At 39.5% G+C, this 72089-nt stretch overlaps 4 protein-coding genes across 5 annotated transcripts; 3 read left to right on the plus strand and 1 right to left on the minus strand.

Moving 5' to 3' along the window:
• Positions 1-1511: 1511 nt before the first annotated feature.
• On the minus strand, positions 1512-11559 carry xkrx (XK related X-linked). Its single transcript, XM_034093505.2, has 3 exons — positions 10606-11559; positions 3954-4210; positions 1512-3129 (listed from the first exon to the last, which is right to left on the minus strand). Exons 1-3 carry the CDS (start codon positions 10950-10952, stop codon positions 2264-2266), a joined length of 1470 nt encoding a protein of 489 aa, XP_033949396.1. The 5' UTR covers positions 10953-11559; the 3' UTR covers positions 1512-2263.
• Positions 10635-19572, plus strand: arl13a (ADP-ribosylation factor-like 13A). 2 transcript variants are annotated; one of them, XM_034093507.2, is made up of 11 exons: positions 10635-10725; positions 13018-15617; positions 16603-16764; positions 17164-17234; positions 17332-17584; positions 17759-17864; positions 17956-18161; positions 18269-18377; positions 18533-18791; positions 18880-18996; positions 19108-19572. In XM_034093507.2, the coding sequence occupies exons 3-11, from the start codon at positions 16706-16708 to the stop codon at positions 19167-19169; spliced, it is 1242 nt and encodes a 413-aa protein (XP_033949398.1). In that variant the 5' UTR covers positions 10635-10725; positions 13018-15617; positions 16603-16705; the 3' UTR covers positions 19170-19572. The 2 variants fall into 2 exon arrangements, with proteins under 2 accessions (XP_033949398.1, XP_071060714.1); XM_071204613.1 differs by having other exon boundaries at positions 13018-15510; positions 16657-16764.
• A 1570-nt stretch (positions 19573-21142) lies between these two features.
• Positions 21143-23667, plus strand: tmem35 (transmembrane protein 35). The gene is given in 3 exon segments (XM_034093508.2): positions 21143-21346; positions 22218-22251; positions 22254-23667. Coding segments are annotated over 3 exon segments (483 nt in total). The 5' UTR covers positions 21143-21226; the 3' UTR covers positions 22583-23667.
• cenpi (centromere protein I) lies at positions 21293-52276 on the plus strand. The gene is made up of 21 exons (XM_071204612.1): positions 21293-21346; positions 27333-27792; positions 29089-29226; positions 29425-29543; positions 29903-30010; positions 30421-30469; positions 30589-30635; positions 30883-30972; positions 31081-31212; positions 34153-34290; positions 35888-36008; positions 36998-37089; positions 37231-37348; positions 37728-37792; positions 37978-38087; positions 39353-39488; positions 39789-39913; positions 43770-43818; positions 46375-46593; positions 48354-48395; positions 51543-52276. The coding sequence occupies exons 2-21, from the start codon at positions 27621-27623 to the stop codon at positions 51672-51674; spliced, it is 2202 nt and encodes a 733-aa protein (XP_071060713.1). The 5' UTR covers positions 21293-21346; positions 27333-27620; the 3' UTR covers positions 51675-52276.
• Positions 52277-72089: the final 19813 nt, after the last annotated feature.

The following is a 72089-nucleotide window of genomic DNA, read 5'->3' on the forward strand; positions in this document are numbered from 1 at the left end:
ATAAATGAGTTCAAGTCCTTTTTTCTGTCCCTTAGGAAAATACAATCTTGTAACATGTCTATAAAGATTTGCAATGACATTTCCAAATGGTTATTATTTTAAGTAAGCTTAATGCCTCTCAAATGTTTTTGTGCCTTTATGCTTTTTTCTCCCCCCCTGGCTCTTATTGGATGTATTATTTTTGTCTTATTGTGAATGAATGTCTTGCACTTATGTTGATAAGTTGATGATATCCTCACCGAGCTTTTGTATGTTTTAAAAATGTTCAATAAAACACTTATATAAAAAAATTAAATAAAAAAAAAGGTCTGCGTCGGTCTCGCTCATCTCAAACAAGCCTACTATTTCAAGTATACTACGTCATAGAGTGGCGCCGAATGCTGGGCATTTAACCATGGATGTATGCATTTAACATGCATTTAAACATCCTTCGGCGCCACTCGATGACGTAGTATACTTGAAATAGTGGCTCTGCAGCAGGTATACTCGACATTGAGAAACGGCCCAGGGTTGCAGTCGAATAGTCCATTTAGCTTGAGTTAACGGAGTGAAATGACCCGGAAGTACATCAGTGGCAGCAATGACAAGTGCCTTTCGAATTCGCTAGATAGGAAAGCAATCCTTTCTACGTCATGTTAACTGCACAAACGACATATCACATGAAATCTGAGAATCCACAAATTCCATTGGTATAAATCTCATCACTGTACGACCAAAACTCACTGAACTAGCAGCTAGGAAAGAGCAAGAAAACAACTTCACTTTACGTAGCCATGATGATAATGTCTTACCTTCGCTGTTTTGTAATCAAAAGTTGTGTTCAAGGGCATAAAAACGGTTAATCCAATGTCTCTGTGTAACTTTAAAATGATTACTGATAATCCATCATTACAATTATAAATAATAAACGCAATAAATGGATTATAATGGTTAGCCGACCGGAGCTTCCGGTTTAGGAGGTGCGTAACTGAATAATGGTCATGTTTACATGGATGTATGAACTGCCCCCCTTCCAGAGACACACTGTCAAAACACACTCATACCTGCTTGGTATTATGATTTTATTTTTCTGTTGTAAATGATTGTCTTTTATTGTGATTGTAGTAATGTGTTTTTATTACATGTACAGCACTTTGGCTCGACCAAAAATCGCTTTTAAATGTGCTTTATAAATAAAACTTGATTTGATTTTGGTATGACATTGAAAAAGTTACATTAAATAATAAATACAAATAAATTACAATAAAATGACTGTTGTTTAATCTTCACATCTTGTAAGCATGTCTATAATTTTGAGCACCAAATTATTGAAAATTATCGATAAGAGTATCGAAAAATACCAGTATCGATAAGCAGTATCGTATCAATAAAATCCTAACGATACCCATCCCTAGCAAGGAGGAAATGTTACCCTGCTGGACGCGGAGGCAATACGCTTTATCGGAAACAATGAGCTTTTATTGTGTTCGTGACAATTAGTCCTAAGTCATGAAAGAAGTCAAGAGCAAGAATGAATGTGTCAGATTCTTTTATTTTGAGTTTCAAGTAAAACAATAGTAGTCAAGTCACCGAACAAACAAACAAGACATAGCATAAAAAAGAAGCATACTGTGAAAGCACTTTGATAAAGTAGTTAATTCAGTGTAAGTCGGGTAAATTCAACTTCAAGGTGGACTTTAAAAAGATAGGCATTTTATATTCCATTACGTTTTTTAGGTGTTTTTCAACTGCATATTTTGATGAATTTTTGTAAAGCTAAAATAATTGTTTCTAATAGTAAACACGGCTTTCAACAAAGCAGGTTTATGTAATAAGGTAGGAGGAAGATACATTCTTCTTCTGACCTTTTTCTTTTTTTTGTAAAAGTATTTTTAGTGCAGATGCAAATGTGTGCAAAGGAGTGAAAACCCTGAGAGGGAGTAAACTGGGGGTGTCCCGGTCTTTCTTTCTGACACTTGGCACGTTTCCCACACACCTGGCTCACTCCTGTACACTGCTGCTCTCTCAAGGCGGCCTTTGTGCATCGCTGCATATCTGGACGTGCTACATTCTTTGGTGCAATGAGGCCTTGCTGTGCCCCAAGTGTAAGTAATCACCCTTGATAAAGACAACAGCAGTTAACCTTAATCCACCTCACAATCACAAACTAGTAAAAGTTGCTGTATAGTCTCTGTTTTTTGTGTTAAAAGTACTCAAGGACTTGAGCAGCTGAGGTGCATCCTCATTAAATAACTTGTTCATTTATTTCCCCACTAAGCCCTCTTCAGGCTGCCTGCATCATGTCATCAAGGATAGCCGTCTCTTGCTGTCCCAGCTGATTGGTCAGGTCGTGGGGTTGGGAGTTTTCGGGATCCAGCAGCTGCAGAGGCTCCTCCGGCACCAGCACCATGGTGGCAGCCGTCGAGTACGAGGGCGGCAGCTTCCCTCTCCGACCCCTCGCCCCCCTCCGGCCTGTACGGAAGCAGACGCAGTGCAGGCAGTCGTGCACGTTGTACTTGAAGAGGCTTTTGCACGGGTGGCAGAACTGGTAGAAGAGCAGCATGAAGAGCACGGCCAGGCTGTAGCAGATCAGCAGCTGGGCGGCCAGCAGCGGCGCGCACACGTACTCGTAGAAGTCCGACTTGTAGAAATACCATAGCGTGATGAGGACAAAGTTCTCCACAAAGCGCCCGCAGTAGAACATGGCCAGGCGGTCCCAGCGCTGTTTCCTCTCGATGAGCTCTCGGTGAGTGAGGTCCAGCTGCACCGCCGACCAGCAGAAGACGTTGATGCAGGCGTACAGCAGCGTGAACATGGACAGCACCACCGTGGTGCCCAGCTTGGAGAAGTTTTTCTCCACGTCCTTGGCCAGCGAGCCTTTCCTGGCCCAGAACTCGACCCAGGGGAGAAAGAAGAAGAAGAGCAGATTTCCCATGCCGACGAGGATCACCCAGTGTGTGAGCGCCGTGCTGAAGAGGACCAGAGAGGTGATGCGGGTGGCGATCTCCAGCCCACGCCACACGATCATGCACAGGTAGGCGAAGGGCCGCAACCGCACCTTGTAGTCGTCGTATCTGATCTGGATGGCCAGCACGATGCACACCAGAGCCCCGTATGTGATGGAGATCAGCGTGATGATCATCAGTGTCACTGAGGAAACAAACACAGGTCATCGGTTACATTATAATCAGCAGCGTCATATCCAAAAATGTCTCGTCTTTAACTTATTAGAACTTATATTATCAACATAAAGCTATCGTATTTCAATAGAAATGTTCTGATAAACTCACACTTCATTTAATATAAAATGTATGTTATATTCCTAAATTAATGTAATTTAAACATAGGGAAAGTAAATAATACATGCTCAAAAGCGTCTTCTTTCAAGAACTCATAAGGTAAAGATTTCAGGTCACCTCTTTGGCAAACACTGAATTATATCTGCAACTATTTAATGTATTACCATCATGTTCAGAAAGGTAAAGTTTACATTTGATCATCCTTAACTTTTAATCTAGCGCCATCATCAGGTCAATTTGAATATTTTTTGATTATATTACACTGAATACCAGCCAAACTAATGTCCTCACGACTGCCTCAGATTCTGTGTGTTTATTGATCAAAAGCAAATGCTAACTTTCAGTGTTTCCATGTGCCCTTATCTTTATCTTGATTTTATATCTTAACAGTCTCCAATAAACAAAACATCTCCCGACTAACACACTGACTTCTTAATAACTGTGGGACATTCACAAAAGAAAATATTTACTAAGTTATGAGGTAATTTGAAATATTCTACCCTTACTAAGTGCATTTAAAAACAGCAGTGACATTTGAATTCTGTATGCACAATTAATGTAATAATTGTGTAATTTTAAGAGGCTTGCATGATGTAGAAATCGCATTGTTTCATAGCGGTTGTTTAAGTTAATTGTATAGTAGAACAAAGGCATGATCCCCTCGGCCATTCTTACATCTGGCAGGGAGGAAGTATTTCTCCTGGATGCTGGCGTACAGCTGCAGGGTCAGCTGAGGTGCGGAGCCCAGGAAAGCCTGAATGACGGCGGTGCGTTTGAAGGCGTTTCTGTGAGTGGCCAGGTTGCGCTCTGATTGGCCGATTTCCCACTCCATAGGGATCTGTCCCTTTTCCAGGTTAATCTTCCTGGAGATGGTGACGTAAGGCTCCTCCCTTTTACCCGACTTGAAATAAACCACCAGAGCCTCGAAACACCTGAGGATGAGATAATGGAGTTACTGAAAGTGGAGTGATATTTTTACACCAACAGAGGGCAGTGTAGTGTTACAATGATTCGTGTATCGACATCATTTAAAAACAACATTACATTTTGAAGATGTAATGAATATGTAAGACACCAAAAAAAAACAGCTATTTCCATTACATATTGCAGGATTTTTTTTCACAGCTTGGTCTTTTCTGCTTTTTCTCTTAAGCTTGGCAGATAATATCTTCAATCAAAAAAGGCTACCTTCCTGAATCACAACTCAGGTCAACCAGACTGAATAAATACACATAAATGTAGGTCAATTTAATAAAAAGTGCATAATCATGCCCTTTGGACAACCTTATTATGAACTTCACCTATAGCTTAGCTTGTTTTCAGTGTAGGAATTTAAGATGAGATATTATACACATGATACACTGATCTCAGAACTGTTATCTCATAAGGGATCCACCATAAACAAACCTGTCTTTGTAAATCACAACTAAATAAACTAAAGCACAACACTGAGACTCCAGCAGAGGGCAGCCAGGAGAAAGAAAACAGTTTCCAGAGGCCTGAATGGATCAACTGAAACTCTCTGGGTGTGGTCCTCTCAACATTTGAAAGGTAAATACTTTCTGTGTTTAGCCTAAGGGGCAAGTTTAACTGTATTCATGAGGAGTGAAACAAGTTTTCCACTGCCAGAGGTCTATTTGGAAACTGATGGTGATCATCAGTGGCACCCCCACACACTCTCCTCCTCCTCCTCCCCCCCCCCCCCCCCCAGAGCTGAGCAAGGCAACGAAACTTAAAATAAAAAGCAGCATTTTCGCGCTATGCATGGGGCCCCCTTGAGGGGGTTTCCCGACATGTCGTTGCAGTAAATGAAAGGGTGTTGTCGTTGCTGTGGACCTTCTTAATCTACCTTCTTTTGGGGGCCCCCTTCTGGTCCGGGGCCCCAAGCAGTTGCCTGCCTTGCCTGTTCGCAAGTGGCGCCCCTGTGTGTGGAACACCAACTACAAGGAAACTATTTGAATCATCGACAAATATAAATGATTTATAACATCAAAACCAAATGTTCAAGCTGCACATGTCAGCCATATAACTCATGGCAAAACACATGTTTATCGTAGCAGCTGACTCTAATTCTTGATATTTTTTGTCAAATGATATGAACCATGTATGGCAATGTCAGCCTGGTTGGGTAATATGGTCAAGACTTAAATGTTTGAACCAATATTGTCATAACATTTAGCAAATGTTTCATGGTAGAGACAATGAATCCAGTCTTTAGAAACACCCCGACTTTGGTTTTACTAGTACAGTGCTGGACATCTGTATTCAACACACACACCTCCCCCCCTGAGGATCCCCACTGCTGCACCAAATCTAACATCACTGTGCTGGAATGTTAGCTTTTACTCCAACTTTGGACATAAGACTTGAATCCCACACAACTGTGGTTCCACTGTGTTGCTGTGCAGCAGACTCTCAGAGTCAGCAGTCAGACATGTTGCTTCAGCTGCTCTTTGTAGGGAAACTGTACACTGTAGTTACATTGCAAATGCAGCTCAGTGCCAAGCTTCCACACTCGCCTCTGAACTGTGTTTGACCCACCAGTTAGACTAGAGGCTGGCAGGGAAAATAATCATTGTTGTTGTTTGGAAGCACGCTCTCATCTCAAAACCAGCACACTCACTTTATTAACTCCCTGACATTAGCTTTACTGTACATTGTCTACGATCTGGAAACAAAACCTGATTTATCGACATAATTGCCATGGAAATCTGGCAGCACAATGTCACAACACTTTGTGAGGGTACTGAGCTCGAGCCAGCCAGCACTTAGGATTCAGACTGAGAGGCAGGCTGTGTTTCACTTAGCGGAGGGGGAAAGAATGAGCAGGGCTGCATTAGCCAAATGAATCAATATAGTGACATCCGCGGCAGAAACGTATGGATTTATCAAAGGGAAGCACACAGGCTACTGCTCTGTATCTGCAGTCTAAACACACAATATGTCCGTGTAGTCTACCAGTATGATGTGGAAATACCACATAAGCAAAGAGGAACAAGCATTCAGGAAATACTATCAACATCTCTTTAGCAAAATTCCCTTGTTTTGGTCACATGGGATTAACTCATCAGGCTCATGCTAACAAGCCAGACTGTGGAGCGTTTTCGAAACACAAATAGACACACAACAAGAAGCTTTGCAAGTCTGCACTGGTACACAAGTTGACATTTTAGTTATGTAATTGTGTTTCCCAGCTTTAGGAGCAGGATTGTTGACGAGTCGAGACAAGTTGAAAATAACCTGACCTATTTGAAGTTGCCAATATTGACTCTGTGGAAACAGTGTCTTCTGGTAGACTACACAGCAACTAAAACAAGGCTCTCGTGAAGGTTATTAGGAAGTCATGTGTTCAGAATTGTGACTTGGAATTCTGCTTTTGACAGCAGACACAGTATGTCTGACCACAAGATTAGCAACCGAGTCGTCCCTGAGTCACACAGGAAATCTCCTATCTGATCCGAGGGGGAGCAGAGGTGATTTGTTTACAGCGGCAGAGCGAGGGAATGAGAAGCATTGGAAATAAAACAGAAGAAGAGAGCAGAACAAACTGTTCTGTAAGAGCAAGCATTGCTACATGTTATTTTTTCTACACTGCCACATCAGATGTCACAGTTTAGTGTAAAAGATTAAAATTACAAAAACGCTTCAGGAAGTAGACATTAGAGAGGCAGCTTTACTTTTATATTAAAAGCCAATTCATGGTTGTTGAAGTTTTAAATCACTGGAGTGTGCAAAGCATTCTTAGGTGGAGGAAAGACGTGTACTGGATCATAAAGAGTGAGCGTAGCCGACAGATAACAGCTGCTTTTGGTTTTTAACCAGCTTTCTTTTTACAGCTGGAAACTAGGGCTGCTCAATTAATCGTATTTTAATCGCGATTACGATTATGGCGTGCAACGATTACGAAAACAACGTAATCGAAATAAAACGATAATTTTTTTATGATATTATTTTTTTGGTTTTTCAGTTTAATTATAATTAAAGTTCAGGGTAATCAACTGTTAAAAACATACTGTTCACATTTTTTCTCTCCAATAAAAAGTCAATGAATAATCGCATTTAATAATCGCAATTACAATTGTTGACCCAAATAATGGAGATTTTTGCCATAATCGAGCAGCCCTACTGGAAACTCGTGGATACTTTGCTATGCTAGCAGATATGTATGGCAGTAGGTCTGGTGATAAGTTAGTCTATTGGAGTATCATAATATTTAGCAACTTTTTAAAATGGTAGACAATGAAATGTGCTGACAATGGTGATCCCCTGACTTCTCCCTTCAGCACCATTACCGGGTCAAATGTATCATTCGTGCAATACTTTTATTTAGGTTCATGAGCAAATACCAAATATGTAGGACATTTTGATCAGGAGATATACATTTAAATAAAAGGTCTGTTAAGTCATCATCTATCGTGATAAGAGATAACACAAGCTCAATTCCAGAGAAATCCTAAATCAACCAGGAATAAAATATTAAGGATTGCTACTTTAACTAAGATGGTAAACATGATTTCTGCCACATTACCATGTTAGCATTGTCAGTGTGACCATGTTGATGTCAGCTCAAAGCTTTGACTGTGCCTTAATAGATTTAGCACGACTCTTCGCCCTGTTGTTATCAAATCAAGGCGGCAAAATCAGAGATATGGTCCATTTCATTTCACACATTTGTATTCCTTGTCAAAAACCGGGTGCCTACATTATCAACACTCCAACTAAGCTAATTTAGCCTCAATGGGGAGCGTGCTACAAGCTAATGTCCACACCCCCAAGATTTGTTGTGTTGTTCTAACATCTAGTCCTAGTCAGATAACAGTCAGTGTGTGTCAAAATGTATGCTCTAAAATTAAGTCAGACATCGTCCTTAAAGTTCAGACATTCTTCAATGAATTCCCCTGCTCTGTAGCTCTGATCAGTTCCTCATAGCCAAAATATGTCGTAACTATTACAACAACAGGCAACAGCACAAACCAAGACCTGTGCCTGACCTTGGTCAAGTTATTTGTGAGAACTGCAAATCTGCTATGAGCATTGTTAAAATAAAAAGGTCTGTTCTCTTGGAAGATACTCTGTGTTACATTGTCCTGATTTGTGAAGCACTATTGGCTCAAATGGCATTTATCACCACTGGGAAAAATACTATCTATTTTGATACACGGCTACACTAAACACGTCACTCAGCATTGCAGATAAGATCATTTCCTGTCTTCTAAACGGCATTGCAAAGGGTTGTTGTTCTTTCTACAGATGTCCTTGATTTACATCTTTTTATCCAGATCTTTTTATCTATATCTTTTCTCCTATATCTGTAAACTGTCTGGCTTGTTATATTTTAGGGTGCACAGAAACCTGAGCCAAATCAAGCTATTTATAAGCCTTTTAGCAACACTTTCTCTAGCAAAGTGTTCTTCCAGTTACACGTACATTTGTTCGGTTGATTTTCTTGCCCTGTAAAATATAGCACGCCCTACATTTAACTGTTATTATACTGTACATTCAGACCAACACCTTAACAGCTCACTGTCGACATATCAAAGTCCAGAGGGGAAGAAAGAGAGGAAGAAATGAATATGTGTATATTTGAATTTCAAAGAGCTTAAGTCCCCGCCTACATGAGTCACGGTTCGCCGAACAGGTCTCTCAGCAGAAAACAACTGAAACAGGAGTGCAGACTGAAACACCTCCCTCACAGAAAGAGAACGTTTAAGACAATACGCATTGATTTCAAAGAGTAACTCGAGCTCTATTATTTCAAGAGGCAACATCAGTCCCTCTCTCTCTCTCTGTTAGCCAGCCAGGCCTGATCTCTGGTCTGCAGCACCGAAGGCTTCTGGGGGACGTTATCCTGAGATGAGGTCATACAACCGAGCGACGTAAATGAATGTGAGTGATGTTCTACTAGGGCGGGTGCCAGCTCTGCAGAGTCATATGACAAACTGGCTTTCAAATTAAAAGAAGCTCTAAGGTTGTGGGAGGTTGTCCTGTTCAGTCGTCCCTCCCGTTGTTCATACTGAAGGCATCTGGAGTGTGATTGAGTTACAGAGTTTAATCTGTGGTTCTCATTCAGTACTAAATCCATGATGCTGCAACAGTCTATCTACAACGTAATGTGGATGATTCATTGTATTTGATGAACTGACCAACTGATTTAATAAGGCAGTCAGGGCTGCAACCAATAATTCAATTTATAATCGATTAATTTGGTAGTCTATGAAAAATTCCCGTCATAACACAGTAGAGGCGATGTGGACATCTTTAAATGGCTTGTTTTGTTCAACCAATTGTTTAGAACCCAAAAATATTGTTGACAATAATATATGACAAAGAAAAGTATTAGTCAATTTAGAGGCATGCATTTGAGACTACTTTGCTGTTACTGGTATACCTTGAATAATAACAAACAATTCATTTTGAAGAAAGTTTCAGATAATTTTTCTGTCACTGGTAATAGATCAATCATTTCAGTTCTAGTCAGCATCCTTTATTTATGATTGAGGACAACTCTGATTCATAGTGACACATTATGGCAGCATCATGTCAGCTCTCAAAGATCATTAGAGTGCTCTTGTGCACTCAATAGAGATTTAAATGTGTATCCCATTAAGTGTACTTCACTGCAAATGGAAAAATCTGTATATCTGTAAACACTACAAAGTCACAGCACTAATACAAAGTATCAGGATTTGTAGTGACTTTGACATACCCCTAACACCCCATGACCCTCACCTACCCAGTGGTGTGAAGAATCTACGTATATTTACTCAATACTGTACTTGAGTACACTTTTGAGATACTTGTACTTTACTTAATTATTTCAATGTTTTGCTACTGCAACTTCTCCACCACTACAATTCAGAGGTAAATATTGTACTTTTATTTATTGTATACCTTTTACTTTCCAGATTTGGATTTTATTAATATGAAATATCAACATCTAAATAACACGGAGTAAATCCACCAGATACCTTGCAGTAAACAAAGGGATTTAATTTAGCTACACCTTTACCAGCTGTGGTAAACACATTAATGCATCAATAATTAGAATTAAAACACATGATATATATTCTTACAAAATAGGCCAATCTGCATAATGAGTACTTACTTAAAGTATATTCTGATGCTAATATTTCTGTACTTTAACTTGAGTAACATTTTTAATGCAGGACTTTTACTTGCAACAGTAGTCCTACACTGTGGTATTGCTACTTTGTACTATTTTGTACAAGATCTGAGTACTTCTGATTATATCAAGGGATTGTTTTCTTACATTCAACAATATATAAACATTTCAACATACCAACAACATCCCATCACCCCTCCCTACCTGATGACAGGGCCGAGCAGCAGCAGGTGCAGGAACAGCACGAGCGGCCTGTCCCGGCCCAGGTCTCTGTGGATGAACGTCAGGGCCAGTTGGATGAGCACGGCGGGCAGTAGCATGAAGGTGAGTGTGAAGCCCATCCAGATCACGTCCTCGGTCTTGTGATACCGGCTGCAGAGCACGGCGGCCGTGATGAACTCCGCACAGTACAGCACGGTGGCCAGCAGCACGCTGAAGGGGGGCTTGATCCGGCTGTGATTGACCACCAGCATGACTTCACTGTGCGCCACCGTGGAGCTCTCCATGTCGGAGATCTCCCTCTCATGCTCCTCCGTGGCCAATTCGTACATTATGTTATCCACTTTGATCAGTATACGGTTCACGATTAAGACGCTAAACTATGCTAAAAAACATCACTATTTGTAAATAATTCCCTTGATGCGCCGTCTCTCCCAACTTTCCACAAAGTTGAGCATTGCTGGGTTCACATTGTGTGTTACTCAACAACTGCTGTGCCACCGCTCCGATGCACTCCCACCAAAAGCGTTTATTTAATGGTATCGTTATATCGTCGGACGTGGAGTTACCACCCCGTTAGATCCAGAGGAAACCACTTTACTGCCCGTCGGGATTTCAGCGCTGTTGTTGCACCGTGTGTGCAGAATAGGGAAAGTTCAGTTCAGCCTCGTCATCCAGGACGATATCTACTAAATGTCAGCCAGCCGGTGACCGCCCAAACTCGGTGGACGTCAGTAGATTAAAGTTTGTTATTGTATGTTAAAAACACCTCCAGCTGTAGTGTGAATGCCGGGCTGTAGGAGGGCCGTGTGTCTCCGTGTCGGTGTATTTGTGCGGCTACTGGCTGCTACTCGTGTTTCCAATCTTTTGACTGTCTGACAATGCAACAACTGCGTTAAGTCAGCCAGAAACTGGGGGCGATACCGGAAATTACGGGCGGCTGCCTTCAAAATAAAAGAGAGTACAGATAATAACATACAACTCATCAAAATGACAAATATGTGAAAACAAATCCATTTTTAAGAGGCTGGCACAAATAGTTTGGTAACTATGAGGAAACAGCTTCATTTTTGTGATATGATCTCGCCAACTACTCTAGAAAGGTGTTTAGAACCACATTCCGTACTCAAGATGTCTTCTCTTCCCCCCCCTCAAACTCAATTACAATGTTTTATTAAAATAATTGTACTCTGAAATGATTCTGGTATAATATTTCTTTCAAAAAAATATATGATTTGTATTTAGAGTTTTATTTATTGTTAATTGTCAATTTCATAACCCTGGGTGTTTTGCTTGAATCACACCATAAGTAAGAAAAATGGGAGGTGAAAAGCTCACATGATAATGAAAAAAGTACAGGATGTCTGTTACAATTTTACATATTACAAGCAATGAACAAACTGTTAAATAAATAATAGTAAATGCAGCCTATACAAGTATAGCTGCCTACAAAGATAAGAATGATTTCATTTGAATTGAGGGAAACACTACAACTTATTTGACATTTCACTTTCTCTAGAGTACCTTTGCCAAGCTAAATGCCACCGATACTGGAAGCACATGCACTGTAGTTTTATTACAGTACTTGTCCTTTTCAAAAGGAAGCTAGACTGTGAAGGGCGAGTAATGAGCGATCAGATTCTCTGCGCTTCCATTTTTAGTTTCCAAAAGTAGTGAGGACTTGGCCTTGTTATGGTGACATGAAAGCCTGTGAGGGGAAGCAGCTACACAAACAGGTGCAGAACACACACACACACACACACACACACACACACACACACACACACACACACACACACACACACACACACACACACACACACACACACACACACACACACACACACACACACACACACACACACACACACACACACACACACACACACACACACACACACACACACACACACACACACACACACACACAGAATCAACAATTAACAAATCATTCCATCTTCTCATTCGCTTTTCACACAGACATTTCCTCATTATATTACAATCAGATAAGGCCACATGCTCATTAGACAACAATAACATTTTGTGACCCTGAACATAATCCGTTTCATGTTTGTTCTACTACTTATTCAAACAAGGATTATTTGTTTGGAAAGTGCATGAGAAGGACACCAAATGTAGTTAAACCCCCACATTCCCATTGCAAAAATATCATGTGTTGCTTAGCTTGATGTCATCATGACCTAAAGTAAACCCTTATTGTGTTATTTTTTTACTGAATAATCACTCTTACTTCCTGTTTGGTAGATGTCATGTTGCTGTCCTTTCATTGTAACTATGAAACAACAAAAGTAGCTTTGATTTTGTTTTCATTATGAGCTGTGGTAGAGTTTCAACACAGCTCATTCCATTCATGCTGACCTCTCCCTGTCTAACCAGATCTCATCTAAGTCAGTGGTCGACACAACCTACGAAGGCATTACTAATGCATGTGTTTGGTGAAGCAGTGCTTTGGGTCAGTGACTTCAGACTGCTGAGGCTGTGTGCTGTGGAGACATTACTGAGCACCAGGATGTGCACAGCCAGCAGGTCAGCTTGTCTATGTTTCAAATTCTTTACAGGAATCTTCAGCTGCAGTCAAATAGTATTTTCGCATAGGAAGATTCCTAAAAGAGTGAAATGACCTGAAAAGCCATGGTAACAGCTGGTTGAAATCTAGATGATAAGAAAAAAGTGCTATGTTTTTTTAAAATCTAATTTAGTATAGGGTGCACCAGACAATCCTTAAAAACAAAGGAGATAAATGCTTTCCTACAATTCCTTATGGCCTCAACAAATATAGTTCAACATTAGGAAATATAACTGTATTTTCATGCCGAAAGTTAGATGACAATATACCACCCTGTGTGTCAAAATGTAGCAAAATGCACCTGCCAGCCCCTGTAAAGAACACTATACAACAGGTTGTATCTTGTATGTTTAATCTGTACAAAAGTGTAAGTATAACTATTTAAAATATGATTCTCAATTTCACAGCGGTTATGAACCAGGCTTCTACATCAGCTGCCATGGCTGTCGAGTACATAAACATCTGTAAAACCACAACATGCTTTTCACACGATATGTTGTACAAATTACATTAATCAAGTATGACATGTTAATGACTGATCTAGTGGTGTTGGCTTGCATATTTCTGTGATAAAAAAGAGTACTAAAGTAGAAGCTTTAACCGAGATTACAATATCAGCAGTTGGTGGTTTTTTAAACATGTTTGCAATGTGGTGAACAGGAGCCGTATGGGGGTGTGGTCTTCAGCTGCTGCTTTTTTTGCTGTGTGTGTGTGTGTGTGTGTGTGTGTGTGTGTGTGTGTGTGTGTGTGTGTGTGTGTGTGTGTGTGTGTGTGTGTGTGTGTGTGTTTGTATCAGCTGACGCAGGGCTCTGGTGAGAGTCTGGGATGAGTCTACTCAGCAGCGGAGGCAGAGCCTGATTGGACGTTGGTATAATGACATAATGAGATGAGGCCTGCACAGAAAACATTGTGACGGGTTTCTGAGAGCTCCAACTAACCATTTATAATTTCATTATATCTACAGAAGCTCTACTCTGTAGTCTACTCACCATTTTGTTTTGATTTCCCTCATTAGACGTGAAGAAGGAAAACATCCAATGAGGGAGGATTGGTTTGTGAAGAGGATGCACATCTAAACTATGAATGTTTGTTTTCAGTTTGGAGCAGACTGTCATTCAGCTGCAGCAATTCATCTCAGCTTGTCAAGGATTTGAAAATAGAGCATTTAAATTATTTACAGAGACTACAAGGTGCACAGCAGCCTCCTGCAGTGAAGATATATCCTGTGAATGGGAGGCCATCTAGTGGTGCATGCTGCATTACAGAATGCACTTGCTTATGCTTGCATTAATACCACTGTGCGTTGATCCTCTGTTAACGTAAGTGTACTGTTGTACCTGAACATTAATGTTTACAATTAACAAGTGATTAAGTTACATTAAGTACATTTTCCTTGTAAAGTCATTTTTAACCTGAACTATAATTGTGTCTTTTTTTTCTCTTTACTTGCCACACTTCATAACATTTTATATATTTTTGTCTTTTAACTTTATCTGACAGGAAAACATTTCATTGATCAATAGGAAAACATCTGTACATTTAACCCAATCCTAAAATGGTCATTTTCATCAGTTGTCCATGGCCTAATGTTATAAATGGACCATAGGAATAGAATAAGTGAGGGTAATGGGGGAAACATGGGTATTGATAATTAAAGTATTATATACTTAAAAAGAAACTTGAAAGCACATGATAAGCAAATGGCTCTTATACAGTATGACTGCTTTGAAAGACACTAGGCAGGAAGTCATTTTTAGGATATTTTAAGAAGTATAATGGACTGAATATGCAGGATTATGCAGTTCAGTTTATTTTGATCTGCTTGTGTTTGTTGCATGTTATTGTCTGAACGTATAAAACCTTACAAATGTTGTAAACCCTTTTGAAGGAACATATAAGATAACATTATCTGTAGAATGATCAACACGCCACATCTCAAGCGATCAAGATGTACCTCGCTAGAAAAAAATAGAAAGAAAAGCGATAGTTCCAAATATACAAGTAAACCTGCCTCACATACACCGTGATGCGACATCACCATAGACATGATGTCATTATCCCTAACAGTGACTAAAGTGGTGCAGCTTAAATCTGACCAGCATTGTTCCACTTTTAGGAGATCACAGCACGTCACAGATCACACCACAAGACACATTTAGATTTTCCTGACGGATAAATGCATCTTTGTTTGGTCTAACTAAAGAAGCACTCCGCCATCCAATGGGATTAGTGATTGGATCAGAGGGCTTTGGGATTGGTTGAAATACCAAAACACAACTCCAAGGCTGTACCTCCCACATGAGGTGACTAAAGGCTTACTGTGAGCCTGATTAGTTATATAGCTACTGTAGGTACAAGATGTTGTTAGAAAGGAGAATCCAAACAAATGCATGGACATAGACTTACTTCTGTGAGTATCCTTCAATATTCTCACATCTTAGTTCATTTGGTATGTTATACGTGTGATTAAGTTGTTCAGTGGTGTCGGGTAGTTGTAGTTTGAAATGCTTGTTTTAATCCAATAATTCTCAGCATTTACAACCCATGTTGACTTGTCATTTATTGTCTGTGTGAATTCAAACCAGAGCACTGTTATGCATTGGGCTTTTACAGATATATTAACTCTGATTTAACAGAGACAACAGAGTGTTTTCCATGAGTGGTACAGGTCTGCTGTAGGTTTATTGTTTACATCAACATCAGGTTTCTCATGGCTAATAGGACTGCTTATTTATGGCACTTTACTGTTTATTGTTGGGCTAATATCCCAGTTTCTCCTTTTATTTACACTCGCTGATATCACTAAAATTAAGATACCATCATAAATATATAGAAACAGTGTTGACAAGAAAATGCATATTATACATATCAAAGTCAGAAATTCATGTGCACACTTCATGTATCAGATTTATGGTAATCCACTTCGTCTATTAAGTATTTTGCGAATGTTCATATCTCGCTTAACTAATAACTAATTGACTATTTTAATTCTATACAGCTTTGTACAAAGAAGTATTTTCAGACATGGAAACGTAATCATTGACACTAAAGCACACAAGGTGTCGCTCTCATCGTCTGTAACAGCCAAAACAAATATGCCAGCTTGTTACCAACACTGTAAAAGCAGGCCGTTATTATTACACAGCCTCAACAGATGCACTGCACAAAGTTTTTTAGACACACCTGCTGAATTTGTTTTACAAGATGAGAGGACCACGTATAATCCCTGACACATGGTAAACCACACTGCAGAAAATACGTAAAGCACAACATGTTTTAATGAAACACAGCTAAGAAATACGAATACAGCTAATTTTCGACTTTTGATTTTGTTGATGTGTAGGTTGAGATATGAGGCAGTCCGAACATTTGCTGACTGTATCTTGAATTCACAGGAGAGGATATTTGTTCGGGACCTGATTATACTAAGGTTGACCATCTGTTCATAGTTATGGGTTCCAGAGAAGATGGTGGCCGCTGTGCTCACCTCAAACAAACATGTTCAACCTCATGACCAACTGCTGCGCCTGGTTCTCCAAAATACAGGAGCCAATCAGGTAACAAAAACGAAATTTCTTGTAAAATGACAGAGTGAAATCAAATGTATGATGAGTATCTGAAAATGTGACCTGTGATGGATGGGATGGCATGGCCTATCTTTCAAATTCAAAAGAACACAAATGTAATCAGTTTGGTTGAACCTCCTTTGACCTTAAATACAAATAAATGCATTCTGTACAAAAAAACAGAAACAATCTTCTTTCTTTTGACATTTTCGTATAGTATTTAGATTGAGGTCTCATGATATCGCCTCATGTTGAAAGCAGCACTTGAATTCAATGAAATCAAAACATCTTGTCCTGACAGTATTTGTGATATCGTATTTGTGTCCAAAAGAGTCAATATATTATTGTATCTTGATGACACGTGTCATTTACAAAAGCACTTCTTTGTAGGAAAGTTACCATTTTGGTGGTTGGTCTTGACAAGGCAGGAAAAACATCCTCCATTAAAGGAATGTTAAAAGGTAACTCAAGAGTACATTGAATACTGAATAAACTAAAAGTTCCCAAATCTGAAAATGGACTGAAGATCTATCTATGTTTTACTTCCTGTCCTTTCAGTGCCCCATACTGTAGAAACAGGACCCACTCATGGCTGTGTGAAAAATGAGCTGAGAGTGGAGAACTACATGGTCACCTTGCTGGATGTGGGGGGGTCGGCCGAGTCCAGAGGAGCCTGGATGGAGCTCAGTGGAGAGGCCCATGGGATCATCTTTGTGGTGGACTCCTGTGACAGGCAGAGGATAAAGGAGGTCAAGGAGGTTCTGGCAGAGCTGCTGAAGCAACCCAGAGTGGCAGGAAAACCCGTATTAGTGTAATTATACTCAACTTCTTACATGCATTACATGTGCGATCAAACATCATGTGCAAAGTAGAGTAAAACTAGAGCCCTCTAGTGGTGGATTGGTGGAACACTGAAATAACTAATGACTGGATAACTGTGAAGCTAAACGTAACTTAGGCCTGTGCTGAAACCTTTTCTTCTTAGGTTGGCTAACAAACAGGACAAAATGAATGCTTTACTGGGAAGTGAGCTGATTGAGAGTCTCTCATTGGAGAAATTGGTCAACCAGAGCCGTTCTCTGTGCCATATTGTAAGTATTAAAAGTGTGAGAATTAATCATTAGAAACATACATTTCTTGTAGGAATTGTAACAGACCAACCTTTTTTTCTTTCCTTCACAGGAGCCTTGTTCAGCCTTAACTGATCTGCGACGCTGGTCAGAGGGAAAGACTCTACGAGGCCTTCGCTGGTTGTTGCGGGCCATAGCTCTGGATTACCCTGAGCTGTGCAGTCGTGTAGCACAGGACAGCAAGAGATCTCTGGAACCAGGAGAGAGGCAAAAGACCTGGAAAACAGAGAAAGTTCGCAAAAAAACTAAGGGGGAACGGTAAGAGATGTCCAACATTATGAATATTGTACAGATCAATGTCAACCTAACCCATAATCTATTATTCATTCTGACTATCTTTTGTGAAAAATGTTTTCCTACCTCAGGATGCGTTCCAGTAAGTCAGATCTTCGCCAGTTTCATCGGCCAAAAGAAAAGGCTAAAAAGACAAAGGGTGAAGGAAAGCTTCAACCCATACGAGACATCCTGCAAAAGGTCAGTATCTTGCTTGACTGTATACGTATATGTAATATGTACATATATACATTTTACCTTAACAATGTTCAAAAATAATATTTACACTCCCACAACTAATCATACATTGACAGTACAGTTCAAATTAAACTCACCATTTTTTAAATTCTTTACAGGAGAACACTCTGAAAAAAAAGCTGAGGAAGAAGAAGCCGGTTAAGGTCAAGGAAGGTGAAAAAGATCATGCCAAAGCAAATGAACAGGAGGAAGAAGAGGGTGACGGTAATGGAGAACATGAAAACTCTGGTCACACAGAGAAAGCAAGCAGTGCCCTTATTCCCCCGAAGAAAACCAAACCGAAACGCAAAACAAAGGTGAAAGAAGATGCTCTGGACGTGCCAGAATCAAACAACGATGGAGAGAAGCCACTCAAAGGTAGAAATCAGTTATTAATGGCTTATACATATTTAGCTTTTCAACTGTTTAAGAATGGGAATATAATATTTCCTTATCTTATGTATAGCTAAGAGGGGAAAAAGGAGAAAGAAGAAAGTTGTCCAAGTGAAAAGGAAGAACAAGATCAACACAGAGGAAATGTCGGGAACTTACTCTCAACCTGTGGACCTGTCTGCAACATTTGGTGAGCCTCATTTGTCTTCCATCTCCAAATCAAATGCAATTACAAGTTGGAGTCTGAAATTGAATGAAATAAAAGCTTTACATTTAAAAAGACGCATCTTTCTCCCGACAGATCTGTACCGAAAAGCAATAATGGCTCTGAAGGAACGTCAGGATCAGGGACAGAGAGCGTGAATCCTGCTTGAGTCCTGAGACCTGAGTGTGAGGATGTTGTCCACGGCGTTGGACACAGGCACACTACATCAATTCAAAGATGAAGAAGTTATTTCTTTAACACTTTTTGACCTGATCCTTGAACCTTGAGAAGGAAACTGCACATTCAAATGTGTTGTGAAGGGTGGGTCTGCATAACTATGTCATGATAGAAACATCAATAATAATAAATAAAATAAAATGAAAAAAACGTGAGATAAAAACTGAAAGAACAATGTATAAATGTTTTCAATTTAAAAATGAAATTGAGTACCTGGCCAAAATGTTAATGGAGGTTTTGTTTGTATACATTTATAAATTGTCATTGTTAGTGGAATATATTTTTTATGGGTTTTGAACACTTTCTAGAAATGATTGGGAAGTGTATGGGATATTCTTGAAAATAAAAATGTTTTCTCTACTGTGTGGCATATCTATTATTAAACCATCAAAGCATCATATTAGCATGGGCCTAAATGTGGTATGAAAAGAAAATGGGTGTAGCCTATACCTCAGAAACTATGGAGCACAATCAAGTAGGGCTATTTGGTATAAAAACTTGAATACCAAATCATTTATGAGATTAAAATCATGAGGTGTTGATAATATAGCATATATTTCACAAGGTAGACATTGACTGTATCCAAATAAGCGTTTTCTAATGCTCTAAATTAAAGCTGTCAGCCTTATAGGCATACTAACATGTTTCCTTGTCAAAGCCTACTGAATGGAAACAAGAGGGCACAAGAGATATTTAACATTATTTTTGGCGAATCAAGAACAAGATGAGATACACTCTTATGTCACCGTGGTAAATTTGGTTTTATATTGGACGTTGGATATTCGACACATTCGAAAAATCTATTTAACACTGGCTTCGATGGACGAATTGTTGTCAAACCAACTTCGATGTGTTAATACAAGGCCTGCCTATATAACACAAAGCTTCTTTTGTCAAAAAACCCACCTTTTGATTTTATACTATTTTTTTAAAGTTAAAAAATGCTATAAATCTATTATGCGGCTTGACCTTTTCACCTCCCCATGTCAAAACACATCTGATGAACCCAGCTAACTGCCCTACACTTAACACAAAGCTTCTTTTGTCAAAAAACCCACCTTTTGATTTGATCAAAAATCGACCAAGTACCCCTGACAGGTAGCATTGTGTTGATACAGGCTCTTTGAGCACATTATTGACACAGGCAATAGTAATGAAAGTAACTTTTTTTTAATTATTATGTAAGCATTTTCAAGGATATGCCAACAGAAAGGCACCTCAGGTCAGGACGACAATAATCCGGATATTACTAAATCACTTCCATACAATATAAGGACTTCAGAAATAGTAGGCAAGAGGATATTTTTAACTCACAGTTGAAAACACTGTATATGTCCTATATTGCAACATGGTAAAAAAGACAAAAACAAAGAACTGTTACCAATTTTGATGATGAGGAACATTTTAACAATCAGAGTGTTTGCTTTTTCTCATGCAGAGGGTACTTTTCTTTGTTCATCAGATGTGTTATGACATGTGTAGGTGAAAAGGCCAAGCCGCATAATAGATTTATAGCATTTTTTAACATTAAAAAAATAGTATAAAATCAAAAGGTGGGTTTTTTGACAAAAGAAGCTTTGTGTTATATAGGCGGGCCTTGTATTAACACATCGAAGTTGGTTTGACACAAATTCGTCCATCGAAGCCAGTGTTAAATAGATTTTTCGAATGTGTCGAATATCCAACGTCCAATATAAAACCAAATTTACCACGGTTCTTATGTCTGGATGGTAGATATGAAGTACAAGTACCTCAAAATTGTACTAGAGTAATTGCACTTAGTTATTTATCATCACTCTGTACAAGCTCCCGTCAGTTCTCTCCTGCTCCTGGATGCGACGCAGAGAAAGGGGACCAGCGCGACGCCATCTTTGTCGTTCAGCCAGAGAAGCCCATCCCCCTGGTGCATCTTCACCGGGAAACGGACTATCATTCATTTCACTGTGGGAAGCGCCTGCTGCACTAACGGTGGGCAAAGATGGCCTCACCAAGGACAGTTACTATTGTGGCCCTTTCTTTTGCTTTAGGTTTATTTTTCGTCTTCATGGGAACCATTAAGCTCACTCCGAGGCTAAGCAAAGATGCATACAGTGAAATGGTGAGTAAACAGTGATGTGTGGGGGTTCAGGCTATTGTTCTGTGCGAAACGCTCTCAGGCTCAAATAATGTGAGGAGATGCTGACCTAAATAATCAAAGATACGGACAGTTAATCTTTTCGGTATTGGTGGGCTCTTCTAATCTGACTATGTGAACCATTGTTACATTTTCCCAAAGATCATCCTGTAATTAAAATGTTCAGACCTGCTGAAACAGTATTGTCTTTAACGTCAGTAACACAGTTATTAGCACATTGGCTATATTAGGCCTGTGTGTTCTAGAAAACCCTTCATGTATGTTGGTAATGAAACAGACAGCATTCTTGAATCGGTGTGGGTAAATAAAATAATAGCAAGTGTGTCTATCATAAGATAGTAAACGGTAAAACAGGGATCAATAATGGATGATAGACTCCACCGTATGAATTCATGATATAATGTAGCTGCACGATTCAAACATGTATACAGGAAAATCAACACATTTCTAAAGTATACCTTGATCTTTATAGCGTAGTAGGTTGTGGCTGCTGAGCTTCTCGCTTTATATGAAGAGCAACAGCTAAAGAGCAATGGCGGCTGATTTCTAGCAAATTCTGTGAGAGGCACCCACTGGTGCTGATGTTGAAATAGCCTGTGTGCAAGATGCTAGCTGTCATGCATTAGGTTTCATGCTAAATCAAAACTCATAAGCTCATACGATAAATTTGAATTATGTGTTTATTGGTTTTCTTTAACTGGGTAGAAATAGGTCAAATAGTAATCGTGCAACCATCATTTTAAATAGCCTCACTAAAAGAAGTCCCTGTGCATTTGTATGACATGTGTGTAATGTTAGAGATATTTAACGGTGTCTTTGTACATTATCCTTTCAGAAAAGGGCATACAAGAGCTATGCCAAGGCATTGCCCGGCTTGAAAAGATTGGCATCAGCTCGGTCCTGCTTCGTAAGATCATTGGCTCTCTGGAGGTGGGCTGTGGTGTGGTGCTTACCCTCGTACCGGGCCGTCCAAAGGATGTGGCCAACTTCCTGCTGCTGCTGGTCATGCTCGCTGTCCTGTTCTTCCACCAGCTAGTAGGAGACCCCCTGAAACGGTATGCCCACGCTCTAGTCTTTGGTATTCTGCTCACCTGCCGACTTCTTATTGCCCGCCAAAGTGACGACCGGCCCGAGAGAGAGGACAGCCGAGAGGAACAGCAAATAAATGACCAGGAAAAGAACAAGGTCAAGCAGTCTTAAGATGCTCTTCTACTTCGTCAAATCCACAATAAAAGGGAATTTGGTGCGTCCCTATTGTTTGATGGAGAGTCATTCAAATGTTGAAGGAATCAGTCACTTCCACTAATAAATCCCCTCAAATCATCTCCTGTCCCATCCAGCTGGCGGACTGATAACTCTCACCTACTCCTCTGCACTCTCACTGTGAAACTGAGAACTCCTGATCCGTTAATCCTCAACATGACCGTGGACAATCATACCTGTGGAAACTCTCATGAGATCAGCTCATTGTCTAAATAGTGAATCAATTTCCTCTATTTATTTCAGTCCTACACTGTGTTAAATGTATTTTGTTTTTAAATGATTTCATTTATGTTATGTCAAAATGATTTGAGAATGCTGTTTTTCCATGTAAGAATCTTTGTAGCTTCTTTTTTTACTGTAGGTAGGAGAGACTAATCATTTATGAATTTCAATAATGTCTAAAGCATGTTTCATTTGGTCAAGAGTATCAACATTAACCAATATGAGCACTTTTGAAACAATTTTGTACTGATTATACATCAACTAGTACGACATATCCACATCATATTTTGGTGTAGTGTTACCAGAACACAATTCTGGAAAGAAAAAATGAATACAGCCTTGTTCATCTCATCTCAGTACATTTTTGTAGAAGTGCGCATGTCACCCTTTCTCCTAAAGTGAAAATTGCAGAATATTATTTTTGTCCTTTCAGTTCAGTTACCACAGTAAAGTTGTTTAGCTGGAAAGTACAGCATTTGCTGCCTTGGGTGTCTTCTGCTAGCGTGCACAGCAAAACATAACTCAATCAAAAAAGTATTGTTGCCTGTTAAAAATGTTATTTTACCTTTTTTGTAATTCACAGTTCAAGTCTTAAGCATATTATGTTTCTTTAAAAGACAACTTCTGATTAGTTTGGCTATACTTTTTCTGTTTCAAAAATATAAACTCAAAAATTGATATTACAGATCTGCTTTAGGAATTAAATCTCAATGGAAAATCCTGTCAGTTAATTTCGAGATTCACAATATTTCTGTAAATGATATACTTAAAATAAAGAATTGGAGGTGAGATTGACTAAATAGTGTTTGCTTTATTAACTCCCTTGAATTTGTTTTAGTCAAGTTATGTTATATACTGTACCTTAAGTCTGTCCCTGTCAAGATAAAGCCATCAAATCAGCACATAAGCTACATCCGTTTTACGGGCCAGATGTGCAGTGCTTGTCTCTCTGCCCTATATCATAGGTGTTACTTATTATACTGTATGTAATGCATTACAGGTTTGTCACTTTTATGATCTTAACTTAACTTGTATAAACTAATGTAGCTAAGAAAAAAGAAAATAATGAGATGAAAATGTGATACATTCGGTACCATTTTCAACACAGGAAAACTCTTCTTTAATTCTAATCCTACATGGGCATAAAAGGACCATGCACTGTAGACTGACCGGATAAGGGGACAAAGAGCATAACTCAGACACAGGGGTCCTTCTGTTATGCCTCTTGCCTGGAAAGTCACTCTGGTATTTGCATAACAGCTTTAGTAACATAAAAACATAAAACTTAATGAAGCACTGAGCACATTTTATAAGAGATTGTACCCTGAATGTCTTTGATACAATTTGTTTTTTTTAATTAATTGGACCTGGTTTTCAGGTAAGATTAGTTAGTCAATGGACAGAAAATGATTTGGATCAGGGTTCTCAAATGTTAATATTTGTTGACTATTTTGGTTTGTTTTCTGAAATAGTAAATAGAATTATTTTGGGTTTTGGACTGTTAAACAAGAATTTTGATTATTTTAGCCTGTTCTCTGGGAACTTATTTCTGATATTTCATAGACCAAGGAAATTATTTGATGTTATGATCTTGAAATACTTAAATTTGATAATACAGTTCGTTGTGATGCTCGCACAGCAAAGAAAAATTAACATTTACAAAAACAATTATTTTGGAGTGTTCAATTCATATTCACCTCACCTATGAAAAGTGCTGATGGTGAGAGGGGGCCAAAGATGATCCTGTGAGTTATTTAGATGAGACAGTGTTTCTACACAGCAGTGCTGCTGCTAAATGTTAAATGCCATATTTCAGTTTATGACAACACATTAAATCGCCTACGCCAAGTCACAAACTTCTTCGATAAAAGCGGTAGGACCAGTAGGGGGCCCCCGAGGGGCGACACATCTTTAAAACGACATCAGTGTCAGAACAACAAATTATACAAAAAATACAATTAAACAGACATCATACATTGCCATAAGCCTTCATCAAATTCAGTTCATCTACAATAGTGGGGGCCCCATTATTGTAGATTAACTGAATTTGAGTGAGGGGCAATGCGCAACGTATGCACCTGCGCAGACCTGCGCAATTTCGATCAACGTCTTGCTAGTGCGTTGCATGATGGTTAGTCATTTTGTCCGACTTGCTCTGGAGGCTCGCCCATAGATATATATATAAACACGACGTAAAACTGACACAAAACAACAACAAACTTTTGCCGAGACAATTGGAGAGTTTCATCAGCAGCACGGGGTAAAAACCACCAATGAGCGCTCAGCTCGAGATACCAGCGAGTCGTTTCCATGGATGATAATAAGGTCGTTTCCCATCAAGCATTTCGCTTCCGCAGCCCGTGGAGAGGAACTAGGCTTGTTTGAGACAAGCAAGACCTGCGCAGTTGCGATCAACGTCTTGCTAGTGCGTTGCATGATGGTTAGTCATTTTGTCCGATTTGCTCTGGAGGCTCGACCACATGAGACTTTGAAATCTCGGGGGACAAAGACGCCCGCAGCCTTGAGAGCGAGGCGAGGCGGCGCAGGTGCTCTCCACGAGCTGCGGAAGCGAAATGCTTGATGGGAAACGACTCGCTGGTATCTCGAGCTGAGCGCTCATTGGTGGTCTTTACCACGTGCTGCTGATGAAACTCTCCAATTGGCTTGACAAAAGTTTGTTGTTGTTTTGTGTCAGTTTTACGTCACCCCCTCCATTAACATTTTTCATAATTGTTCCACAATGTTTATCATCATGAGATTAATATCTATATATGTTATACTATACTGCTTACCGTTTTCATACTTTATATATCTTAGCATATTCATACACACTGTTCATACTGCTCACAGGTTGATATCTAGTGTATTCATACCCCTCACTGTTTATTCATCATTCAATTCATTCTATATTTTATTCTGTCTATTGTGAACATTACTTTTCACTTCACTGCTTGTTGCACCTGGTTAGAAGCTAAACTGCATTTCGTTGTCTCAGTACCTGTAATATGTGCAATAACAATAAAGTTGAATCTAATCTTGAGCAGGAACAAATGTATTTACTTAGTACATATCTGACATTAACGATTAAACACATGTGTGCATTCTTTATAAATGCAAACCGAGTCAAGCCGACTCCGGAGGTGGCGGTATGCACCTTCAAGTGGTTTGCAATCCGCCAAAAAACCGAGAGAAGAAGAAGAAGAAGAAGAAGAAGAAGAAGAAGACGAAGCCGACTCCGAGCTGTCCGACTTCAGGCGAGCTTTTTGACACCTCCCCCGGCTGCGGTCGGCTACTCTCGTCTACTTTCGAGGCGAGCCGCAATAGGCTTGTTTGAGACAAGTGAGACCTGCGCAATTTCGATCAACGTCTTGCTAGTACGCTGCATGATGGTTAGTCATTAGGCTTGTTTGAGACACATTGCGGCTCGCCTCGAAAGTAGACGAGAGTAGCCGATCGCAGCCGGGGGAGGTCTCAAAAAGCTCGCCTGAAGTCGGACAGCTCGGAGACGGCTTCTTCATCTTCTTCTTCTTCTCTCGGTTTTTTGGCGGATTGCAAACAACTTTAAGGTGCATACCGCCACCTCCGGAGTCGGCTTGACTCGGTTTGCATTTATAAAGAATGCACAAATGTGTTTAATCGTTAATGTCAGATATGTACTAAGTAAATACATTTGTTCCTGCTCAAGATTAGATTCAACTTTATTGTTATTGCACATATTACAGGTACTGAGACGACGAAATGCAGTTTAGCTTCTCAGGTGCAACAAGCAGTGAAGTGGAAAGTAATGTACACAATCTACAGAATAACATATAGAATGAATTGAATGATGAATAAACAGTGGGGTATGAATACACTAGATATCAGCCTGTGAGCAGTATGAACAGTGGGGTATGAATACACTAGATATCAGCCTGTGAGCAGTATGAACAGTGTGTATGAATATGCTAAGATATATAAAGTATGAAAACGGTAAGCAGTATAGTATAAAATATATAGATATTAATTTCATGATGATAAACATTGTGGAACAATGATGAAAAATGGGAATGGATGTGGCGACATAAAACTGACACAAAACAACAACAAACGTTTGCCAGCAAATTGGAGAGTTTCATCAGCAGCACGTGGTAAAAACCACCAATGAGCGCTCAGCTCGAGATACCAGCGAGCCGTTTCCCATCAAGCATTTCGCTTCCGCAGCTCGTGGAGAGCAACTGTGCCAACTCGCCTCGCCTCACTCTCAAGGCTGCGGGCGTCTTTGTCCCGCGAGATTTCAACGTCTCATGTAGGCGAGCCTCCAGAGCAAGTCGGACAAATGACTAACCATCATGCAACGCACTAGCAAGACGTTGATCGCAACTGCGCAGGTCTCGCATGTCTCAAACAAGTAAATATTTAAATGTGTTTACAATTACAATTGTAAATCTACAATATGTAACGGTATCTTTGTACATTATCCTTTCAGAAAAGGGCATACAAGAGCTATGCCAAGGCATTGCCCGGCTTGAAAAAGATTGGCATGGTTCTTTATTTTATTTCTTTTGTTTATTGTTTTCTGCATAGTCTCTTGTCCACACTCCAGTCCAGTTGGTGGCGGTAATGCACCTACAAGTTGGTTTTCCAACCGCCAATAAACACAACGAAGACATACAAAAACCTACCGCGCAAGCGCAGACCAAACGGTCGCGCGGAGTTTGAGTTGTGTTTGAATGGCTGAAGACGGGAGTGTTTTGAATATTTTAGCAATGTAGAAATGGCAGCACAGTTAAACTTGTCAGGGCCTCCGGATTCGGGTCGATCGTCTCTAACCGACCAGTCTATGTCCAGCCGGACCAGCAACAGAAGTTTGAGAGTCGCAGAAAAGGAGAGGAGAAAGAACGAGGCGGAGGACCCGTCTGTTCTGGCCCTGCAGTATTTCTACAACGGTAGGACTCAACTCAACGATTGGAGATGGTGCTTTTATTGTTACCGATATACTCAAGATAAATACGTTAACCCTTGCCGTTTGAGTTCTAGTACGATGTATACAAATAGTCCAGGATAACTTTAGGCTAAGTTACTTTCTTGTTGCTTTTTGGGTGTAACTTTACTGAAAGCTAATGTTGCTTGCATAGCTACTTATTAGCTCCCAAATCAGTGGAGAAGGGAGGCTAACCCAAACAAAGTTAGCCTCAGCATTGAGAAGGTAACGTTGGTTATGTACAGACACGGACAACAACATCATTATTAAAAGCCAGTGGTGTAATATATATAATTTACTTCAGTACTGGACATAAGTATTCATTTGAGGTACTTGTACTTTACTTGAGTATTTCAATGTTATGCTAACGCATATTTATACTCTGCTGCCTTGTTCTTTTATTCGAGTACAATTTTGAAATCAGGACTTTTACTTGTAGTGGATTGTTTTTAAGACCATACTATTTGTACTTGTAAAGGATCTGAGTACTTATTGAAAATACTGTTAAAAGCTTGATAGCAGAGGAGAAACTCGGTGTTTGGTGATGTAATCTGTTGTATACTTAATATGGGACCCAAACTTTTGTTAGGGGTTTGCTTCCAAATAAGACTTATCTGACCTAATTATTATTATTGCACTCTACAATGTTACTGCAATTTATAACTAAGATCTTGAGATAAGAATATTGACAATATTCTTCATATCCACAGTGTAAATGATGCAGAGGAGTATCTTAATTATTAATACTTATACTTTTGAATTATTTAATTAATTAAATTAAAACCAAAAACATACAACTAGAAATTAAAACATAATGTTACGTGTGTCTCCTGTTTCTATAACATTGTACCAGAGTGGCTTACACCATTTGTTCGTGCAAGACAGCCTTCAGATAGTTTGCTCCATTTTTTTTTGGAATAATCGGAATACATATTTCCTGCCTTTTCACTAAAAAAACATCACTGTGATTACTAATGTTAAAATAGTTCCAGGATTTGTTTTCTACATGACAACACTACAGACTGTTTTATGTAATGCTCAACAGTCAATTAAGAACATTCCAAAAATATTATGTGATGTATTTTATGCTCTGCTAAACTGTTATATCTAGCAGTTTTCATTTTCTAGTAATCAATTAAAATAACCGATTTTCTCAGGTAAATACTTGTTGACATTACCTCTTGTATGTTTGAAACTGTTGTGATTATTTTTAAATATGCTTACACACACTCTGATGGGATGTTTTTCCTCCATCCTGTAGTTGAAGCAGGTACTCCTGTCAATGGTAACGATGAGGTGGAGAGGAACCTGGTCCTGGTGGAGCAGGTGGCCTACAGAAATGGACTTTCACCAGAGGCCATCTCTATTATGCTGGAGTTTGCCATGAGCCTCCGCATGGGTAAGACATTCACTTTGCAGCAGATAAGGTTTATTGTAAACACCAATTGTTAACCAGAACCTGAAGTTATGGCACACAATTTGATCTTCCCAAAAGTATAGGTACACCTGTGCAAAAGAGATTATTGTACAAGTGTTACTGTCAGTATTAAGATGTGCTTCTTTTAACTGACTTGTTTCTGTGAATTTATTTGTGTAGGACATAGCCTTTGTCCCCGGGTGCTGAAGTGTCTTATACCCGTCACCGTGGTGCCACAGGAGGCTGTTGTTCGTGGTGTGTCCTGGCTCGGAGTTGGCAAAATACCTGTCAGCACACAAGTAAGTGCAATTGGATTTGTCTAGATTCTTGTCACCAGTTTGCTGTATGAGTAATTTAGAAATATGTTGGTCGAACATACACACCTTTACCCTCAAAGAATAACATCAATTTTACAACTACTAAGGTTATGCCATGAACTATCTTTAATCAAAAGGATGTGATTTAAAACTATTGCTCTCGTGTGTCTTTCTAACAATATAACAATTTTGTCAATTGAAAAAAGAGGTTCTGCTAAAAAGAAAATGATAATTTGAGATAAGAGAGTTACATTTAATGTATGTTAATAATGTATGTATCGTTCTTGAGTTGCACCCCAGTTAACCCATTTGTATGTTTACGTTGCATTTACAACTTTCAGGTTCTTTTCATAAAGTGGGTGTTGACCGTCTTTGACATGATTGATGCAAAAGACCAGCTTCGAGCTATCTATGGCTTCATCTTCAGCTTCGTCTCAGAGGAAAATCTGGTATGTGTGATGATTATGTTTGCTCTTTATAGTCAGATGGCACCAAAGGGAAATTGTACACGTGCACACACATCTTTGAGCCCTGAATTTAGGTTCCCTAATCTTATTTGTCATGGTGATTTTTAAACACATTTTGAAATGACAAGCGCGTCACTGTTTATGAATACTCTTCCTTGTTCAGGAAACAGTCCTGGCGAGATAAATAAAGGTTAATTTCTGCCTGACTAGACAGATAATGCGTTTATCTGGCTAAGGCCGACATTACAATCATCATTTGTGATGAATGTAATGTCCTGTTTGTTCAAAACTGAACTACTGTCTTCTTAAGTAAATGAATGCAGCACTGTAATGTAATGTTCCACTGAAGAACTTCCAAGATGTAAAGTTGATATTTTGTCACATTATTTCAGTGTCCTTTCATCTGCCATCTGCTGTACCTTTTGACCTCAAAGCAAATTGGTAAGTCTCACATATTCACACCTGAAAAGTCTGTACTGCTATTGTTTCACAAGTACTCTGCTATTTCCTCTTTTCTGTATCACTGTATTGTAAAAAATAATGTTTTTTTTCTCTTGTAGTGCGAGTCTTCAGAGTGAGGAAGCTACTGGAGCTACAGTCTAAACTGGTAAACACTCTGCTGATCTAATGCCATCTAAAGCTATTTATAAAAAAGCTACACATTTATTAGAGAACTAAGTAGGAAACTATGTTAATAAGAAATCCCAGGAATTGTCTTTTGCTCAGTACAAACAGTTACCCTTTCAATAGAGTTGGTATTGTTCGATTCCACATTATCAGGAACCATCAATCAAATATAAAAATGTCGAGTACAAAGATGTGCCATATTGAGTGTGTTGATATCGTTTCCTCAGGGAAGGCAGCCGTTCCTGCTGAACCTACTGTCCCTTTACAAGGTGTTTTGCCCTGAACTGGTGACGCTCTCCATCCCATCGCGATCTAAGGTTTGTACATGGAACAAGCATGTGATGCTCATTATGTGCGTATAATAACGAGTGCGGCCATCATCTCTAAAGCCCAAATGAAACTGTATATTTTCTGTTATCTTACAGAGTGTGTTTAAGAACCACAATATGCCCTGGAAATCAGCTTTGTTTGCCGTCCAGAAGAGGAACGGTTCCCAGGTTGCCTCCAGCATCAGCCTGGCCTCCGCATCGAAAGATGGGACCAACCGCAGGAAACGGGTATGGGAGCCTTTCCACATTGTCAGATGCAATCACTCCTGCTACACTACAGTTACTGCTGCTGCTTCCCAATGCCATACATTCTACACTTCAAAGTTTATAATGTTCAGTATATGTTGGAATTGTTGGGAATATTTACATTTCATTTTACATTTAAATTCAGTTTATTACTCAGTTTAACTTGACTTACTTATATTGAGATGTCTTTATTTAAGGGGGAGAGAATATACGTATTGCACTAACTACGACCCTAATGCTATTGCTAAACATATCAATAACACCTCGGACTGAAAACTGATTATAGACATCAGCAAAAGTACATTTTACTAGATTGTAACTAGAGATGTCCCGATCCGATCACGTGATCGGGGATCGGAGCCGATCACGTGATTTTCAAAAGATCGGAATCGGGAGAAAAAAATCGGGGATCGGGATTTTTTTTTATTATATCAAATATTTTTTATTTATTTTTTCATGTTACAAAACAAAAATGACCATGTTCACGTCTTAAAGTCATCCTGAGGCCTTAGTTTTGGTTTAAAATTACACAACATCATGTATGTGCTGCTTTCTTTGGGCTTGTTTTCATAGACCTGGTTGATTATTTCTCTGAAATCTGGCAACAGAGTGGGCGCAGTGTCTAATAGTAGCAGTAAGCTAACGAGAGGCTACGTTCAGCTGGTGACTCGGGAGTCGGGACAGAGAAAATGTCAGGAGTTTGGAAGTATTATAAAATTGAAAGCGAAGGCAGTGTAACAGCCAGATGCAATGTTTGCAAGGCAGAGGTTCCGCGTGGTGGAAAGAACAGAGCTACGTTCAACACGACCAATCTAATACGCTACCTGAGAAACAAACACCAACAACAACACGACGAGTACACAGCGGCCACTCAGGTAACGGCACTGAAACAACCGACACTTTCAGAGACTTTTAAAAGGAAAGAGAAACTGCCCCAGAACAGTGAAAAGGCCAAAAAACAGCCAAGATAGCTGAATTCATCGCGTTGATTGACCAGCCGTTATCTGTTACCTTTTTTTTCTCTTAATGCATTGCATAAAGATCGGATCGGGAAAAATTGGTATCGGCAGATTGTCAAAATCAAATGATCGGAATCGGATCGGGAGCAAAAAAAGGTGATCGGGACATCCCTAATTGTAACTAATAACTTTGCCCCTGAGTGTATGTACTGCAGTGGCGAGCCGTGACTTTTATACCTAGGCCCTCTGACCCCCTCTTCCCTGGAAAAAAAAAAAAGATTTATTACATCACAGTGTATACTTCAGCGGAATATCAAAACAATGGCCCGGGGTGCAAAACCATGTGCAAAACGCATCAATGACAGCGACCCTCTACCACACAAAACAACACCTGTAAATAACCCAATTTGTGTTCTTTGAAATTGAAAAGGATATTGCATTGTGTTTGTTACTTTCGTTGCAGTTGTATATATGTCTTTAGTGTAATTTGGCTTGGCTTCCTATTTTGTATGGACATGCTTTTATTTTGATGGAGAGTTTTCGCTGCTGAAGTTGTTGTTGCTATGGAAATCTTGACCCGTTGTTATAACACATGCATAAACTTCCCAGCGGGCGCAACTTGTCATAAAGCCCACCCATTTAGAGGGAAGATATGATTGGTTAGGGGTGGGCGATATGACGATATATATCGTCGTGACGATATTAGGTCTCCACGATATGCTTTTTCAGAGATATCGTCCTATCGTGATAAAAAAAAATTGAAAAAAAAAAATAGCGGGAGGGGAAGAGGCTCTCCGTGCGCGGCGCAGGGGGCTATGACAGCGGACGGAGAGCCTCTTCCCCTCCCGCCCCCCCAGCCTCACCTACTGATTTTAATTTCACCATATATCAAGCCCGATCGATTTCACAATGTCAGCGCACCTCTGCTTGCGTTCAGTCCGAGTTGTTTGACACGCTCCCAAAGTCCCCGCCCCCTTTCTTTGCAGCGAGCAACCATAGGGCAGGCATTTCATAAAGGGGCTCCTTATGAAAAGACTAGCAAACGGTGGAAAGACATAACTGACGCGGTGGCGTTTTATGTTTTTCCCTTCAGTTATGCGAAAGTCTTTTATTACACTTCAAGTCTACTCTAAAGTTTACATTTTAATTATTTGGCACTGACTTTTCCTCATTGATGTTTTATGTTTTACTTAGTTATGTTTTACCCTCCTTATAAAACTAGCTTGAAATGCTATTTTGGTCTGTTACTCCTTTTTGTTTTAGTTTCTGTTACCTTGTAGGTGCTTGTACTGTTAAGTAACTTGAAAAATAACCATAATAACCAACATGAAAAAATATCGTGATATATATCGTCTATCGTGATACTGCCTGAAAATATCGTGATAACATATTTTTCAATATCGCCCACCCCTATGATTGGTCAATTGTACTGTCATTTGACATTACTCTCTCGTTCAGTTACTATAGCGGGCCCTCTGTGAATTTACAGCAGGACCACCAATCAGCTCCTGTCTTCGCATAACTCGCAGAGACGAGCTTCTTTCATTTAACCCTTCACATTCCAACAGAAACTGAATAGGCAGATTCAAAGGATTTATTTCTTTGGAAATGTTATTTTAAATACAATTTAAATCAAGTTATTTTGGTAAAACTAATGAAAAATATTTGAAAAAAAAAATTCTTTAAAACTGTTTTAAAATAGGGCCCTGGCGGATCGCCACTGATGTACTGTATACAAAATATGTTATGTACCACAGCTTGGAAAAGCTTAAAAAATCCCTCTTTTTTTAAATGCTTGAAAAGCGATAAGATTTGAGAAAAAAGTGTATGATATACATTTCTTTATTGATTTGCTTATCCTGACGTAAGCTTTTTATTAATGCATTTTTAGTAAATAAGACAATCATTTTATCCCAGGCTTGCCTTTATTTATTTTCTTGTCTCACTGTGCTTTCTTTTTTAGAAACACCACCACCTGGAAATACCGGTATTGAGTGCTGTAGTAAATAAACAACCTCAGACGGAGACGAGCAGGAGGCTGGTCCCTCTGGTGCAGATCCAATCTGTTGCTGAGCTCCTGGAAAATATGGACCATATAGAGGTACTCCTGCTGCGAAGAATCTCTGGCTTCTTTTGGGTTCCACCTCTGCCCCTTATTGTCTTGCTCCTTCTCAGTCTTTCACTCTTTCGGCTCCTTTCTAACTCAGCTTACACGGTTTCGCTGTCCCAAAACTTCTGGACTGGGAACAGTTCAGAAGTTCAGTTCAGTTCGTATGCCAGTGTGTCCTTAGGATGTGAAACCAGTCTATTTATACATTGTGATCTATCCTCACAGCCTGAGGGTGGTGCTGTGTTACTGTTATAACTGTTCTAGCATACCACCAGCATCTTTGTCCTAGAGAAACCACAGCAGAGGTTGCCTCGGGCTGTCATTTGTTTATCAGATTATAACCTAAAAGACAAAGCACTTATCTTTTTTTTTTTTTTTTTTAAACAGGCCATTGTTCTTTTTGCCGATAGGACGGTTTATCTCTCCTATAGTAATGAAAGCAAAATAACTGGGATCTGAGTAATGCATTGGACAAAGTTTCATAGCAAATGGTCATTTATAAATGGCCCTCTATAAATGTCTATTTGCCCTGCAGATTCAGTGACCTGATAAACTAATATAAGTCATTTGAAATGACTCGCTGACTTTTATGCGTCATGCTACATAAATCCACCGCTTTCACAGACCACAAAGCCAACAATAATCAATAAGGCTTTTGTACAGTGATAGCATCAACTTTGTTTATCGCTAAGAAAGCTCTACTTTTCCCCGTACATTAGAAAAGAGAGATAAGCACAGTCAATCACACAAGTAAAACTATTTAGCAAAGACGGTGACAAAGGATCATTGATTATTCTCCTCTCTGCCTGCACTCTTGTTATCAAAAGCAGAATGGGGCTTTCTTAGTTTAATGTTATTGTTGCTGCATAGTTATTGGAGAGCTGAGCTGTGTCCCGTCAGTCTGTCCTTTCCCCATTCATATTAATTTACTACACAGATAAGGGCCCCCATATTTTGAGGCAGCTGTTCATACACAATAAGAGACTGTATCAACTATCCAGTGTGATGGCAGAAACGTCCTAGTGCTGGTATTATGGGGATTACTGGATACTGAAGAATTAGCTCAGTAGTTTATAGGTGGCCCACTCAATAAAATCAAGGACATGAGTGTTTTTTTAAAGAAGGTAAACAGATTAATTAGAACTGATAGCAGGGACTTGAGCAAGATTTTATGTGTTTCTGTTTTCATACAATGGCTGGTTTTATAGTTATTGTGTTTTGGTAATATGATTTATGTTTTTCATATCTTTTTTGTTTTTAATGTTTTGATTATTCTAGCCTCGCAATAATGGCTGAAAAATGCATTTCACCCATATAGAACTTGGACAAATGCAATGCAAACAGGAGATACAATATTTTGTAAGGGGAAATATCTGTATTAACACCATTCTGAATGTAGTATTGCAGTACTTCAGAGATGTCTTTGCAAAGTCCCACCATGTTCATATTAAGATATTCCTCACTGAAAATGAGAATAATGCAAAAAGAATCAATCAAAACTAAATGGAGTAAGAAATGTTTCCAAACGATCCAGCCTACTCTCAGTTATAATTGATTGCATGTTTCCTGCTTCCTTCCCCCCCACCAGCTGCCCGCTCAGATGGGCTCTCTGCTGGGCTCCAGTCTGGCCCTGCAGTACCTGGACTGTGTTCAGGATGAGTCTGCTCTGCTACGCCTCAACTTCTGGCTCGGCTACGCTCTCCACGAAGGTAAGGGGGAGCGGGGATGTGGGAGGGCGGGCTGGGGTTAGCGAGCAACTACCAGACTTGTTGTGACATCTTCTATCAGGAAGATTCGTCCAAAGCCAAGCTAACCTCGAGTTGAACCAAAACGCATTACCTAGATGACAAAAGGATTCTGTCAGAGAGGGGTTTAAAAGAGTTTAAACGGAGACTGGGTGCTTTACTAAGTGAATGCACGTCAAGCATGTATTCCTCTGCTGTTTTCTTTCAATCCCCTTGTCTTTTTCCATACTAAAAACTAGGGATGCTCCGATCGATATAGGCCGATATTCACTCTCTGCCGATCGATCGGTGCTCTATATAAAGGCAGATCGTGAGAGCCGATCACATGACGTAAAATACATGACACTGTTCTCTGTGCGCGGCAAAACAAGCTCGCCAAAATGGCGTCACCGGTCTGGCCGTTTTTTAAGGTGTCCGAAAATGACAATAAAATAGCGGTATGCAACGTGTGCGAGGCAGAAATCCTGCAGCTCCACCTGCTGTGACGGACCGGTGAGCGGAGCAAAACACACACTAAGGGTTAGACCTAACACACATTGCTATTTGATCTTCCTCTGGAACAAGCTAAACTAGTTATAAATATATTAATTCTTCACTGTCTGGTCACTCATTACTGGATCAGTGAGCTGCATGAGACGATACTGACAGGCGGAGAGAGAGAGAGAGAGGAAAAGAGAGCGCTTCCGTTCATTTCTCCGTGTTATTATCCAAAGTTAATGTAAACTTGAATAATGTACATCATTTGAATGTAATAATTATGTTGTTTGTTGTTTGTGGAAGCTCCAGAGAATGAGCCCCTTTAACTGAGTTTTAAACATCACTTTTAAATGGAAGATCCCCATAGGCCCCGCCCACTCGATCGGATCGGCCGATACTGATTCCGACGATCGGCCCCAAATTTGGCGATCGGAGCATCCCTACTAAAAACACTTTATCTTGCTGTCTTTGTTTAGAATTGTTGTTCTGTGGCGATGGAGCCTCCCAGAATTCAGAAGAATCTCTGCAGTTTTTGAACAAGTTGCTGTCCACACAACACTTTCTCCAGGTGAGTCTCACATTTTAGAGCCTGATAGTTACCCCACACCTGTCATTCAATATTCATTATCCTGCACCCTCATGAAGCTGACGCTGCACTGTAAAACATCAAGCAATGATTCACAATGTTTTATCGTCACATTTCCACCAGGAGGGGTTTTCCAGTTCCGATGCTTTTCTCTACAAATTTCTCAATGTTTGGGACGGTTCCCTCCTCCGCCCACAGATCCTCGGCCTACTCAGCAACATTCCGGTTATTCCAAGTTCTCGTGAGTTTTCCATGTGATCTTCTTCACATTATTGCCGGGTTTCCACACTGTTTTGTTGTCCCTAATTATGTTTAGAATACAGAGTCCATGAACTAGTGTTCAATGCAAGGAAGTTGGATAATGGAAACCTTGGGGCAGTGATGGAAGAAAAGTTGATGTAATTTTCTTTTTGACCAGTATACTTACCTAGCTATGTGAAAATGAAGTGTTGGTGAACTATTTTGGTGTCTATTAATGTCAACGCACACAATCCTGCATTGCCCTCCACTTGAGTAAAAGATTCTACGTTGGCAAGGCCATGATATTTGTGCCATTTCTTAGGAATTGCATTGAGGTATAGCAGCTGGTACAACTGTAACCTTTTGTCTCCCTGTTTCAGAAATTGGACGGCTTCTGTTCGAGCCCCTCATGCAGCTCTTCTTCACATCATCCGTGTTTTTCAAGGTGGGTTTTCCTCCCTGAGGCACAACAAGTGTATACTCCTGCTACTGTGCTAGAAATATCTAAACCTGTAAGTTAAATGGAGAAGATGCAATACTGTTTGTCTTGTATTTTTCATGGTTGGTCCTTTATTAGCCTGAGGTAAAACAACTGTAAGCTTAATGCTGTTGTTCTCCATGTGTGTGCAGTGTGGACTGATCGAGTGTCTGAACAACATGCTGTTGAAGTGGCTGATCTGGCACTCGGTGTACGCTCTGGAAGACGACTTGGACATCAGCCTCAACAGCCACACCTCCATGTGAGTCTCATATCTACTTCTTGTTTATGCCCCGAGCATAAACAAGTAATAGACATAAAACACTTTGTGTATTTACTTCAGAGCATTAGGGTTATAGCTTGTTTAGCCTTTACTGGAGAGCCAAGAAATGCATTCACACCTAATCCGTCCTCACAGATGCTATACAACTATTGAAGTTAGTTTTATTTACTGTTGTTTAGTGTAATTGTTACGTCCCCACTAGGGATGAGGAAATGCAATAAAATAAAAAAATATAAGCAAAACACTCCTTTCTGTAGGTGTTCAGGTTTATGTACCCATTTTTGTCTAGGCAAGCATTATATCACATGTTCTACTCTCCCAGATCAAATCATGACTGAAACTATGGCTGTGCGATTATGGCAAAAATCATTATCTCGATTATTTTGGTCAATAATTGATATCATGATTATTAAAAACGATTATCCATTGACTTTGAAAACATCCATTTATTGAAGAAAAAAAAAAAAGTGAACCGTGTGTTTTTAACAGTTTATTACCCTGAACTTTAAATATAATTCAAAAGAAAAACCAATACAAATAATTAAAAAAAGAATCGTTTTATTTAGATTACGTTGTTTTCATAATCGTTGCAAGCCAAAATCGTAATCGAGATTAAAATACGATTAATTGCACCGCCCCAACTGAAACTCTACACTGTTCTTTACAGTTTCTATATTTATTTGAGCAATCTCATACACAAGCAACAAAAGCAAAATATGCAGAAAGAAGTATTAACATGTTTGAGCTCATTTATCCACCAAATCCTTTCATTTAAATTTGTTTTCACACAATAACAGCACTAATAACCAGTTTAATGATTTTCAAGCTTTCAAACAAAGGCGCTGAGTTGATGTCAGTTCTGTTTAAATACCTGGGCATCAGTATCGAGTCCTCAAATGTCTAATCCCACAACAAATGATCCAATAAGTGTAGGGATCTATTCTTTATTCACTGCCATTTCCAAACTCACCTCTGGTATTTTGCCAGAGTACGACTCACTGATTAGATGTAGGAATAATTAATGGTGTATATCCGAACACTTTCCCAACATCACTCTTGATTCAGTGTGTCCTTTGTATTGTAATACTTGATTTGGGAGCTTTCTCCTGTTCTCACAGAGACCTGAGTCACTGGTTAAATGTAAGTGTAGAGTTCCAAGGGTAAATCAGCTGACTGCCAGTACAGCTTTCACTTCATTCTGCCGAAATTGCATGTCTGACTCTCTGCTCTGCCCTCTGTCACAGCAACATGACTCTGTCGGGGTTCAAGGATTCAGTGATGGGGCTAGTTGACTTTGTGGGTCGGCTTGCCTCTATTGGCCTGCAGCTAGAAGGATGCCACTCTCTCCTCCTCAGCTTCATCCTCGACTTCTATACCATGGTACATGAACAGATGCTGATGCTTTTACCTGCGGTGTGCCTTTTTTTAAAGCCACAATGCAACCGGTGTTTGGGCTTAAGTGGTACCATTTTAAAACTAAGATGTTTGAGTTTCACTGTCCAGAAAGATGTATAAGCAGAGTTTGACACGAGAGGCCCGTTTTCACATGAATCTGTTTAAGGGGCAGAGATGTTGCAGTGGAATAAACTGTAGTTCCTGCTTTTTTAACACCACCATAGCAATCATTTGGAAAAAGGATGCCAAGAGTGTGTTTTAATCTATATTTCTCTCCTCCCCCAGGTGTGTGACACGTTTCTGAAGTATGGGCTCCCCCTTGTGGTGATGCCCCCACCTGGAGTTTTTTACCCAGCGCTGTTTGCTACTGACCCGGTTAGCGTGGACAGACTGGCCTTCATCATGTACAGGTGGGGACTCTTTCACACACAGTTCCCGGTTCATTACTACGATAACTTCTTACGCACCTCCTAATAATTCTCCCCATTCAGACATTCACCACATACAGGAACATTTTTCGTTTTGTTACACATGCTATAAAAAGGTTATAATAGATTGTGCAGCATATGGTGGCCAACTGCCATAAAATCCAAATCGTTTTTGTTTCGTGAATAACGAAATTGAAACCCGAATAGTACTCCAACTAACGGATATTCAAATATTGGGGTACAGCCCTACTGTCAAACGGTCATAACCCCTTCGAAGCCTGTTCCTGCAATCTCACAGATGTATCAGTGTTATCCCCAGGGCTCGAGCTTAAGGACGTCCCGTCGTCCCGGGGCCGAAAAAAATAGTGTCGGGGAGGATACAAAATAATTTGGGACGAGTTAAAATAAAAATATCCTGCTAACTCTACTACAAACGGCGATGAAAATGAAACCGACTGCACGTTTTGTGTAGCACACAGTTATTAAACCTCCTTGTCAACATAAACACACACGCACAAAACATTTAGCAACCCGCGAAATACACACACATGTAGCCACTGCTGTGCCGCTGGCTGTCAGCCAGCCGCCCAGTTGGCTGTGCCCGCGAATTCCTGGTCCGCAAATTCGCGCTCTCTATGGTCTAGCCAGATTAATATAATATGGCTCTGGGTCTAGCTATGTACTGAGTGTGTGTATTTCGCGGGTTGAGTGTTGTACAATGACAATGGCATCCCGTGGAGGAATTCTGAAATGTTTTACCGTTACATCACAAAAACGCACAGCAGAACCAGTAGGGCTGTCCCGAATACCATTTTTCGGGCTCCGGATATTCGGTAGTAATCAGCAGCGAATATTCGAATATTCGGTGCGGAGAGATTTGTATTTTTTTAATGCATTTTTTTTTCACATTTTTTTTTTTTCCCCAAAAGGTTTCATAACACGCTCCGAATCCGAGACACCTGACAACACGCTGTTAAGCAGAAGCGCAGATAGAGCATACTATTACGATTTATATGTATTTATTGTATCAGTACTCGCAAACATTAAAACTAAATGTGTCCTCTGCATTTAACCCAGCGCAGCACCCGGGGACCAAATCTGGTTCCACATTCCGTCTATAACATTTTACAACCTGAACAGTCAAACAAAGATACAAAACACATATTTCAGCTGCCAGCTTCATGTTGCTGGCATTGTCGTGGACAACGGCTACTCGCTTATAATTCGGAATGGCAAAGGCGTCCGCCACTTCTCCAAGCTGTTCTGCAATATTTACTCCCGTATGGTTTACTTCCATTACTTTGGTTTCCAAAACAAAGTTACAGAGTTTCCACTCGCGAGTTATGAAATGACAGGTGACAGCCATATACGCCTCCATACGCACCGAGGTGGTCCAAATGTCCGTTGTAAAACTTACGGCAGTTGAGTTTTCAATCTGAGTTACAATTTGGTCTCGGTGATCGCTGTACTTCAGAGACATGGCATCTAAAATACTGGAGCGTTTGGGGACAGTGTAGCCGGGCTCCATCTTCTTCATTAATCTTCTGAAGCCTTCGCCTTCGACTATGTAAATGGGTCTCATATCCATAGCGATGAAATGTACTATGGCATCTGTTATCTCTATCTTTCTTTTCTCCGTTATCGTTTTTTTTAACTGTAGGGTCTGCTGTATTGTTGAGGATGTTGATGGCTGGGATGCGTGGGGATGCACCTATGGCCACAATGTATTATTAGGCTGAGCTACTCAACTTTATGCCAATAATTGCCTTAGCCCCAGATGTTCCCACATTACTCCTATTATTTTCACTATGCTGATAAAATTAAAAAACTAATATAAAAAAATAATTCGGTTGCTTGCTTGCAACTATTTTCCAAGCAAAGTAAGTGCACGTTTTTATCATGTTTAACGTTACTGTTTAAACGGCGGATAAAGCAGCTTCATCATGGCAACTTCACAACAGCTAAGCTAAGCTAGGTTACAGCATCCAGGTGACTTTTCAGAGTTGTTGTGCCACCGTGGTAGGCCAGTTTCTTATCACATATTTGGCACACTGCCTTCTTTTTACCGTCGTCCAATTTAAAATGGTCCCACACAGCTGAAGTCTTCGGCATTTTATGGGTGAAGCGAGGTGAAGCGTGCCATTTGCGTTCGTGACTGTGAACAGTGAACGCAATGTCAGGAGCACAGGCTGAGATTGTATATATTTACGCATTTTAACAGTGCAATTCAAAAGTATAAATATAGTATAAGAATATGGAAATTCGCCTTTATTAATAGCATACATTTAGAAAAATATATTAATTTGTTTGAAAAATATTTTATTTTTAAAAATATTTTTTTGTTTGAAAAAAACGAATATCCGAATAATGAAATTGAAACCCGAATAGTTGGCCAACGAACGAATATTCGAATAGTCGAATATTCGGGTACAGCCCTAAGAACCAGACCCTGGAGCGCCGGCCTCTTTATTTACTTACTCCTCTTCATCCCCTATGAGTAATAAGGCTGAGATGAGAACCCTCCATCGCATTTAGTCCTTAGCAATATGCTGCGCCTCTCCCCATGTAGGGATGGGTACCGAGCCCCGGTATTAAACGGGCCCCGGGCCGGAATTATTAAAGACAGTGGTAACGTTAAGCTCCGATATTATCAGACTTTTTATCGGTACAGGAGACATTAAAAAAATATGTCATATGTATTATTGCTACATACACATTATATCGCAGTTTTAGTTTCACCAACTCCGTTTCTAATATGCAATAAGACTAAAACATGCGTCTATGATGTATTTTCGAGCTTTCCAATCCAGATGAGATCTCTCTCTCCCGTCTGTGTGCGAGGGGGCGGGGCCGTTTGTAAAGGTCTCCTGACTGTGTTACAGACTGTCATCCTGGTTAGCGGTTACTCTGGGTTCTGTCTTCAGGACACAGTGTTGGATTTTTTTTGATAATTGGATGGGACTTGATTGGATTCAATATTAGAGTAATTTTCTCGTTTCTGTGTTTGTTTAAATATATTTGGCCTTTGTTTATGTGATTGAATGATTTACTAAAATAAAAAGGTTGATGAATTATCATCTAATCATTTGTATGATGTTTTATTTATGTTAAAGGTCACTTTGAATGATTTTAACTAATGATAATGTAGAAGAAAAAAAAAAAAAAAAATTCGGGACGGTCCACATTAATTTCGGGACGGCTTGGATTGTATTTCGGGACGGTTCCGGGAGGATGGGGAAAAAAGTTAGTCGAGAGCCCTGGTTATCCCTGAAGTGTTATTTGGCCTTGAGATTGGAAATTGGTTGTACAGATTTCCCTAAACATCAATTCCCTCTCCCATTCAACCATGACCCCTCGCAGCAAATGTTCCTGAACATTTCAGGGATTGACTCATATGCTAAAGAGACTTCTGCTACAACTTGACCCGATGCATACACTAGCAACCCCCTTAATGTGGTATGTCATATGTTGATGCATGTTTTATGATGGAACAGAGCTGGAATCAAATGGATAAATTGTACGTGTCTCTTCATGCATGATTTATGATAACGAGAGTCTAAGAAGCAATGCACTTAAGCCCTCTTCTCCCTTTTTATGTAGAACTCAAGCACCATTTGTAACTTCAGGCTTTAATAACACAAATCCTTAGAGTGTCGGTTAATTGACTACACCCCAGGGCGGCTTCAGTAATTCTGTCAAAGCTGAGCGAAAAAATGCCATGGCAAAGTAAAATTGGAGCATAATTGTATTTTCTATATTTTGACAGCCTATTGAGAACAAACTGTGTTGCATTAATAATCACAGATTATTCAGAGATGATTCTGTTTTTTTTTTTCAGGTACAAGGTGAACTTGACATCAGCCAAGAGTCAAGAAAAACTCACGGAGGTAAGAAAACCCGCCTATCTTCTTGCAATGCATGTCTGAAAATGAAACATGATGTGGTTTGCATTGCAGTGGTACAGCAAGAGTAAAGTTTGGTCCAGTGCACCAAGCAGTGTGAAAGGAACAGATTTTCTATTAGCATTGTTTTAATTCAAACTGCTATCTCAACCTATGGATTTTGAATGCATTTCTTGTGAATGCATTAGGGCTGCGCGATTAATCGATTTAATATCGAAATTTGAAATGATGCAAATCGCAAAGCCTGCGATTTGGGATACACATTATACAGCGCGTCGGATTCAATGTTTTTCTTGTGGGTCAGTCATCCACACCAATCAGAAGTGCTGTGCTCCACATGTACCAGCCATTGTTAACCAATCAGAAGTGGCCCAAGGTAACTACACATACGCCCAACAACAACACTGCACGTGAAACGCCCATGTGTGAAGACGTTTCTAGCAACATTCATGGTGTGGATAAATGGCTTCAGCCGAGCCAGAAGCAACGTTGGGACAATTTAGTCCCGAAGAAAAGCAGCACTTCGGTTGTATGGAAATATTTCGGGTTTAGGACGACAGATGTGCAACAAAAGCAGGTGTTGAGCACGACCTGTCGCTACATCCCGAGAAAACACCACTAACCTGTATCAGCGCTTGAAAAAGCACCACATGTGTTCAGTGAAAGTCCTGTAGCCCAGTCTAACGTTACTCGTTTGCGGCTGTTACGCCGTATGAAAAGGGTTCACGAAGGCACTGTGAGATAACCAATTCCATAACGCACTACTTGTTTTAATGCATGTCAAGGTATTTTTATGTGTTCCTGTTGCACGTTGTCCCGGTCCACACGCTGTATTTATTGCTCGCCTGGTTCGTTTCTAAAGGCTTGTCACGCTCTTTAAGTTTCTAATCGATTACTTACTGTCTGCGAGGCGTCCTGCAGAGTTCTGTTTATTAAATCCTACAGGGAAAAGAAACTGCTTCTATATCCTACGACCAGTGAACGCACCACCATAACATTATGATGTGTGTGTCTCTGTTTATGTGTGTATTTTATCTATGGAAACACTCCTGTGGATGTCCTTTTTAGATTATATATATATATATATATATATATATATTAATGCTGTCAAAATTATCGCATTAACGGTGGTAATACATTTTTTGAATTAATTTCGTTAAAATATTTAACGCATTTAACGCATGTGCAGAATGGCCCGCCCCATACATCCCACCAGTGGCAGCGCCAGGGTATGGCTGGGGTAGGCTACACCCATACCAAGAAATGGCTTAGCCCCACCTTGAAAGTAAGCAAAAAATAAAGTCTGCCAACTCGCGCGGAGTAAATTGCACAGACAACAGTTAGTAAGATTGATTTCAGTAGCCACTTGTCTGGAAATACCGAAGACCAGAAACGGTTTTGAAAACTTTTGTCACGTAGTGATCGTCTTCTCAATAGAACATCTTTGATAATGTCTTCTGGCCAATCAGAACGGTGTGGTGTTGTTGCAGGAGGTCCCGACAGGAGGTCCCGACAGAGAATACTTTTGCTCATGCTTTTGCTGTAGTACAGGGGTGCACATAACTGGTACGCCGGTTATGTGCGTAATCTGAAATGCGTACTGTCACTTGTGTCACAAAGCGCATTTGCGTACCGACGTACTTTTCCAGAAGGCGGTTAGATCACCGGACGACAGAGGAGCTGTTAACGTCGGTCTGTACAACGGAATTGTGCCAAAACTACGCCAACCGGCTGCGGAGGGAGACTCCCCCCTTCACTGGAGAACTGCGCTAAAACAGCCGATCACAACGTTCACACTCTGTGGTCACGAAGTACTTCATTTTGACACGCAGAAAAATGTTATAATAAACATAGATACGTATGTTAAATGGATATATCCGCCTTCTTTCATTTATCTTTCCATTCCCAACAATATACATAAAGAAATGGCATATTTTGGACATAGTTCGAATGGTGATTAATCATGATTAATTAATTTTTAAGCTGTGATTAATCTGATTAAAAATTGTAATCGTTTGACAGCCCTAATATATATATATATATATCGCAAATTGAATCGCAATCGCAATATCTGTCAGAAAAATCGTAATTCCATTATTTCCCCAAATTGTGCAAAATCCGTAGAATGCATTTACATTTGAGGCATTTAGCTGGTGTGCCTTTCAGAAGTGACATGCTATTTGCTTTTATAGATTTTTCCATCCCTCAGTCTACATTCACATGCCTCCACCTTCAGCCGCTAACCTTTTAATACCCTGTCAGATGAGGACTTAAGAAGTTGTTGATTTTAAAACATCTGCCACTGCGGGCAGAGAATTTACAAGTTCATGTCAGGCAGCCAAGCATGCTCCCCGTGGAAATGTCAGAGGCACTTTTTATTTGGACAAAATGGACTTGGTTAATAGTATGCAAATGAATCGGCCCAACACACATCAGAAGTGAAACCTTGCAGATATGGAGATTGGTTTCCTTTTTTTTCTCCACTTTCCTTTGCTTCTTTCTTATAATTTTTTGACTCACTTTTCGATTCTTTTCTTTCAGCAAGCCTTTCACATCAGCCGTCAGACTTTCCGTGAGTTCAACAACTACACAGTCTACATGGTCAACTGCCTGTGGAACTCCAAAATGTTCCAACCAGGCATGGGTGTACAGCTGGGAGAGGAGCTGCTGCTCAAGAGCAATGTTCCGCAATACTGGACGAGCTTCGACCTCGTCCACCACCCCGCCTTCATGAGCTACGCAATCGACTTCCACCAGAAGGTGAGTGTGGGCCGTTTGGGAGTTCCTGTGTCTTTCCACTAGGGATGCTCCGATCGCCAATTTCGGGGCCGATCGCTGGAATCAGTATCCGCCGATCCGATCGAGTGGGCGGGGCCTAAATGGAAGATTTAAACATCACTTTAAATCTTCCATTTAAAGTAATGTTTAAACTCAGTTAATGGGGCTCATTCACTGGAGCTTCCACAAACAACGATCAACTTAATTATTACATTCAAATGATGTACATTATTCAAGTTTACATTCACTTTAGATAATAACACGGGAGAAATGAGCGGAAGCGCTCTCTTTTCCTCTCTCCCTCTCTCTCTCCCTCTCTCTCCCCCTCTCTCTCTCCTGACAGCCTGTCAGTATCTCATGCAGCTCACTGATCCAGTAATGAGTGACCTGACAGTGAAGAATAAATATATTTATAACTAGTTTAGCTTGTTCCAGAGGTAGATAAAATAGCTAAGTGTGTGGTCTAACTCTTGTGTGTTTCGCTCCGCTTACCGGTCCGGCGGGCGGAGCTGCAGGATTTCTGCTTCCCACACGTTGCATTCCGCTATTTTACTGTCTTTTTCAGACACCTTAAAATAATGCCAGACCGGTGAAGCCATTTTGGCAAACTTGTTTTGCCGCACACAGAGAACAGTGTCATGTATTTTACGTCATGCGATCGGCTCTCGCGATCGGCATGTTTAGAGAGCACCGATCGATCGGTAAAGAGTGAGTATCGGCCGATATCGATCGGTGACCGATCGGAGCATCCCTACTTTCCACTAGTCCAGATCGCAAGTGCACGTCAGCATCGCACTTGCATAACGACAGAGTCCACGCAACACTGAAGCGATGAGCCTGTTCCGTCTTTTTTTGTTTTAAAGAGAGAACAAGCCAAACTTTCTATTCATTTTTCCTTTAGTTTTTGTGAAAATTGTGGAAAAAAAGAGCTATGCTCCCCATCATCATTGACCCACAAGTCATTCATCATTTCTCACTGAACCAAAAGGTTAAAAAAATACTTTAAAGAAAATTGTATTTGTATACCACTTTTCAAAACATTTAGAAAATGTATGTAAGGAATAAAATAAGGATTATCATTACAGAATCAAAAAATGAACAGATAGATAGAAAGATAAAACATGTTATTACATAGGACAAAATCAAACAAAAATATTCACATCATAAGAAAATAAGGATAAAAATTATAAGGCTATTAATTGAAAGGATTTTTAAAAAAATGATAAAATGTTATAATCTGTAGTAAAGTTCTAGTGTTTTATGGGATAACACTCGGGTTGACTAGTGCATGAGCGCTGACCTGTTGTATGAGACATGTTAAGTGTGAATGGCTCCTGATCGATTTTGGTCTAGACGGGGGTTCAAATGTATTTGAGCAAGATCCCGTGTGCTGCACACCACTAAATGTCTTCTACTGTATGTGTCCTATGTAGCTCTTGCTTATTTTCAAACGGTAAGAGGCAGTTGATAAATCAGCGAGCAAGCCCGTCTGTACAGTTTGGTTAATGGACTTGCACAGACAAGACAAGGAGACAAATGTAGTATTGATGTATCTTTCATAGAAGATGCATTAATACAGAAGGACATTTTATTATTAATGGGGTCTGCATGAGATGTGGTTTTCATCATGTTTAATAATACACGTACCTTTTTTTGGTTTGGTCCAGCTGCAATATCCAGCAGCGATATTGAAATCTAACTGGGTGAGCTGACAATGAATAATAATGTTCTCTCTTTTTCAGTGTTGGCCCGGGAAAAAGGACATCGACCTCGATTCCATAAAGGTTTGAGTGGTCTTCTCTTCATCTCTGCATCATTCATGTTAGACATTAACCTGTTAAGCCCGGGAGCCCCCGTGCAACATCTTGGAAGAAACAGCGTCTGAGGGCTTCTTAACATTGAACTGACGATATGAACCATTTTTACCCAAACAAAACACAAGTCTAACGCCGAGCCTCTGATTTAGCATTAAGCGAAAGAGTGCCAACGCACTGAGCACATAACTCACGGTAGAAATATTTTATACTTCATCGGATCTGCTCAAACTAGATATCATATGTGACCCGCTCTATCGAAATCAGTCGGAAGTCGCAACGGCTCATTTCAGAATAAACGTGGATTTACGTAAAAAACAATTTTTTCAGGGTTCGGGTGTTTTGTTTGATTTTAAACAAACAAAGTCTTTGCTTTCAGAATATGAAACTTTTATTTCCAAAATCACACGATAAATACATTTTTGAAGCTTGTAAAGGGACGAAGACAAGCACCTCTCACTCGCAATCTGCTCTTCCAGCAGCGCCGCCCCCCCTCCCTCCGGCTGAAATTATGAATGTACGTGTATAGTAATCATAGATAACACAGCAGGGTCCGTTACAGTTTGTTTTCATCTGATTTCAATTAAACAAAGTCTTGGCTTTCAGAATATGAAACTTGTTTCGGCAAATTCAGATGATAAATACAACGTTGAAGCTTTTAACGGCACAATTACAAGCGGAGAACGGAGTTACTTAAAGGGATAGTGGAAATCCGCGAATTTTGGGTTTAACTTATGTATTTTTATTAAAAATAAGAATAATAAACAATTTTTTTTTATTTCATGCGCCTAGTTTCATTTTATTTTCAATTTTACTGCTCCCGACCACGCCCTCTCAATGAAACGAAATTCTTCGGGAATCTTCGGGTGATGACGAAAACAAAGGAAGACGGGCACAAACATTGGACGAGGCACGAGTATTTTATTATGTTTTCTGGCTGATTTAATGCATCGTTAGCCTGTACCATTGTGTACAACGCCATTTATTGCCTGTCGATTAGGCGACCGGAGGCCTCGTCATCCGATAATCCGGTACATAGTGTTGAATGTGTACACTACAGTCATCATATAGACATGATAGACTAACAGTACTGTGAGTACAGCCTACACTTGACAGGCAGCCTGGCTAGCCTAGGATTAGGACCATACTACGTCAAAAGACCGATTGGCTCTAGCTGTATATCATGCTAGTATACAATTCATTTACATTTATTCATGTAATTAATGCCCATAAGGCTGTTACATATACAATAATAAATGTGACAAGATAATTTATGTGAACCTGACCCTGGTATGTTATGAAATGTACCCTACATGCAGTCATCCTCGGGCATAGCCATAGGCTGCATAGTGTATGCATGCCAACTTTTGCAATATATAATATAGCGCCTAGCGTGAGCTATGCTTAGGGACCTACCAGTCAAGATTATTTGTGCGTAGGGGTGCATCATCTGGCGCCTGGTCCTGGTCATCCTCGCCATTGCCCATGCCGTGAACTAACTCCATCACCTCGGGCTCGAACAAATAAGGACGTAATGGTCCATCGTCTGGCTCAATATTCTCACCATCGTCGCTTACTGAACCGGATTCAGATTCAGTTCCTAAAACTACATTTTCGCAGGAAAGCCGAGAGGATGTTTCTGACTCGCTATCATCACTGGATACCTCGTACAATCCTTCTTCTTTGTCTGATATATTTGCCCTTCCACGTTCATTCTGCATAGATGAATATAACTTTGAAGCTTGTAACGGCATAATTACAAGCGGAGAACGGAGTAACTTAACGTCAAAGCAGGCGTAACAACAGCCGGTGTTTCTCGTGAGTGTTTTCCCCGGGAAACAAACACAACACACACAAATGCAAAATTACACAAACACACACACTCGCAAGCTTCCCCCAGACCAGTAATCCAAACGAAAATATCTTCCCTCCGTAGTATTTTGATCATTTGCTAATAATCAATCAGATCGATGGATTCCAGAGAAGAGGACACTTTGAAGGCCTTTTTCTCAAAATGATGACTCGGTGACAGTCGTTATATAATGTGACATATTTTGCTTAATATTTGGAGTACAAAAACAATCCTGATATCATTAGAAAGCTCGGAATCTCCTCTTTCCAGCAGTGTATACAACTCAAAATGTGTCTTCAGGTCAATGCGACTGATTTCGATAGAGCAGGTCACATATGAAAGCTGAGATTCCACAGATTCCACTGGTATACGTATCATCACTGTGCGACCAAAACCCGCGGCAGCGAAAGCCAGCAAAGACAACACACAACTTCACTTTACGGAGCCAACACGGCAAATACGTCTTACCTTTGCTGTTTTCTGATCAAAAGTTGTGTTCAAGGGCATTAAAACGCTGCTGAAGGTTAAGCCAATGTCTCCGTGTCACTTTGAAATGATTACTGATATTCCATCATCATATTTATGTCAATAAACTGAGTTTTCATATAGAGTGTATGAGAGCTGTAACCCAGCTTCTCGTTTTGGGCGTGCTGGCTGCGCATCACTCTCATTCACCAATGGTAATGTTTACATGGATTTAGGAACCCCCCTCGATTCTATTGGCTCTAACGGTTAAAAAGAGGTGTCAATCACCAAAATCGACCGATGGGTTCCAGAGATATGGAAAATGACCCCAGAAGTGTTTTGTCCCCCTAAATCTCTCTAAAAAGGTCAAATGTCAAATGTTGTTTTGCATAAATCTTGATACAGGTTATATTATATATTATAGTTTGGATTCCTAAAGCTTTTAGTCTACTATCCCATCATTCGGATGGTTTTCACTATAAGTAATGTTTTTCTTTTGGACGGAAACTATCATTTACATTTTTTTACTATGTTCAATCTGAATTTACTTTAAAAATAAAAACGTCTATATTGATTCTGACTCTTCTACATCCAACTCACAGGTTTATCATTGCTTTGAGAAAAAAGATGATTAATTTACCCCTTTCTAGAAGTGAAGATATGGTCATTTGTTCTGGGCATGTCATTTTCGAGCCTGAAACCTGAAAAACAGGCTCAGGGCTTAACAGGTTAACAGAGGTTGCTTTGCTCATAGAAAGCATCAGATGTCTCGGTTGTGACTGTGTCTTTCTCTGTTTCAGCATTCCAAGCCATGGAGCTGGTACCTGGAATATTTGTTCAGCCAGGGTTATGACGGCCTTGCACTCTTTGTTCAGAGCAACATCAGGGCAGGGCAGGGCAACGGGCAGCAGGGCGACAGCCTGTCCACATAGCAGAGGAAGATGCTCAACTCAGAGAGGAAGAACAACCACTCGCAACTCACCCATATTTTTTAAAAGACTTGTAAATACTTAATCTTCTCTTCAAATGAGCTACTTCTGGCAAAGTGTTTATGTACATATATGTATCTGTGTTTGTTTTGTATTTGTACTGACAATGCTGTCCAGTTGGCAATAATAGACTACAAAGCCCTGGCGCCCATTAGCCAAATGATGTGTCAGTAGTAGGTTTGAAGTCAGTGTATACACATTAAACATGGAAGGTTGTTGCAAATAAAATAACCTGAAAGGGGATCATTGGTAATATTCATATCCACACTTGCTGAAAGTAGACAACTGATGCAGACAAGATGCTAAAGAGTAACACAACTTTAAATTATTATTTTTCCATTTTCTTTCTTCGTGTTACAGTCATTCTTTGTTCAATGTCGGCACTGATCTTTAACCAGCAAAGGATTATTTGTTTAGCTTGCTTTTTTGTATTTTATTCTTGTACAGCTTGTCGTATGCTAAACCTGACTCTCTTGCACCTTGTTGAAAATAAAACAGTGTAAGACCTTTACTTTAGAAGCTAATAAAATCTGTTGTCTCTTATTAACATTACACTGCAGCATGTCACAGTTTACAAATGTCTTGGTCTTGTATCCTCATGTAAAACCTAAATTGTTGCTCTTTTGAAAGGCATCAGTTGCTTGTGTGTGTAACATAGGTACGTATTCTTATCAAATCAAGTTTTATTTATATAGCACATTTATAAACGATTTATGGTCGAGCCAAAGTGCTGTACATATAATAAAATTAGCCTACAGTAGAGACACTTTACACCAAATATTACAACACTGATTGTTCAGAATATCAGTATGAGAAAAAACGACACCCTCTGTCCTTAGACCCTCACATCGTACAAGGAAAAACTTCCAGAGAAAACCCACAGTTTCAGGGGGAAAATGGGAGAAACCTCAGGGAGAGCAACAGAGGAGGGATCTGTATTATGTATTCTTCGGTCAGACGCGCTGCCACCTGGAAACAGCATTTTGTTTTAATTAAGGAACACACCTGGATGGTTAAAGGTTCCTTGGCTACTTGCGATAACTTTGATTGAAATCAGTTTGCCAGATACACAAAGTGATTTGCAATGTGGCAACAATAAAAAACAAAAGTCACTAAAGGTCTGCAACCAACCAATATCTCCGTTAATCCATAACTATTAGTTTTTTGATTAATTAATTGATGTGTTTATGTTATGTAAGGAAGTGACATTTAATATATTTTTTAAAGAGCCCATAGTTATATTTTTAAATGTTGGTTTCATTCAAGCAACCCACCTTCAAGCTATCATGATTTCAGCTGTACACTTAGCAAACCTGTAAAAAGGGTAAGTTAAATGATGTCCTTGTTTATAATCTTACAGAAATCCTCCACACTAGAAAGGGTTAATATTTCTTATGTCTGTATGCTTCATAACAACAGTAAGAACATGCCCAAAGAATACACTCTAGGTTAATTTATCCTTATAGGCTTGAAGTTTCCAGAGGTGTCAAAAATGTGTTTCAAAATGTGCTCTCAACCCTGAACTGAATCTCATCCCCACATTATTTATTTTTTTGGATGCCCTCCCTCCCCTGAGCAGTGACTTCAGAGCCTCCCTCCTGCAGCGCTCATAACGCACCGGAGCCTCGGAAGTTTTCCGGATAGTATTTCATCCCGACCCTTTCTTTGTGGGGTGAAGATTTTGTATTGAGATTCAAATGATCCCCTCTGATGGTGGCTGGTGTGAGGGAGCAGCCCGCTGATGTCAGACAGCCGCCGGTACCCCGCTGCTGCCGCTGCTCTCATCACTTTCTCCAGTGCCTGCATCCACGGGAGTAGCTTATTTCAGCCTCTGCTCCAGCACATCCAACTGAGCTGAGCCAGTCCGACCCGAGCCAAATCCTCGCCCGGGGAGAGAAAGGTAACATTGTTCATTTATGTGAGTGTTTTACTGCATGAAATATGTTTAGATATTACCATCAGGGAATGGAGTGTAACAATGTGCTTCTTTAACCGCCTTTGGCTCACTCCTGTGCATGTTGAGGCACACATTGGCTGTAGTGCGGATACTGTGTGCATCGTCCCGGTCACAGTTTGGTGGCAGCATCCGTGTGATGGATGGTGTTTGCCGGATGAGCTTCAGAATAACTACAGCCGGTGTGATCAAGACACACAGTTTGTCTATCCACTAAGTGCGGACCAAATGAAGTACGAGTACCGACAATGATTTCTCTAAGTGTGCGCCCCTGTGCGCTTGTTTTATGGAGCCAAGATGAGAAAAGCCTGCCCGATCATTCTCTGCAAGTTTCCCCCACAAAGTCAACATTTTTGGAGAAAAAGCGAAGATTTTAGGTATTTTCTGCCTCATTAGTTCGTGTGGGTGGAGACTGACGTGTGATTGCAGACTGAGGTGTTGAGCCGGATTTGAACTCTGGATGTCGCGAGTAATTATGGTTACAATTACACGGTGTGCGTCTTAAGCCCCGAGACTGTTTTTACGAAAGCCCCGGGACGAAGCAACACAGTGTGGGATAATTTTGGGATGTTATTGTAGGGCGGAGTAATGCTTTTTATCTGGATGTGACAGCAATAGTAGCATATATTTGAAATCCAAATTTAAACCATAAAGTATAAAAAAGACATGATGTGAGCACTCTTAATGTGATTGACAGGCTATTAAAGTTTGTTTATGTGTTTGTAAACTTGGCTGCCTATATTCAAAGCAATTGTGCTCAGATTTTCATCATACTACAACATATGTAGATGTCCCATGTTGACATTGGATACAAATATATTCTTAAACTGTACTTGTGAGTTTTTGTCCGACGTTGACTTTATTTTCATTTTGAAGAATCACTCAATCACATGCACAGAAATGCCCTTCATAAAAAAGGTAATCATCTTGATATTGGACATCAAAAGCATTTCTCTGTCTCCAGCCTGGTTTTGTATTTCTTTCATCTTTGATCATAGAAGCTTAGTAAATCTTGGTGTTCATGGCTGATTTCCGAATGGATTTGAAGGTCTCCGGAAGCTTTAAATGGTTTATTTTGTTTGTTTTTTAAAGGGGAAGAAGGTGAAATATCTTTCCTTTCCAAATGGGCATGCGACATCCTGCCTCACAGAGATTTTCCTCTGAAACGAATTCCATGTTGTCATTTGGCAGGACGTTTCACTGTTATCATCCGGCATTTATTTAAAATAGCTCCAAGTCATTTTCATGGACTGTTATCCTACAGTACCTACGCAGAAAGATAATTTCCCTCAGAATCCAAAAGCCTAGCACAGTATATCCATTTTTTCTTCAGGCATTCAATTTGATGTGATGATAGGATTGCATGTTTTTTGATCTCAAAGATCGCTGCAAAACATCTGAAAAATGTAAAGAAAATAGGCATATTTTTCCAGACAGAGGGTTTAATAATGGCTAATATCACGTGTTGCTCTTTGTAACTAGTTTTGGTCGAAGGACGCTGTGTTTCTTGGGGCTTCACACTGTAGTGAGCTTTAATTGTGAAATAGGCTAAAAGGATTACAAGGATGTTCTATTGTCACTGCCTCTCTCCATCTACATGCCTCCTGGTCATGTTTTATGTTATACATTTTCCACAATCTCCCTCCAGCTATGATTTGGAGAATACAGATTAAATCTCAAAACATCATCCAATTTGAATGTCCTTTTATTTATCCTTAAGAGGACAGCTGCACTGTCTCTCGTATCAGATAATGGAAAGGCTGTTTAAATTATCATCTTATGTAGCTTACAGATGAACTAAAATGACCCCTTTATTCACAACAACTGTGTTTTACATGTTTGATTTGAATTTGTTTGTGTCATTTAACTAATTTAACTATTTTTTAGTATTTTAATTGTATTAAAGAGTAATGTTACACCATTCTTTTAATGGTTAGGCTGGTTTGGTCAAGTTTGCATTTGTGCAGATAATGGGCATTTGATCCATCCTCAACTTCAGCTTTCTTATTCAGCTATTTATACTGAAATAACTAGTTAGACTTTTTATACTTTAGCTCTTTAATTCAACATTACCTTTTCAACAGTTTATTACAAACATAGCTAACATTTAAACCATTTATCCAATAATTTCAGCACTGTAGATAGCCACTTTTGCTGACAATTTGAAGGGTTTATCCATGGCTTTTAGATAACACGAGGCTTATCTTCTTCCTTTGCTAAGCTCCAGTACTTCTAGTAACTCTGGTATCCCTTTGGAATACAAGTATGCACAGTATGTCATATTCTCCTCTTAGGGGTCTCTATATCAAAACAAAAGATAGTTTGATGACATTGTGACAAGCGCAGGATTGTGGGAGTTGTTGTCTTTGCCACCATTGCCATCATTTCAATCAGATTACCCGTTAGAATTACTTTATTGTTTAATGTTAAGGAAGTTAAATTACCCTCAGATGTCTCTTTATCTCTAGAACAAACCAAGTTATTTTAACCAATAGAACCGATAGAGGTTAAAATTCAGTGTTTCTCTGACACAGTTTGGCAGACGTTCTGAGCTGCCACTAACGTTTTCTCAACTTGTTTCTCTGATAAAATCAAGACAATGACTGAAATCCTTCATCCAGTAAAAATATATAGCTCTAATAAATAAGATCGGAAGTGTATTGAAAAGATCTGGATTTATAAAAGTACATTTATAAGAGCACGATTACAATATATTCCCATTACATGCCATCATTTGGGACAATATAACTACACAATAAAAAAAGGCAATTGTAGACATTTTATATGCAACATCTTCATGGCATTTGTGTTTTTCTGGGCTTAGGTCTATCATAGTTTTGGTAGTGTGAAAGGTTGATCCCTAATACTCAAAACTTCAAGGCGAGGAGTCTGGTTTCTCTCATGGTTTGTTTTCATCTCCTCTGATGAATCCTAAACATGTATTTTGAGATTGCATTATTTATGGCGCTATGTGGGGAAGCAATCTGTGGAAAAGATTGTCTCGGGCATGTTTTTCTTTTCCCCCCTTTTTTTTTTAATTCAGGAGAGTGATCTGAAAATGTCATCCCCTGTTAAAGTCTGCCCCGGGTCTTCAGTAACTCTATCAGAGCGTTAAGAATTAGCAACCTACCAACTGCTGCAGTGACATTACGTATTCTCGCTGAGAAGAGTTTTCTTTATTTACAACCAAAAGGTGCTAGTAGGTCGGATGCTGTTATTTTCTCGAAAGCACCGTGATCATGAATAATCAGTCTGGTGTCATATGTTCTTGGTACACAGAGAAAGGCAGTAATGAGTTTACATGTCGTTACCTCAGTGAAGGGAAACCGGTCACACTGTTACAGGAATTTAATTACAGATGACCTTAGATTTGACCTTCTCCCATACCCGCTGACCTCCTCCATTGAGCTGGACTGTTATATTTGCTGCTCTAAATGTATTTATATTATATTTAAAGCAATGTGTGGGCTACCTGAAATACCTCAAGAGAAAGAGTATTGTATCTTCTAGCTATGTCCTTGAGCAAAGCACCGATCCCCTAAATGATTCCTGGCACTGCAAAACTTCCCTCTGACACCTCTCCATATAAAAATGCATATTTGTGTATGTGTGTATTTTTACTGTGTATTTACATATATACTAACAGAGTGAAAAACTGAATTTCTTATGTCAACATGCTCTAATGTGGGGCAGCTTGAAGACCTCGATTTGTCTTTCCATATTTCCTTGAATTGCTAGACTAAATATATGCAGCTTTTAAAACTAAAAATGTCTCTGTATTTAGAGGATGATTTCTGTTTGTGACTTGAGTCAAGACTGCTCGTCTGCTTGCAGTCGGCATAGCTGGAAATATCAGGACTCATTTCCCTCTCTTCAGAAAAAGCCATTTGTTGCTACTTACTCTCCGACAGCAGAAACAACTTTCTCTAAACTAAAAAGAGTTTATAATCCACTATGATTCTTTAATGGGGTTAAGTCAACATTTCTCTGTTGTGTCGTTTCATCTTGCCTTGTTTGATGTTTTAATTTCTAACCATGCATGCAGAGAGCAGAGGACGTGTCAGACGATCTGATTGGATGAGTGAGGCGGTGTCTTTGATGCTTTATTAGTGCTGCTATCTTTTGTGGTTGAGCCCGACTAATGCTTGGGTTACTGGTAATCTCCTACCTTTACAAACTCAATTCTCACATCCATGTTTTCTCAGTTAAAGGATAATTGATTAACAAAACAAATACAAGACCTCAGCCAATAATGAATGATCCTACTAATAGGTGTTGTCTGTTTACCCAAAGCTTCATATATCTTTGTCCCCTGAGCCTCTGATATCCATTGTTGTCCAAAATGATTAAAAACGTGCCAATGTGCCTCCATTACAAAGAACATGGACACTCATTTATTCTTTCATTTCATGTACTGTGCTGTTTTCCCAACATGGCTGAAAATAGTTTGATCAAGAGACATAACAACACATAATTGGGCTTTTCAAGGATTTTAATGATATCAACAACACTTCTATTTTGATAGGCTTATCCTTTATTTTTTAACTAGCTTAGACATTGTAAAGTTTTCTATTAAAATTCATGAATACATATTTAAAGAAATGTAAACCGATAGTATGAAAACAACCAAGTCTCAGAATTATGTTCCTGCATACTCTTGCAAACTGCATACACAATCAGGCAGATAACAGTCACAGTTTGAAACCTGTGGTACAACAACACATATCAAGTAAATCATAATGAATTGGCTTAAAAAATGTTTTTTAAATACTTGTTTTAAGTTATGGTTGTAAATGAAAGTAACTTAATGTTGACTTTTGGTTTCATAAAGGTAATAGGCCTACATACTAATCACCCAATTGCAGGGTCCGCGTCATGGGGGGTCATTCGCGGGACATGCCCCCCCAAATGAGTCACTGTGCCCCCCCAACGCAGGGTGGGCAAGCCTTGCCACTTTGCCGTTTTTTTTTTAATCATATAAGTGAAAACGTTTCCACTAAAGGTTTTTTGTGTGAAATACATCAGAAATAAATAATACAAATATGAAACACAGCCTGAGGTGCACTGCTGCTCTCTGATTGGTGTGTTACTTGACCAATGACCCCGACCTTTGTTTTGTTATCATTACGTGGCTGTGTGTTTAGATGAAAGCCCTGTGGCGATCTGTTCATCTGTTACACTGATTATACAGTAAAGCCATCGACAATAATATGATATACAATACAGTACAAGTAGCCTACTTCTGAGTCTCTGTGTTTCATTCAAGCTCGGCTCTGTGTGTGTGTTGCACGAGCACATTTTGTGAGTGCGTGAGCGGTAACGTGGAATGTTGTTGTTAGCATCTGGTTAGCTAGCTATGCTAACGGATATAAAGGGCTGTTTCTACACCAAGGTGGAGGACAGTCCTCTCCTGTCAGACTGAGAGGATCGAATAACTTCAGCTCAGTGAGGTAAGGACTCTCTCAGTGTTTAGATAGTTCACTTTAGTGTAGGTTAACTCAGTGGGTCTCAAACGGTTTGGTCACCATTTATGTAAACAAGTATTTGCGAGGAATAGGCTACCTTTATATGATCATATAGTTATTAAAGGTGGGGTAGGTAAGTTTGAGAAACCGGCTCGAGATCGCTAGAATTTGAAAATACACAACCGGAGAAAATCTGCCACTTCCTTATAGAGCCCCTCCTCCAACACACACGAACGCGCACATGACCAATGAGGGCAGGAGATAAGTTTGTGCCCCGATGGAAGGCTGACAGGCAGGTAGGCCATCCAATCCGTTTAGCCGGGCCGTCTAAACGGATTGGTTGTACTTTTTACAGTATTACGGCTTCTACAGATGACATTTTTTTATGGATTTGTTGTCAAAGCACTTAAGATATTCATTGCATTCCATGGAATATAACAAAAAGTGTATCTCGAGCCGGTTTCTCAAACTTACCTACCCCACCTTTAAAGAATAAGAGAATAAATGAAAAACGGGTATGAAATACTATAGGACAGTAACACAAGAATACAGTTTAAAAGGGGAGTGATTAGTAAAATATCCATAAAGAAAAAGTAAATCTGTGTAAAGTTCTGTTTCATATGGATGTTGAGAGATGTAGGCTATCCATAGATCTCTTCATTTTGCTCTCAAAGTGCACCAGATTGATGCATTTAACTTCAATATTTTAAAAATAATCTTCTCGGGGTAGCATGCCCCCAAACCCTCCTAGAGGAGGTTAGGTCCACCCCCACCTAAAACATGTTCACATGGATAGGATACTAAATACATTTGCACCCTTTTTATATGGTGGCCTATGTCATATGTTTCTGTTTTGGTGGTCGTGCCACAACTGTGCATGTATGCACAAGTCATAGGTGTGCTATAAAATAGCACTACATCCCTGCAATGTGTGCGAAAAACAATAGACTTTACAGCATATTTTTTTTAAGTTGAAGTTGCGTTGGTGTTTGTGTGTTGGTTGTTGACGGCAGTGTGTGCCCCGCCTTGGTAAATGATTGCCCCCCCATTTGATTTGTTCTAGAGCCGACCCTGCCCAATTGTAAGTGAGTGTGTTTGTATGAGCCCAACATCTCCCACTACGGATACTTCCTTGGACTAGTTAGAAATATTTTTGTGATACACAAAAACATACTAATTGAAATGCAGTGTCATTGTATGGGAATGTTATTTTTATAGGAAAACCGCAGACTGTTTCTTGTGCTTCCTGCCCAACGAAAGGGCCACTGGTGACATCCAAACACCCCCGGCCCTGCAGAAATAAAAACATCTCCCTTTGCCCCGTCAAGTGGCTGTCCCTCCTGAGACCCAGATAGAAGGATAGTTGTTGAACACCTCGGAGCACCGTCATCCCGAGCTCTGTGGCCGCAGGACAGGTGTGCTCAGTCAAGCGGGCTGCAACAGGCCCATCATCTTCCTGCACCTCTCAATCATCCACGCTGCGCAGATAGCTGGCAAAACGACAAATGGGGGAAGAATGGGGATAGAAAAGCAATTTGCTAACTCCATAAATTCCTGCGCCTGCGGTACCTATCCTTGGCCATTGTGACTGCAAGGCAAGCTATTATTTAGAATCTGGTAACCGATGCTTTCCTATTAACATGAAATGGGTTGGTGTCTGTGGGTTGTCTCCCATGACACTTTTATGCTGGTTATTTACTGCCCGGCACTGCAGGGCCTTGCTCTCGGAGCGGCTCTGAGGGCCGGCTCAAAGCGTTGCCCCGTGTGGCGACTCGTCCTTAATACGGTAGGCTGGGAGTGGGAGAGGCGCAGAGACCAGTTGCTTGATGATCAATTTGTTGAAGAGTAGAAGGAATAATGTCAGTGTGTTAAAAATAGTATAATTACATGACACAGAAATAGAAAGCATACGAGTATGTGAAGGATCTTTGTGTGCAGATGCGTGTGCTGCCTGTGTTTTCTCTCAATCTTCATGGACATCTTCTTTTGTCAGCTTTGTGTTTGGCAAAAAGACTAGAAAAACACAGATGTACTTTCCCTCTTGCTTGCACTGCCTTTCTCTTTATACCTCCATGGTCTTTCCTCTGTTCTCTGCACAAGTACGAACGCTCCATGTTGCTGAGCCTGGGCTTTTTATGAACACCACATTTATTTTCAGCAAGCACCCAGAACAGACAGCTAGTGTACCGTGAGAAGGTATTTGCTGAATTTAACAATATAATCACTGACTGTACCTTTTTAAGGAAGGCAATGTAGGTCAATGGGTCAGTTCACCACTTTGGTCCAGAATAAAATATTTAAAAAAAGATTTGGTTGGCTCCTGTGACACAGAACATGAATCTTACTGATATTTGTGGTTTTAAGTGAAATGTCTCCACAACTATTGGATGGATTGTTAGAGATATTCATGTTAACCTCAGGATGAATCATAATAACTTTTCAGCTTTCACTACCTTTTGTTATCCATTTTAAAAGATTGTCCAATACTTTGGTTTATGATACAAAGCCTAAAAAGCTAATGACATTTCCATATTCTCCGGCTGTATATTTTCTTTGGTGCAGCCTCAAAGTGTCACTACATGGCTGTAGTTTAGTTTCATATTTTCCTGCTGACGGAAGAGGAAAAGTCCACACTGTAAAATAAGTCAACATTTTTAACTATCATATCAGGAAGCAGCAAGGTGATGTTATTTCTTAATCCTGTCATACTCTGCGCCGGAGATGCTGGCTTTGGTTGTTTCCCCTTTTTAAGTGTGTTTGTCAGCATGTGGGACAGGAGTTTGAGTAAATATTCACTGCCTGAACATTTGTTTGCACGCTGAATTTCCCCTTCGACAGCAGCATCTCACAGCCGATGAATGATTAAACATGTGACAATTAGTTAGTGATAACTCATTTATGCTGTTTTCAAAGCTCAAATCCATTGTTTACAACATTCTTTTTTGCTTATCATTGCAATGCTTTAATGGTCCATTGGAGCCTGAGATAATTGTGTATCACTTACAAACAAAGCTACATCTAATCTGTTCAAAGGGACTCTCATATATACAACTTTCCAGGATAGATGTTGGTTTGTAGAAGGCACTCTGGTCAATAACCTCCCATCAGCAGTCCTCTGCAGCCGCGCCACACTAATTGGAGTTCATGGCTGCTGCTCTGAGTTCAATATGCATCTTGTAGCTGCCTCTGAGTTCGTTACCCCTTTTTGCAACTTTGTTTTCAAACCGCACATAAGCGCTGCCTTTCTGTTCCACTAAATCTTATTTTGTGAAGTGAACCGATAGCTTGTCTCGTGTGTCATGTCTGGTTAGGGCAACACGTCGTCTGCTCTCCTCTGGTCACACTTCATCTTCTGCACATGTGCTAACATGCTCCAATTAAAGATGACATGTTCTGATGTTCTGATCAGCGCCGTGTCCTTTCTGACAGTGTGACCTCGGGTGTGTCCTCCACTGCTCTCTTACTCAACTCCATCTTTCTACCTGGGCTTGCTTCTTAAAATTCATGGAGCACATTGTTGATATTATGCAGCAGATGTGTTTCGTGTCTCGGGCTCACACCTCAGACAGAGCTCTGCTCTTTGTTTATCTCTATTGTTTTTACATTCAAGAAATAGGATGGGCATATTTAGATGATTGCAGTAATTCACCTGGTTTTATATCATTTTGAGGCACACAATTGAGTATTTATGGCAATTTGAAATCCCCCCTGCCATACACAAGATGATGAACTCATTAGAAATGACTTCTCATCTTCCCCCTTGCCAGTTTAACCTTCAGGCTATGAAGGAGAAACACTGCAAGAAAAAACATATCGTTTTCCGGTAGATGTTTGATGTTGTAGTTTGCGTAGTTAAAATGGTAAATGGATACATATGATCATAATCTGCCTAAGTGGTACATTGTTGGAATATACACTGTGAATGCATGCCTTTGTTTTTGTTTCAGGAAAAAGTCTACCTTGACTTTTGTCCTCTTCGTGTTATTTTCACAGTTTTTAGCCATAATAGCATTTTACTCCCATGCACACATTGCAGACACGGCGAGTCCACTAATTACAGATTTAGAAACTTAGCAATTAATGCAGGCAACACAAGCTTTAACCATGGTATTTTAACAACCCAACATGTTGTGCATTGTCATAATCATGTGTGGTGTACTTTTCTGTTTTATAGCGCCTCTCCCATTCCTCACAGTGTGCACCGCCACAGAAACCCCTTAAAAGTAAAGTGCAGGATGATTTAAACTCATGCTTTTGATTTTTGCTCTCTGCAGTGCTGATAAGGACCAAGTGTAAACCTTAAGAGGGACAAAAAAGAAAACCCAATGTAACACTCCTATGTATAGGTTGCTTTCAATGAGGAGTAGAAGATTATATAAATAGAAAAAACAATATCAAATTAATATAGCCGGCATTTTATTAAACATTCATACAACACACACAAACCCCTCATCCACCCCAGTGAAACCCAATCTGCTATCATGGTCAAAACAACAATAATCGAACCCGGCTAGTCTGTAGTTTCTCTCTCTCTGGTAATCCAATGACCATCAGTCCTTTTTCTGGTGAGTAGAATCCTTTAGAATCCTTTTTCTGGTGAGGAAAAGACAAAAAACTGCAGCTCCAAAAACGTCGTCAGTTCTGCTTGTTCCTGGTTCCCCGCAGCATCAAAAAAGCACATCATCAAACAATTTGAACACACACAGGGCCCACTCTCAGCTGCCACTCATTACGCCTCATTAACAACCACACCTGGCCTGCTCTTCCTCTCCTCTTTCATATGCAGACTCTGCTGCCCCAGCACTGCCCCAAGTGGGAGCTGCTGTTTATTACAGGGTCTAAAACTCACTGCATTATTTGAGTGGGTTTCACCAATTTGAATTAATGTTGCTGAACCCTCATGGAAAATAAAACATTTGCTGTACAGTTTAACACTCAGTATTATACGTTAGAAAGTTTGGTCCATTTGCACAAGTGACCTTCGAACAACTCTTGCCTCACAGACGTAAACTGTTATAGATTAAATTCCTCTGCTGCCATTTCTGTTTCATCTCACCATGCTGAAGCCTTTCTGTGCTGAATATGTCTTTCTTTCTTTATGATCCCATTTTTAAACAGGTCTTATATTTACTTTAACACATTGCAGCAATAATTCATCATATTTCCAAGAACTAGAACAGTGGACCAACTCACCTCCAAAAAATAAAATGTATGTTTAAATACAATGTAAAATAATTAACTTGATATACCTGGAGTTGTTGGACGAAGAAAAAACATTGAAGCCTTGAAGATATTTGACATAGCTGATTCACACCGTCAAGCAGAGTTCCTGACCCCATATTGTACAGTATTTTATTGATGATGAAGACCCATTGCTTTATTATGATGAAATCAAATGGAAATCCCCACACTTGGCTCCCTTACTTTGTATTTCACCTTGAAATAATTACTCTTGCCCATATATTACTACCTAACTTAATGTTAAGTTGTCTACTGATTCTTCTACATTTTAATTATTCAGTCATAAGCCGAGATAAAGAATTGAGAACTTGCGTAATTCAGAAACCAATGTGGTTTCCTCTTAAAATGAAGTAGAAAAGCACATAATGACTGTCTACATTATTAACAGTCCAGAGACGCTAGTGTGGTTTCTCCTGTTGAAGCTTAATTAGGCACCAAGGAAATGCCTCTCTTTACTGAATGATAAAATAGGAGTTTGATTCCTCCTCAGACCATAAAGCTGCAGGTGTATCTGTCCCATTTCCAGCAGCTAGGGGAAGAATGATATAAATCTTGCATTTTTTTTCTGTGGGTGTATCGTGTGTGTGTGTGTGTGCTGTATGTGCACTAAAAGCATAAACTAGCCTGGTCGATACAGCTCTAGACCCTGAGATCCGAGTTCATTTCTCAAAGCTGTATATTTCCCATCCACGAGGCTAATGGCAGTCTCTTAGGCTTTATGATTTATCAAACAGAAAAGGTCACTACGGCAGCCTGCAATTAATTCTGTCTGCTTTTATTTGGTGCTGCTCAGTTGCTCGTTCAATTACTGACATATGTCCTTACATGGGATGTCTTCAGGATGGGTGCACAGGAAGAGGTGGAATTAATTTTATGAAATAGTGCAGTTATCTAGAGCAGCTGCTGATCCTTGTAGAAGGTGTATATTTTTCTTATTTTATTTATTATACCAATGATAGCTCAGAGGTTGAATGTGGAGCTTCAGTTCAGTTTGTAATATAGACAAAGGAAGGAAGAAACTAACAAAATACTTGTGAACAAAGGGATTTGGTCACTTAAACTATATATTTTTCACACCTAATAGTCCTAAGGTTCCCATTTTGTTACATTGATTTTATTTGGTGAGTTTTGGTATGAAATTGCAACTATGCAAGCTCCCTATATGCATGGCATACCTACATCCTATTGTCATCACCTACCACCATGTTAGTGTTTTTCCAAAAGATTTCTTTGGACAAAACTTGAATTAAACATTTGGTCTCTTCCCGGGTTTTTAACATTAACTAAAACTGAAATCTACGCAGCTCTCCAACTATGTATTTTGTATGTAGCCTGCATCTAGCTGCATACAGTTGAGACACATGACCAACTGAAACTGAAATGACTGTTATACTAACACTTAACACATCAAATATATAACTACAACTTTAAAAAAACACTTTGTAAACTAACTTAAATGCAATTTTAAAACTATCTTATGACTACATTTTTGTCAGACCAAGGTTTTCTTCATAGGTCAATACGTTGGAAGGGAGGGAGGTTATTGATCTAGCACATCTGTCATTTTGGTTCAGATCAACCAGGAAAACTCAAACATGGAAGGGGTGAAAGGGCCTTTAAAGAGGTTATAAACCTTTTGCAACTGAAGGCCCACTTCTGATTACCCCCCCCCCAAATACATTTGAGAAAAAACACAACATAACAAAAAAGGAGCAAAAATAAACAGGTCTCTAAAATACGTGTTATGACTCTGTCAGCTGTAATGACCAACATTAATTCTGCCTACCCTCACCTATCACTGCCTGCAATTATGAATCCAAATGTAATGTATTCCTTCTTTCCTCACCACACGCTTTGCAGCTTTTCCTGCCGCAGGGTTATCTCCCATATGCCTTTTTGTTTTAAAAGCAGATCAATTTTGTGTTACTGCATCTGACGTTTGCTGAGGACTGCATTACTATGTGAATTCTTGAGCACACTTAGATTAAAACATAACTAGCTCTCTAAATAACATATTACTTATTTAATCTGACCATTTGTCAGTACCTCCGAGGCCAGCCAGTGGGAGAAAAGAGCCAACAGTCAACAGACATGCTAGAGGCTAACAACTTTGAGTGAAATGCTATGTCTGCATGCTAACACGCTAGTGCTCATCATGTACAGCGAATGTGTGTACAGTTTTTCACTTAGATTGTTTTGTTGAATTCATTTTTTGTCATTTGGCCTTTAATTACCCTTTAGTTGTCTTATAATACTGCACTAAAATAGACCTGCCTCTGATTGTTAAACAGGGAGTTGAGCTGCATGTAAGCATGGCTACACAGGGGAAAGACCATCTTCTGCTATCCTCTCAGTTTTAGCACTCAAAAGACCCCAACTGTAAGTAGAGCTTATATTTATTGTCTGCAAGCTGAATTATTATTATTTATTTTTTTTATTCATCCGAAAAACAAAAAAAGTTTAATTCATACACACAAAGATGAACACAATTAGTAGAAGCGGGAGGGCTGAAGCATAGCTTGTAGAAAGTAGCCCTCCCGTGCATCATCCTAATACAGCAGCATTATTGCGTCAAAAACGAGGAGTACAAAGAAATAAAGAAAACAGGAGAAAAAATTAAATAAAAGTTAGGGCAGGAAAACAATAAATGCATATATACGAAAACTAGATATAGGGTCATTTTCTGCACATGTCAATAGCAGTTTCAACTATCTTTTTTTGGAAATTAAAATACTATATATAAATATATACATAGGTACACATGTACTTGGAAAATGAATAATAATAATAATATATGCATAATTGCATATAAACATTGTGAACACTTATGTTAAAGTGACTTTTTTACATTCATATGTTCACGCTGTGGTTTGGAACTGCTTTTGAATGTTATTAGGCATTTTCTTATGGAAAATAATCAGTATTGTTTTAAGCTGTACACAATCTCAACACATTTGAATAGATTGAGTTTTTTTAAATATGGGAGTTGTGTGATCATATTTACCAACACCACAGACTATTCGTAACACTTTTTTTTGGGATGTTATTATTTTTTGTAGATTTGTTAAGTACGTGTTTCCCCATATTTCGGAGCAGTAGTAAAGGTAAGGGAGAAATAGACTGTTATAAAGAGTATATTTTCTTCAAGAATGTTCTTAGTATGATACAAAATACCTATTGTTTTTGACAGTTTAGTCTGTACATAATTTATATGGTGCTTCCAATTGAGTTTTTCGTCAACAAGCAGTCCTAAAAATGTACATGCACCAACTTTTCTATCTCTGTATTGCAAATCCGTATAATGCAGTCATTTCTACTCTCAGACTTTGTATTGAATAACATGTAATTTGTTTTGGCCACATTAAGGGATAATGTATTAACTGCAAACCAGTTACATAGTATTTTTAATTCTGCATTCACACTTTTAACAAGATCGCCAAGATTATGATGGGAGCAGAGAATTCAAAGTTCAGGTTCAGCCTCCATATATTTGGGGAGAATTAAAATGAGCCGTCTTTATTTGTAGACAGCCAAGCCCCCTCCTGTGTTTGCAGTGGCGTTTTTATATGTACAAAAGTGGTGGGGCACAAAAAACGTAGATGTCTATAAGCTTCTGCAGTGAGGTTCATGGCTGGTGAGGCACTGGCACTGACTCTTCAGGTTTACAAATATTATATTTTGACCTAAATCAAAATATAATATTTTTTTTAAAAGTTTTTTTTGTCTGATGCTTCGATTAATTTTAAACAGACAGTTCAACAGAAGGATACCCAAAAAATGTAATTTTATCATTTAAATATTGAATTACTCTCTTAGTAAGATCCCATTTTCAATAAAATTGTGGTCTTACCTTGACTTGAAGATGAAGGCCATTTGCCTATCCTTCTGGACAAAAATCTCTATCACTTTTTTGTAAAAGTCCTCCTTATCTTCTTGTAGTTTCAAAAGAGCATCATAAATCTAATCGATAGATTTATGATTAGAAAATTATAAAAGTAGGGTAGACATGTGGACATTATCCGGCTGAACAAAACGTGCATTTATCTAACAGGTTCGTTTCCCACAGATCTTATTTGGAGCTATTTTCTAAAATCCTATGGAGAAATATCATTGCTTTTTTGTCGAGGGAAGCCATGCGCAGCTTACCTCCTGGTTTTAGGACGCGTCTCTCTCCTCCTCTTCACACACCACACTTTTCGCGGCACACGTACTTACAGCCAATCAGCTCTGAATTATGTGAGATGACGTATGGTGGGGATGGCAGCTCTATGCCCCTATGGTCATTATTATTTTGCCACACACATTAAATAGGACAATACACTGAGCATGCGCAGTGTAGTTTTTATAGTCACCGTTCACTTAGACAGTGAGAGGGAGGGGCATGATCGGGTTTTGTCCCACATGGGTCTAAACAGCGCAATAGGCACACACTGTAGACACTAATTAGAAGAACACATACTAAAACAGCAATGTACAGACGAATCAGATGATTAAACATGATCTTAAAATATATTTAATATATATTTTAATTTATTTTTTGCATTTTGTTGTAATCATTATTTTAATACTTTCTGCTGACACTAGGCCCCTAATGACCAGTCGCCACTGCAAATATAACACCAAGATTCCTTACAGTCTCACTGGAGGCCAAATGAATGCCATCCATAACTAGTATATCTTTAGATAGATTGTTTCGTCGATTATCTGGGCCGAGTACAATAACTTCAGTTTTGGATGATGGGTTAGTAGAGTAAAAGCTTTAGGAATCCAAAGTACAACATATAATAATACCCTGTATCAAGATTGATGCAAAACAAGTGATATTTGACCTTTTTAGACAGATTTAGCAAAAAAACCCTCTTCTGGGGCCATTTGGGTGGATTTTCCTTATCTCTGGCCCCCCTTCTTCGATGTTGACATGTGACATCTCTTTCTGACCGTTAGAGTCAATAGAATCGAAGGGAAATCGTCCCGCACACACTCATGTTAAACAAAAATCGCGTCTTCGCGCAAGCAGTTTTGCTCCAGATTGAAGCTGTCTCTTGGTCTGACATCTCAACCCAAAAAGCAGATGTATTGCTCATATCAGAAATCATTCAAAGTGACACAGACACATTGGATTAATCTATGGATTAACTTCAGCATCGTTTTCATCGTTGTAATGTCATTGAAGACCACTTTTGACCAGACTACCACACAGGTGAGCCATTTTGCCGTTTTTGGCTAACTAGCTCCTCATGTTTTGATGTGTGTTCTTGTTATTATCTCCGAGAGTTCGTATGATTGAGTGATAATGAGGATAACCATCGATTCTGTGTCCCCTCACAATGTGAAACGATGGGTTGAGATGTGCAGCAAAGATAAATAATAAGGTTTTGTGAGTGAATTTCGGTGCAGTCATCTGTTAGCATTTTTCGCTCGTTGCTAATTCAGAGGCTCAGCGTTAGCATTGTGGTTTTTATAAAAAACAAACAAAAAAAAAACGATCCGTTAGATGAGTTTCTTTCCGTTACATGGATATAAAACATTCATAGTTTATTACATGAACATGCCCTCAGACACTGTTTTCTGCAAGATATTGCAGGAGGCCCCCGGAACCGGGGTCTCTCGGGCTTAACAGGTTAAGGATAACGTATCCCTTTAGAATCACTTGACTTAAATAAACCTTCATATGTACAAAAGTCAAGTAAATTATCCGTCTGTTGCGGATTCCCCCCACAGCAAATACAACAGCCGTGCTGTTTCAGCTTCTTTTTGTTTCAGCTTCTTTTTGTTTCGCTAGTTCAGTTCTCTGAAGGCAAAGGCTTTCCATTCTAGATTAGGCGCCTTGCCTAGGGCAGTGTTTATTTTTGTGATGTATGTGCTGCAGATATAGCCTGCATGATGATGAGAAACCTGAAGTTATTTCAATATGTTTCATAAAGCTTGGTTATAATCCTTCTTAATTAATGCCCAAATCATTTTCTGTGCCTTGTGACTCTGTTTTGAACATAAATATTCTTGCTTCAGCCCTTAGCCTCTCATCAATTTGTCTTGTAAGCTGATTACGCATTACTTAGTTCCTATGGAAACGGCTGTGTTAAGAGTTCAAACGTATTGCTATGCAGACTGATCCAATAGTCAGTGCAATGTTACAAGACTGCAGAACTCCTCATCATCTTTGACTGCATTTCTTCATGTTAAATCCTACTGTCTGGCAGAGGGCAGCTAGTCACTGATAGCGGCAGAGAGTTTAAGCATTTTTTACTTGTGGCTTCCTTCCCAATGATCCAAAAGCTGTGGAATAAAACTCAGTCAACAACACTGTTTTACATTTTTGATTATTTTGTACTGTCTTGACCTTTCAGAATCTCTCCAGTCATATTAACCTATCCATGTGCCAGTAGATGTTACTTTAAGCCTTCCCTCTTAACATATTAAATCCTGACTCACACTCTGGAGATCCTTGTCTGCATCGCCAAATTTGCACCTAAAACCTTTTTGTGAGCATGTCAATGAGATCATCCTGCTTCTCCTCGGTGAGCTCTTACAAAGCTCTGCCTTTGACTGGTTCTTTGTGCACGTTCCATTGGCAGCTTTGTCAGTACCCGTAAAAGATGTATAGTAAGTCTATGTGAGGAAATGCTGATGGTGCCTAGTCTTTATTTTTAGAGTCAATCTCTTGTTGGTGCTCAGTCTTAGTGAGGAGGCAGTGAGTCATGTTAAAACCAATGAATGTACACTGCCAAACCCCCATGGTGTAATAGGAACCTCTCATCTCCTGACTATATTGTTATTAAAACCTCTCTTTTTCTCTATAGATACAATATGTTTCTTTGACCAGTAAACATCCGGCAGGCGGATTCTGTGGCGACTTTGATTTATTGTGTTTTGCCATTGCTGGCCGTGACTCTGGATAAGGACTAAAATATTTGGCTTCCTTTGGCTTTCTGCATCACAAATGAGTTGGAACAGGATGTTCACCAAACACTTCACACACCCACTCAGGCGTCAGGCAGTGCCATCTGATTTCTTTAGTTAAGGCATATTTGTTGCTCACCAACCGAGTGGCTGAAAACATGCCGGTAGTGCCGGTGTACTTCATTACATTAAATATACACCAATATAGTACATTCAGGTAAATAACTTACATATTTTTAGACACAGAATAAACATCTACATACACGTAACATTTCCCCAAGGGACATATATATAAATACATTTCAATCATTCTATTTTAGCAGTTTTGTTTTGATCAAAGTTTTTTATGGAATACATTAAGAAAAGACAATTTGAAGCTTAAAACTACAGAATAATTTGAGAAGAAATCGCATTTTATTTACATTTAGTGCATTTGTTCTCAGTAGGTTCAACTGTAATGGACTTCTATATCGATTTGAAAACTGCAGCTTAAATCACTACAAAATGTTACTCCAATCCTCAAATCGCTGCTCTTCTGTGAGACGATCAAAAATAATAATGCAGCTTCTCATTTATAAATCAAAAATAACTTAGGATAAAAATAAATCTCTGAATTCCTTCACAAAGATATCAAGGCTTTTCCGTCATCTTTCAGACGTGCTTTTATTAAACTCTTAATTAATCTGGGCTATAAATCTAGTTTTGTAATGACATCCTGTTTTATTCTATGTTTTTAATTAACCCCCAGTCACTTGTTCTGTTCTTTTAGTCTGTGTTTTATATTAAGCACTTAAAATA

This window comes from Pseudochaenichthys georgianus, chromosome 10, assembly GCF_902827115.2.
Source record: "Pseudochaenichthys georgianus chromosome 10, fPseGeo1.2, whole genome shotgun sequence".
Taxonomy (NCBI): Eukaryota; Metazoa; Chordata; class Actinopteri; order Perciformes; family Channichthyidae; genus Pseudochaenichthys; species Pseudochaenichthys georgianus.

Coding starts and splice junctions, on each gene's coding strand:
- cenpi (XM_071204612.1), top strand. CDS start 27,621: ATGGCAGCACAGTTAAACTTGTCAGGGCCTCCGGATTCGGGTCGATCG. Junction 30,470..30,588: donor TTTGACCTCAAAGCAAATTG/GTAAGTCTCACA, acceptor TTTCTCTTGTAG/TGCGAGTCTTCAGAGTGAGG. Junction 39,914..43,769: donor CTGGCCTTCATCATGTACAG/GTGGGGACTCTT, acceptor TTTTTTTTTCAG/GTACAAGGTGAACTTGACAT.
- xkrx (XM_034093505.2), bottom strand. CDS start 10,952: ATGTACGAATTGGCCACGGAGGAGCATGAGAGGGAGATCTCCGACATG. Junction 4,211..10,605: donor CTGCTCGGCCCTGTCATCAG/GTAGGGAGGGGT, acceptor TCTCATCCTCAG/GTGTTTCGAGGCTCTGGTGG. Junction 3,130..3,953: donor ATACTTCCTCCCTGCCAGAT/GTAAGAATGGCC, acceptor TTGTTTCCTCAG/TGACACTGATGATCATCACG.
- arl13a (XM_071204613.1), top strand. Junction 17,585..17,758: donor GCAGGAAAACCCGTATTAGT/GTAATTATACTC, acceptor TTTTCTTCTTAG/GTTGGCTAACAAACAGGACA. Junction 17,865..17,955: donor GCCGTTCTCTGTGCCATATT/GTAAGTATTAAA, acceptor TTTCCTTCACAG/GAGCCTTGTTCAGCCTTAAC.